Consider the following 72,089-nt stretch of genomic DNA (forward strand, 5'->3'; position numbering starts at 1 on the left):
TTTACTAAATCTTTTTATTATTTTAAGAGGGTTTAGTGAGAGTTTTGGTTAAAAAAGGGGTGTGACAGAATCCGTCGACTCTTTTTACACTACTAAAAAATCAGGTTTTAGTGACGAACAAATTCTGTAGCTAAACAGAAAAATTCGTCGCTAATTAACGACAGATTATCAAAAAATTCTGCTAGCTACGAGCGTTTTAGCGACAGAATAGCAACGTCGTTCGTAGTTAATTTTAATTTTTTTGTAGTGTTAGTTTTTGAAGGTTTAAATTCAATAAGTGTCTTGAGACATTTGTTTTTATGTATGGTGTTTTTTTAGTGTAGATCTACTCATGTGCCTACTGAAGATAGACTCCTATCTATACTAGTTATCTTTATTTGATTTTATTTGTTATGTTTGCATGTATAGTATGGTAAAACGTAAAGTGTAAATTGTTTTATCTTCTTTTTACTTTATATGCGGCAGAAACTATGTAATTAAGATTGTGAGATAAGGTACTAAGTTTTACCAAACACCAAGATTGACCTTCTAACTGGAAGACAGCTACATGTTTCACCCAACACGAAAACATGATTTCATATAGTATATATTATATGAAAATTGTCCAAAGTGTACGTCAACCTATTCCTTCACTACCCTAATCAGCATGTTCTATCTAATTATACATATAGTATATATTATCTGACCTATCCTAGTCCCTTATTATTTTTTTTACATATAGGGTGTGTTTGGTAAGAAGAAAAATATTTTTCGAAAAATGTTTTCCAATTTTTTCATGTTTGGTTGACTTAAATATTTTGGAAAACATTTTTTTTATCAAGAGAAAGGAAAACATTTTCCAAAACTCTTTCTCAACCTTCCTCACCCTATTTCCTTTCTGTCACCACCCACCCTGCTATCCCCCAAAAAAAATATCCTTTTTTTTAATTGTAATTTCAAATTTTTATTTTTTCGTTTTCCTGCAAACATCACCCCCTACCCCCCCTCCCATTCCCCGGAACTTTTTTTTATATTTTCAGTTTTAGTTTTTTTCATCTTTCGGTTAAAGGTTCAAAATTTTACAAGTTTCAAAGTTATGAGTTCAGAGGTTTACGTGTTTGGAAGTTTACGGGTTTAGAAATTATAAAGTTTACGAGTTCGAAAGTTCGCGGTTTCGAAAGTTTATGAAATTTGTGGGTTCGGAAGGTTGTTGGTTCGAAAGTTTATGGTTTCATGTTTATTGTATCTAAATTATTTATGAATACTCTTGAGAAGTTATTTTCCTTAATTTGCGTACCAAACACCGGAAAATGAATTTACTACTTGTTTTTCAAGAAAATAGTTTCTTCCACGAAAAACATTTTCCTTTATACCGTACCAAACACACCCATAGTCACACCTCCTTATAGAAAAAGGAAACGGTAAAATTGTTTCTTTGTGACCAATAATCATGGGAGTCGTGAAATCAGATACGGATGCTTGCGTTAGAGTAGACTGCTTATATTATTCCCTTAATGTGGCTCTTTCCCGAACCCTGCGTAAACACGAGATATTTTGTGCATCAAGCTACCCTTTAGTCACAAGTTGTTTTAGACAAAGATAGAAATCGGGAATGGACTTTATTTTGAATTGTAAGAAACTATACGTGCAAATCACCTTCTTTTGATTTGAACATTATAAATCTTTTTACGATGAATAAACTTAGCTTGTAGCGAAATATTACTTAGAGCACACATTTAGATCCCGTTTGGCCATAGATTTTAGTTACTTTTTCCTATAAACTGATTTAGAGTAATTTTTTCTTCCGCTCACAAAACTTTAGTTTTCTTTTTTCCAAATAAAATGCATGTCGAAACACAACTTTAAATTCCAAAAATTATTTTTCAACATAGCTTTAGAAGTTCGTTTTTCAAGTTTCAACCAATCTATGTCCAAACGCTAGCTTAGAGTTTATTATAAGTGTTTTTGCAGTGACCTTTCAAGTTCACGTATGCCCTTTAAGTTTAAGAACCTTTTTTTTAATGGCTCTTTAGGATATGAAAGGTACAATGTAATTTTCAGTAACAGAAAGTGAAAGGGGAAATAAATAAGAAATGATTAAAAAGTACAAACTTAAACAGTATCCTATAAAGTGTAATTGTCTTTTATTATACTTTTGATTGAAATCATACTAGCTAATAACTTATCGAATCTTACTGGATGGCTTAGCATGCCCACAAATATTTCCAACATGTGAAAGAATGAAAAGAACAATAATAGTACTCATTAAAGTAGCTATAGATAAGAGAAACTCTATTATAATTATATATTTTTACATTCACATGCAACAGCTACGAAATTTGCATGGAATTTTGTACCAACAACATCGACTTCTCATGTCAATTTGATCAATTGGACAACGTCATTTTCATTATTGCAAGTTGTTCGTATAATTGTGACGCGTGGTAAATATTCCGCCGCCCTTAACTAGAGGTGTCAAATTTGAATTTGAAGTAGTCTTTGTTAGGATGCTTTCTACCTCCGATGTAAAAATTTTCGGTGCGAATTTGTATTTAGTCAAATTTCAATACGAGTATCAAATAGCAGGTAGAAAACAAAGAAGTTATTCGTACTACTTAAAAATAGGGTTGTATTCTGGGCCGGGCCCGGGCATTCGTGGGCCAAACGGGCCGGGCTTTGTGGGCCTGGGCTCTGGCGGTTCCGGGCTTCGTGGGCTAAGAACCGGCCCGTGACGGGCCTAAGCCCATATGGTCCTGGGCTAAACGGGCCGGGCTCGTGGGCTTCGCGGGCCTAGCGGTTTTTTTTTAAAGGCAATTTCTTGTAGTACCATGACTATATTAAAAATATATATGTAGTATATATGTAGATCTAATTATTAAAGTGCTTGACGAAAAAGAAAAATAACAAAATAATAGTAAAACACTAAATTGTCATGCATAATATATTGTCTTGTAGTATATATATTGTATCTTATGTATATATATTATAACTTATTACTTATATATTTTCTTGTAGTATATATTGTATGTTATGTATATATATTCTCTTATATATTTTCTTGTAGTATATATTGTATGTTATGTATATATATTCTCTTATATATTTTTTGTAGTATATATTGTATCTTATGAATATATATCACTCTTAACTGTTGCGCGAGGCCAACCTTTATAAGTAGGATTAAAAACTCTTCTAATATAATGAACCCAATTAGGATTAGATGCAAAAGTATAAGGTAAGCACATAACAGTAATCATCTTTGCTAATTCTTCACGATCTCTATTTGGATCGTAATATAAAATACCTCCGGTGACAGTGTTAATTCCTGGTTGAACTAGATTTGAACCTGTACTAGGGTTAACCGCAGAATCTACACTTGTCCCCTCTAGCTGCGCTTTCATTTGTAAAAATCTAGCCTTATCTCTAGGGTGTGTTTTTATGTGCCTAGTCAAACTACCTGTGCCGCTACGGTCTCCAGTATATTTATGCTACATTAATTTCCCACAAGTTTTACACTTAGCCTTATTTTGTTCTCTTACTTGAGTAAAAAAATTCCAAACTAATGATGTTTCTAGGCGTTTAGCAGGTTCTCTATTAAAAGTAGGAGTTTCTACAGGTGGGTCGACCGGTGCATCACTTGGGTTATTAAGAGGACTAGTAGGTGTATCATCTAAATCCGGTGCTTGAGTTTCATCATCATCCTCATTTTCCTCATTATTTTCTAAGATGGTTTCATTAGGATAAAGAGCATTCATAATTTCATCATCTAATCTATCACCTGGTGCAACATTATGATAAAATTCACTATCGGTAAATTGAAAACAAGGGTGATCACTATCAAGAATTACGGAAGGAGGAGGACGTCTAGGTTGGCGACTACTTTCAACTTGCTTATCTTTTCTAGGTCGGGGAGCCGGGGGAAGGGTAGTTGGTTGGCCACTACTTTCACCGGTTTTATCTTTTCCTTTACCAAACATTTTTTTCAAAGTAAATGCCATATTAATTATAATTATGCAAACTAAACCACACAAAAATATATTCTTAAAACGTAAGAGTTGAAACGAGTTTACCGGATTGCCGAACAACTTCTTGAAAATTGAAAATCGTTGAACACTTGAAAACTTCAATTCAACAACTTCACAATTTTTCACGAAATTTCAACAATAAATTAAGTAATTGTAGTAGAGAGATTGAGAGATATTGATGAATTGGTGAATAAAAATGAAAGAATGAGGGGGTATTTATAGTTGATAAATGGAAAAAGTGTAATTATATAAAATTTGGGGTTAAAATAAAGTTTGGGGGTCAAATGGCCATTTCCTAAACTTAAAAACGGTCAAATTGTCAGCCCAAACGGCTAGATTTTAAATATGGCCATTGGAGAATTTTAAAAACAATTTTTTTTTAAAAAAAAAAATAGCCGTTGGGCCCGCCAGGCCCGGCTGACGGTCCCGGGCTCGTAGGCTAATATATGAAGACCGGCCCGTCACAGTCTTCTCAGGACCACCAGGCCCTTTAGGCCCGTTAGGACCGCGGGCCCGGTCCGGTCCGGCCCACCAAGCAGCATTACTTAAAAACAGGAATATATTTAATGACAGACAAATTATGTAGCTAAACAGTAAAATTTATTGCTATTCCTACTTAGCGACGAATTAACAACTGATTATAAAAAATTTTTGTTAGTTAATTATGAGCGATTTAGCGATAGATTAGTGACGAAGTTCGTAGGTAAATTTCATTTTTATAATAGTTATTAGATCTAATAAGCATTCTAGAAAGTTAGATATTACCCACTAGCTCTTAGTCATTGATAAATCAAGTACACTATATAAATACTTCCTTGTAGAAAAATTGATTAGAAAAAAACTGAAGCTCATCTAAAATGGAAAAGTATAAATAATAGTACTTTGCTTGACTTTTTAAGGATATATTATTAACTTTAAGGAACATGAGAAAATGCTCCCATCTAGAAATGATTGTACTGCCTAATATTTTTCCACAAAACCTTAGGTTATAATCCTATTAATGAAGAATAATAGCATGTGCTTGAATTAATATGGGTGTATGAGAGTGGGAAGTTGGAGTGGTTGTTGTGCAAACTTCCATTAATTAGTACTATTTCATATAAAAGATGCCTCTTATTGCTTATATAGTACGGTTTAACTTTTACATTATCATTATATTTCAATATGTCTTATTTTTTAAGTTACAATCTTACTATTATGAACATACAAGGCGGAAGCAAGATTCGCGGTCACAGGAGCGTCATGACATTTAATATAAATTTATCACTGCTCATAAAAATTGATACGGGGATCTATGCTAATATTTGATTATTTTTTTAAAGATATTTATAAGTATATATCGAGTTTTTGCTAAAGTTTCAGGGTGCCAGTGACCCCTCTCCCTATAGTGTGCGTTCGCCTATGCTTATAGATATATTTTAGGTGAGCAAATAATGTAAAATATTTTACTTTGTCATCAACCCAATAGTCCAGCACACTTCAGTGGAATCACCTAGAATAATCTAGATTTTCCAACCAACAACATTGTTTTTAGAAGATAAACTCTACTCATTCTATGAGGTAGGAGTCTTTTATAGACTAGTAGGTGGAACAGTCTCCCCAAGAGCAAGGAGGGAAAGATGCCGAGGGTCTATTTGGAAACAGTCTCTCTATCCTAGGGTAGGAGTAAGGTCTGCGTACATACTACCCTTTTCAGACCTCACTAAGTGGGATTATATTGGGCGGTTGTTGTTGTAGGTGGAGAACATAGAATGGACCTTTTAATATAATATGCTGTTGTATCATATATTAAAGTATGTGTAATTTATATATAAAATGTATTCTTATTACAATATTGGAGATCAAGTTATAACTCCTCTTCCTCTCCCACTGGTTTTCTATTCTCCATCATCTTTCTATTTTCATCCATTTTTCATCCATTTATCCATGGCCTCTCCTTATTTCTTTATCTTGTTTCTCTTTACCATCTCTTTTTTCTTCTTATTTTTTATCCTTTGCTATATACTAAGACTAAAGTTTTGGTGTAAATGTGAAATTTGCAACTCTTATATTTCAGCTAGTTGGTCTTCTAAATTCACCAATTTATGTGATTGGTATACTCTTCTTCTTAAAGAATCTCCAACTAGAACAATTCATATACATGTTCTTGGCAATACAATCACCGCGAATCCTGAAAACGTCGAGTATATGCTCAAAACAAGATTTGAGAATTTCCCAAAAGGGAAAACGTTTTCTACAATTTTAGGTGATTTTCTTGGTAGAGGTATATTCAATGTAGATGGAGATTTATGGAAATTTCAAAGGAAAATGGCTAGTCTTGAACTTGGACGAAGTTCAATAAGATCATATGCATTTGAAGTTATACATAATGAGATTCAACAAAGGCTTCTCCCATTATTAGCTTGTGTAGCTAATAAAGATGAGATTTTGGATTTACAAGATGTTTTTAGGAGATTTTCTTTTGATAGTATTTGTAGATTTTCCTTTGGATTGGATCCAAAGAGTTTAGAATTGTCTTTACCAATCTCAGAATTTGCTCTCTCTTTTGACTTAGCATCACAATTATCAGCTGAAAGAGCAATGCATATGTCTCCAATTATTTGGAAGATTAAAAGATTGTTGAATATAGGGAGTGAAAAGAAGTTGAAAAAAGCCATCAAAACGATCAATATACTAGCTCAAGAAGTTATTAGACAAAGGCGAAAATTAGGGTTTTCGAATCATAAAGATCTTTTATCAAGATTTATGGGAACTATAGCCAATGAAACTTATTTGAGAGATATTGTGATTAGCTTTCTTTTAGCTGGTCGCGACACGGTTGCATCTGCATTAACAAGTTTCTTTTGGCTAGTCGCGAGACATCCACAAGTGGTTGAAAAAATTAGAGACGAAGCTGATAAAGTTATTGGTAAAAACCACGAGATCACAGATTGTGAACAAATGAGAGAGCTTCATTATTTACAAGCAACAGTTTATGAGAGTATGAGACTTTTCCCTCCAATACAATTTGATTCAAAGTTTTGTTTGGAAGATGATTTTTTGCCTGATGGGACTTTTATCAAGAAAGGAACTAGGGTTACTTATTATCCTTACGCTATGGGAAGAATGGAGGAATTATGGGGTTCTGATTCTTTGGAATTCAAGCCAGAAAGATGGATTAATAAAGATGGTGTTTTTTTTCAAGAAAATCCTTTTAAGTATCCAGTATTTCAAGCTGGACTTAGGGTTTGTTTGGGGAAAGAAATGGCTCTTGTTGAGATTAAAAGTGTGGTTCTCTCATTTCTCCGACGATTTCATGTCGAATTAGTTCATCCATCACACCACACTCCTCGATTCTCTCCTGGTCTTACCGCCTCGTTTCGTGGCGGTTTACCAGTGTTTGTAAGAGAAAATTGTTCTACTACTAATTCCTGCAGCCTCAAGAAAACTTAATCTTGATTAAAACTTGTTTTTGCTTGTTGATAAATGTAAGTTTTTTTGTTTGTTTGTTTTCCTTTTTTTTTTTGTGGGCAAATTGTACCATTCAATAGGCACATATTTCCCCCCTTTTTGGCCAAATTGGCTTTTTATGGGATGGCATATCTGATTTCCTTCGATGTGATTCTACTTTCTTATGTAACTTTTATTTTCCCCACTTATTGTGTTGTACAAAATTTCTGGCTATATATATTATGAAGAAGAAGAAGCTGGTCATTTGGATCATTCTATTTGCAGTCCTTACTGCATGGACTCAGTTTGGTTCGTAAAACAGTTAAACCTCTTTTTTTTTATAACAACCTTCCTATAACATTTCACTATAATGGCTAAGGTTTTCTGGAACAGATTTTTCATATTATCTTATATTTTATGTTCTCTATAACAATAAAAAATATCGGGACAGACGATGTCGTTATAGAGATGTTTGACTATAATTGTATTACTTATCTTTCTCTGGTTGAAGCTTGTGCATAAGTTGTTTATACGTATTACTACCCAAGTCGTGGTAAATAAGCAATCTTCTCTCTAAAAAAGCATTTTTCTTTAGGTACAAAAGTACTTTCAGCCTCCTCGAAACTTGACCAAACAGACTATTAGTTTGATCTTGAAGTGTATTGTTGGAAATCCGGCATATTCCGTAGTGTACTATTGTTTGATCTCTCTTCAAAATGGGGTTTTTAATTTGACAAGCCGAAATTTTTCATGACGTCCCATAATAAAAATCAGAGAGAAAAAGATTGAGTAAATAACCATATGATAATTAAAATCTCCACATATTCAAAATAAAAAAGGAGGAAATAGAGAAAAAATTATTAAAAAGGTACGAGAAATCTCAAAAGAGAATAATTTTTCGCAAGATTCAATCTTGCTATTAATTATGTCACATGTTAGATTATTATGGTTCAGTTTAAAGTCTAAGGTGAAGTTATTACGACTCACGTGGCCGTTAAGGCGGGGTTTAGAGAAATTAGAAAATAGCCACTTTTGACCATTGATATTAGAGTTTTAGCCAATATTTAAAAAGGTATTAGCTGTTAATAATTAGCATTTAGCCACTACTTTTACACGAAAAAACGTTTCGGACAAAAATACCCCCAACTAAGACATGGAACAAGTCCAACACACTATACTGGAGTTCAAAAGAATTTCGAAACTTCTAAAGGCAAAGCTCCAGCATCGTATGTTAGAGTTCAAACTCAGTTTCAAACATGATTCGCAACATACGATACTGGGATTTTAGTAGAGAGTTTATAACTCAAGAAACAAATCTTGATTTTTAACTTATAAATGTTTAAAGTTCAGTAGTTATTCATGTAGTTCTATCATATTTTAAGTAGGGTATTTTTCTATAAATTTTATCTCCGAATTAAAAAATAACTATTTTTAATTATAAATTAAATACCGGCTAAACTCTATTAACCAACACAAAAAGTGGCTACACTAACTAATTTTCACAAAAGATGGTGGTCCAATTAGATCTTTCAATTAGTAAAAATTGTACGGGCCGTCTTATTTGGTCGCCCACATTTAACCTATACCCATTTTTTAATTTTTTTAACTTGTATCCACTTTCTAAACAACTTTAGGCCTCTTTCTCCTTCTCCTTCGTTTTCTTCTTCTTCTTCTTCTTCTTCTTCTTCTTCTTCTTCTTCTTCTTCTTCTTCGACGAAGCTACTGTAATAGAAGTCTCAATATTTTGCACGCCTCCCACAATAGGACTCAATCTTAAAACTAAGCCAGATATTCTCATAATTTATGTATGTTAGACTTCTGATAACATTTCTTATATTCCTTCAAGATTATGTCAACCCATAATCCATACGGGAGTCTAATGACAGTAATCCTAAGATTTTTTGTCTTCTTCTCCTTCGTTGTTGTAATTTAATTTTGTAAGAGCTCCTAAGCATGCTGAAGTTCAACAAATATAAACAAAAACTTCAGCTCCTAAGCATGCTGAGGTTCAGCAAATATAAACAAAAACTCCAGCTCCTAGAATGCTGAAGTTCAGCAAATACAAAAATAACTTCAGCTCCTAGAATGCTGAAGTTCAGCAATTACAAAACAAACTTCAGCTCCTAGAATGCTTCAGCAATTACAAAACAAACTTCAGCTTCAGAAATTACAAAACAAAAACTTCAGCCAAAACATGCTATAGTTTTATTGAACTGAAGTTTGTCATTGCACTATGAACTGAAGTTTGCGTGATTGCCTTTACTACTTCAGGCCCGTATGTCTGAAGTTACGCGAAAAGTGGGTACACTTGTAATTTTTTTTCAAAGCGAATATAAGTTAAAAGGTGACCCAAAAACTAGGTATAGATGCAAATGGGCTTGGCTATTTTAGCTATTTCTATACTAAATACAGTCTACATCAGATTATACTTGTAATTTGTATTAAAAAAGTGGCAATTTTTATACAGAATTTCTAAAAAGTGACTAAACTTTAAATAACATGCCATAATTTGGGGGAGAAATTAAAAAATAGCCAGTTTTATAAGTGGTATTGAAAAATAGCCACAATTTCAAAAGTAATCGAAATTTAACTACTTTTCATGTAAAGATAAATCTGAACGAATACACTGTTCAAAATTCGAAAAATACTCCGTCATAATATACTGAAATTCCAACATAATATACTGGAACTCCAATATATTACACTGGAGTTCCATCATAAGTATCAGTATATTATGCTGGAGTTCCAGTATAATATACTGGAATTCTACTGGAATTCCAGCATAATATACTAGAGCTCCTGTATGATAATATGCTGGAAGTTCATACACAGGTGCTCCAATCTCCAGTATATTATGCTGAAACTTTACGCGTGTTAGAGTTCCAACATAATATGCTGGAAGTTCATACACAGATGCACCAATTCCCAGTATATTATGCTGGAACTTCCGTGTTACAGCAAAATAGTGATTATTTTTTAATAACTTTGCAATTGCTGATTTTTTTTAAATTACCAGTCCGAAAACTGGCTAGCCCATGCTATTTTTGCCCATAATTTGGCCAGTTCATTACTGCCTGAAACCTATGTAGTAAATTGTACAAAATCAATAGCAAAAAGTACAACATAGTCAGTTAACGAAATTCCCAGCTTCCTACTTCTCACAAGTCACAGCCCTCGCTATATTAGAAACGAGGGTTCGATTCCCAGCAGAGAAAATCCCAAACTCCTTACGCCGTTTTCTCTTTCTCGCGCGCTTTTTCCACTGATTCTATCCAATTAACGTACAAAAAACAAATTACAAAAAAATAAAATCCGAAATCCATGGGAATCGAGCCTTCTCCGGCCGCTGAGAAAGTTTCCGGCGAGTCTCCGTCGAGAATTTCAGTCTCATTGTTCGATTATTCAGTAGAGAATCACTTCAAAGCAATTGATACAATTTCTAAGCTCACCGGCGTACCTGAAATTGATGATTCCGATCAAGCTGAGATTAATCGATTAGCTTCCTCCATCACATTCTTAAAGTAATTTCAAAAAATTACTTTTGAAATTTTGTCACGTTAAAATTTTGTTGCTTTTTCGTAATTTTTTTGATCTCGTAACATGCAGAGAATGGAAAGATCTCAAGTACGAAGTAAGAGAAGCTAAATTTGCTTGCGAGAATGAGAGTTCTAATGGAATTAATGTGATTGGCGAAATAAGTTTGCCTCAATTTTCTTCAGCGGAAGTTCCCAAGGTACATTTTGTGAGATATTTAGCTGAATATATATATATATTTTTTGGTGGTGTTAGTTTGATGAGATAAGTTTAGTTTATGTATTAAGAAAAAATAAAATGTTGATTTTGTTGCAGAAGCAGTTGGTGAATGAGCAGCCAGTTCCTCGAGAATCGAGGTAGGCTGAGTTATTATTTTATTTTTGTATAATATTGGTATAATATTAATATAGCTGACCCCAACTTGTTCAAGATTGAGGCTTAGTTGTTGTTGTTGTATATTACCTGACATTGAATTTTTGTGGAGCTATTTTTGTTTTTCTCCTAGTTTGCATGTCAAATAAGCTACAAAAGGTTGAGATTTACAGGATTCAGATGTTAAGGGTCAGAGGTGGATGCAGCATTGCCGCATCGGGTTCATCTGAACCCAGCACTTTCAACACGGAGCAAATTTTATGTGTAAAAAATTCACTAAAAATGCAACAAATAGTAGCTATGAACCCTTAACTTTAAAAATACAATGAGTTCAATGCTAAAACCTTAAAGGTTGAACTCATAGAGCTTAAATCCTGGATTTGAAGTTAGTGGAAACCAAATTATGTTAGTGAATTAACTGGAGTTTATGTTTCTCCATTCAGAATGAGCTCATATGAGGGGTCAATGATCTTGCTTTTATGGTTGAAAGTATCAGCTGATTTTGTATCTCGAACTTTCCTTGCAATGCCGATTCCACCATACTGCCAAGAGTAGTATCTAATGGCCATATTTTGAGTGCATCACCACGATGCCGGGAGTAAAAAGAGGAAATATCTGCACCATAGGCGATTTTATAATATATGGAGCTCTTAGTGTACACATTGCTATGTCATCAGTCAATATAAAGTTATCATCTTGGTAAAGATTTACGTAGCTTCCACCTAATGGCAGGTAGGCTGATGCATCCACCCTCTATAGCTTTCTTTCTTTTATATGTTTAATACCAATCCGTGCCTTCTCCGGTGACCATTTCGACAGCACTGCTGGTGGCGCTATGCCTCTTCTGGTGACAATTCGGCGGCAAAAAATTCATTCCAGTAGTCTTTTCGGCAGTACCACCTCTTTTATCCGCAATTCCAGCCGTTGCTCCTGTGGCTTTTCAATCAAAACAATTCCTTCTGTTGACCGACAAATTTCCGGTCACTGTTTCAGAAGTCTTCTTCTCTCATTGTTCCATAGTACTAGAGTTGGTTATTGAGTCTATTTATTGAACAATGACTTATTAGTAACTGTTCCAAAAAATCTGATTCTTTTTTCTTTCATGCTATCAGGATGTGGGTGTTGGTTATTGAATCCGATGCTGAACACTGAATTTCCAGTCACTGTTTTGAAGAAAAAAGTTTCTTATCCTCCTTCTCGTGGGTACCAATAACAGTTAATTTTGTCTCACGACAGCGACAAAGAGATAGAAGTTGATTCCATATCCTAGACTTCGGAGGCGGAGGTAGCCTTTTTGGCTACGGGTTCATCTGAACCCATAACTTTTGACACGGAGTATAGTTATATATGTAAAAATTTATTAAAATCTCAACAAATATTAGATATGAACCCATAATTTTAATAGTACAATGAGTTCAATAAAAAAAAGTTGAACCGATTTAATTTAAATCTTGGATCTGCCTCTGCTAGACTTCACATTCTAGTTATTTGCAAATTTAAGTTGTTTCACCGTATTGAGTTTGGGGGAGCATGTTGAAATTCAAGCGAATTAATGATATTATATGTATCTAAATTGACAAAAAAGTGGGCTCAAGCATGATGATATGGATATATCATAATATTCTCTAAGGATACTTTAGAATATTTTGCTTTCAATTAATATTTCATAACTAGGATACCGTAGAATATTCAGCATTGATAAGTATTTACTCACTTTGTTAGGAGTAGAATATAACTTCTGACTACATTGCATATAACCTTAAACTTCTACATAAGGAGCTCTTCTTGTAGATTATATTTAATGAGTCAATAAAAGTGTTCTCTCTTCTTCCCTCTCTTTTCACAGGTATAATTAAGTATTCTTTCCATTGTGTGTGGTAGGACTGGTGTTATTCTTTTCCTCACTGTTTTTTTGTTCAGCGTGTGGCAATTAGCTCAAGCTATTCTATAAAGTTTATATGGCAGATGGTTTATTAGTGGCATTTGTTCTGGTTTGGTACGTGTGCGGTGCATGCGTGCTTCCATTTTCTCATGATTGTTCTGTGATAGAGTGACCTTGGTGATCTCTTAAATTTTTGGACAAGACTTCGATGTGTTTTTGGTTATACATTGATCAATTTATTATAGATTGGTTTCCGAAATACTTTAGACTGTTGTCTACATTGTATCTTTTGCAGCAAAGACTTTGTAATGTATGTTGGAGGTCTAGTGTGGGGAATGGACTGGTGTCCCCGAGCTTATGAAAATAAGGATGCTCCTATCAATAGTGAGGTACCTCTCTTATAAATCTACTTTTTTATCCTTCTTTATCTTCCTTAAAAAAAACTGAGATGTCAAATGGATAAGTCTGTGCCATCTCCAATTCCTTTTCGGGTACCTTCTCTTTTGGTCTAGAGAGAATACTAATTGCTTCTACTTGTACATGACTTCTATGTCCAGTATGAATTGTATAATGGAATCTGTCACTGAAACTTGATTATTCTGAGCAGACATTCCGCATTCATCATTGTTTATTTGAGATGCAATTGGTTACTAGGAAGAATGAAAGCTAATCTTGATTTGTCAAGAAACATGTTAAAGGTAACAATGTAATAGAAAATTTGTATAAAGAGCAGGGAACAAATGAAAGATCCTATCTTCGAGTTACAGGAGCACAGCAATTTTTTGCTTACTGTAGCATTTGTCGCTGAGTTGTTTGATTCTTCCTATCTTTAATTGTTTTAAAAAGCTTTATGGAAATGCAGCTGTTTTCGGTGTGTCATTTAATACATTGGTTTAGTCATCAAAAGTTATAATATCTGGAGCAGTCTTATCTCCCCAATGGAGTGTCATAGAGAGGGGGAAGGAAATGAAATCAACTTAATCAGTGAAACGTAATTATTTTGGGTTCCATTTTATACTTACTCTGTTACAGAGTGTCTCATGTTTGATTTGCTTTATCGAGAAAGATCATGTCTTTATCTGCTCTTCTTTTAGCTATATCAAACATGCTTGCTCAGATATGATCCATATTGATTTCTTGCCTTTTCAATTGATTCTGTAGTTTGTCGCAATTGCTTCTTATCCTCCTGATTCATCATACAGCAAGATTGGTGCCCCACTTACAGGCAGAGGTGTAATTCAGATATGGTGTCTGTTAGATCTCATTCAAAAAGATTTAATTTTGAAAGAAGATTTGTTAGCTCAGGGTAACAAAAAGAGAAATCGAAATTGGACAAAAAATGAAGCAGATAAAGGAGAAACATCTGGACCTCGAAAACCAAGAGGAAGACCGAGAAAGAAGCCTATAACTGAATCTCTAGGTGATAGAGATTGTGATGACCACAATTTACAACCTCTTGCTATAGAGTACCCGCAGCAATCAACAGAACTTTCTGTAGATTTGTCTTGTGAAAATAGGAAGAAAGCCCGAGAAGATTTGGGGCAAAATCAAGAAAGATCCATTGTTGTGGCATCTCTAGATTCTCAGCTTACTGCTTCAAATAGGAGAGGCATGAGAAACAAGGCAAGATCAAAAGGTCAAACCGAGAATTCTGGTGTGATTCCGCTAACACAATATATTGCTGAAGAGTCTCCAGTTGTGAGTTCCCAGACATATGCTAGCAGTGGTCTTGTTTCAGCTGGGTCTAATAAGAGTGGTGCCACCGCAAAGAAAAGAAAGAAAGAAAAAGAAAGGACGGAAAACCAAACCCATGATTCTTCCTCGGATTTGCTAACACAAGATGTGGATAAAGAATCTCTCAACATGTCCCAAACACCTGATAGCCATGGCATTGTTTCATCACAGTTTGATGAGAATGGTTCTCATGTAATTCAACAAATACCAACAGATGTTTCTCTACCTAGACTGGTATTATGTTTAGCTCACAATGGAAAAGTAGCAAGGGATGTTAAATGGAGGCCTTTAAATCACTGGGATGTCTCCACACATAGAATGGGTTATCTTGCTGTGATATTGGGAAATGGAGCTTTAGAAGTGTAAGTTCTCCCTTTAAACATTTTGCACTTGTGTTAAACTTTCATAGATAATCTTTATTTTGCTCTGCATTCCTGGTGTGATTTAGAATAGAATGAATCCACTTGATGCAATCCAAACCCATTGACTGTGAAAGTCACAGAATAGACTTGATAGCTTTGGAAAGTTGCAATTTCAATTGACAAAGTTAATATTACTAAAGAGAAATATGTTTATGAAACATGATTATGAATTTCAATTTAAATACTACAGTAGGTCATACTTCTTGGTACTATTCTTTTAATATAAGTACTTTACCTTTAAAGAAAATGATACTACAGTGGGCCATAAAATTCGGACTAGAGTTCCTAGCTGCAGAGTCTATGGGCTAGAATTGGTGTGGGCTTGACTTATTCTATTGCAGTTTCAATTGATTAATCAACTAAGACACATGGATGTTGAATAGTGCCAAGGAGGATCAGCTTGGAGTAGTTTCTCAAATGTTCAAGGCCTAAGAATTATTAGCTTGAGAAATCACTTCGATGCAGTTACACCTCCGCTTTCACCATTAAGTGGACCAATTTATTAATCATACATGGAAGTATATGTCTTATTGACGTATGTTGTTGTTACTGTTCCATTGCCACTTTTTCATCTCCTTGTGCCGAGGGTCTTTTGGAAATAGCCTCTCTACCACCTAGGATAGAGGTAAGGTCTGCATACACACTACCCTTCCCAAACCCCACATGTGGGATTATACTGGGTTGTTGTATACATGGAAGTATAATCAGTAATGATTGTCTTCATAACTTGTATAGTCAGTCATGATTATTTTCATACCTTGTGTAGTCAGTCATGATTGTTCCCACACCTTGTTCTTTCTCGTTATTACTTCTTTTAGTTTCGTACAGCTTCTTGCATTGCATCTTTCTCCCACCATAAGTACCCTGGTCTTCAATGTTGTGCGATTCTGCAATCTTCATAACCCTCATTATCTAATGCAGGTGGGAGGTTCCTTTTCCTCATATAATTAAAGTTTTTTATCCTTCTGTTCAAAAGAAGGGCACTGACCCTCGTTTCTTGAAATTGCAACCTGTATTCAGATGTTCAATGCTGAAGTGTGGTGATCGGCAGAGGTAGTAGTTCAATTGTTCTTTCTATTCTGTTTGATGATTAAAAATGAATTTGCTGTGACATATTTACTATGATTTGACAATATGATTTCTTAATAAGTTTTACTTTCTGCATTTGCATTCCATTCTTTATGAGTTGTAGACTAGTTAATGATCCCTGTCTTGACGAAGCTGGGATTATGTGTCACGTGGTGAACTAAGATCAGGAAAATGCTTTGTACAGTACCATTCGAATAGATTTTGCGTTATTCACCATAGTGTGAATGGATATGGGTTGTAGACTTCAAAGTTGGCACTTAGATAAGTATTCAACTTCACAGTAGACGAGCAGCATCTCTCTATATTAGTTGAGCTTTCTGCACTATTAACTTTGTCATCTTGTATGATATGTGCATAACCACACCTGCTAGTACTCTTCCATTCCCATAATTTCATCTTATAATGCCTGTATTGGGTATTGGGCATAGCTTCTTAATTTTGGAATTGTCCATATTACAAGTTTAATTTTGTCCTGAGAATGCAACTTGTTTATTACTGTAAAGTTTATTTCTTTTTCTCCTTCATATGATCTTTCATTCTTTCTTAAATTAACCTCTCGTTGTTTCCATCTCTCTTGTAGCATTCCCTTAACAGTGGAGTGGTCTGCTTCACCTCCGCATGATATGATTCTCGCTGGATATCATGATGGAGTGGTACTGGTTCTAATTTAATTTTTTTGTTAACCTTTGCTTTTTCAAAGTAGTTCTAGAGGCAACGGTGTATTCTGTCTGGACCCCAGTACCTATTTCATATCTCAAATTTAGAGTCAGTTTGTCCGATATGTCTTGCACTTATTTCATACACTTGAAGCGATGCTGCTGCAATTATAATAATCTCGTCATCTCTAACCAATATCCTGTTCAAATTAAAATGAGTTCTGAGCACTTATAAAAGGTCGAGAGTTAGGGACAAGTTCACTGGACTTTTATTCCTTGTATAGCACTGTGAAACTAATAGGTGCTTTTGGATAGGTTGCCTTGTGGAAGTTTTCAGCCAATAATTCATCTAAAGGTATTAATTACCCTCTGCATTGCGTTTTTTGTTGGTTTCATGAGATTCAACTTAATGAGGTGGCTATTTTGTTCGCCTATTCTTGTTTTTACTTTTTCTAGTTCAGGTCATGTATGCAACATGACTTTAATGCTGTTTTATGCTTAAAGTTTGAATCCTTCTCAAAAGACTTTTCTCAAGTCATATTATCACTATACCTCCTTGGTTAATGCTTTTTGTACAATTGTGATTTCATGTTACAGTCGTTTTGCCTGCAGACACAAGGCCTTTGCTTTGCTTCAGTGCAGATACAGTTCCTATTCGGGCTCTTTCCTGGGCACCGTTTCAAAGGTTAGTGGTGCTAAATGTATTCAGTGCTATGATTTCTCTATGTCTTCTCCAAAAGAAATCTATATGGTACCTTCTCTAAAATAAAGGACATGTTGCTTTGGGTGCATCATTTGGATTAACCGTGCCTTGTGCATCTACCTATACTTGTCTTTAATTTTTCTTCAAGAGGCATCAATTGCAATATTCTGTAACTGGTGAAGTTGGTAGCTACTTAGTTATGATGGCATGTAATTTGTTTTAACATAAGTTGAGATAAGAAAATTGAAGGGTGAGTCAGCGTACGGGGTTTGTTGTGGTGTGTATCTTTCACGGCCAACTGTTTTCTTATTGCTTCAAGAATTGCAGTTTATTCAACAGTATGATTAACATATTGGGATTGTAGCAACTGTCTAAGCTTCTCTTGTATTTTGTCTGGTTTGTTTATTGACCTACTTGGTACAATGTTGTATGCAGTGATTCTGGGAGTGCAACTGTTATCATCACAGCTGGTCACAAGGGGCTGAAATTTTGGGACTTACGGTAAGCCTGTTTCTATATCTTTACGTCCTTTGATAGTCTCATTTTGATTTTTTCCCTTGGTAATTATACCCTTTTATTTCTGCCTGCTGAAAGAACAGCAATAAGCAGAAAAAGATTCATAACGATTCGAAGTAATCCATACACATTCTGCTGTATTTCTCCCCACTCTCAGTCTTCTTAGTTGACAAGAGGGGTTTGCTCTGATGGTAAGCAACCTCCACTTCCAACCAAGAGGTTGTGAGTTCGAGTCTCCCCAAGAGCAAGGTGAGAAGTTCTTGGAGGGAAGGATGCCGGGGGTCTATTTGGAAACAGCCTCTCTACCCCAGGGTAGGGGTAAGGTCTGCGTACACACTACCCTCCCCAGACCCCACTAAGTGGGATTATACTGGGTTGTTGTTGTTGTTGTCTCAGTCTTCTTAGTATCTTGAACATCAATGCTTTCTAAATAAAGGACTTGCAAGTTTTTTTTTTTGCCATGATTTATTGTGCATCAATTTTCCTTGAAGAGACATATTTTAAAATTTTATGTTTGCTTTTAATTAATGTTATATACATTTAAGCTTTATTTTGGCATTATATGCTGTATGTTAAATCCTAGGGCTCATCATACTTTTGTGAACAATATGTCGTACAGGCTCAAGCAGTACTCGGTAATGGGATTAGATCTGTTTTATATTGCTTTGCTGCAGTTTCTAATGAAAAATCTTTATTTTTTTCTCCTCTCACATGCTGATAGCAATTGATATGGAGTGCCGACTGTTTAAAAATTGTTTATCCTCAGATTGGGAGAGTAGTGAAGGATGCTTTTTGCTTCTTTTCCTAAGTAGTATCATAAGACAAATGTTGTTGGAACACAATGATCAACAATGCTATATGACATCTAGAGTTGCCAGTTGGATTGATTTTACTACGGGACTTTCAAGCAACTTTTAGGATGCAAAGCCTATATCAGTTGTTGCATTTGCCTTTATACATATACACACACAGACACACACACATAATATCGTACCTTATATATCTTACAGGGATCCCTTCCATCCTTTGCGGGAGTATAATGTAGGCCAGGGAGTTAATATATGCAGTGTGGATTGGTTGCCAGAGCCAAGGTATGAGCATACCCCGTCTAACAAATTTGATTTAGATATCTGCTTTTGACGTCTTTCTCTCAAATTGCATTTGTTAATGTTCATAGATGTATTATAATATCATGTGATGATGGGACACTAAAGATCCTTAGCTTGCCGAAGGCTGCATATGATGTACCTGTCACAGGAAACTTTTTAGTTGGGACTAAACAGCAGGGATTCCATAGTTTCTCTCGGTCTCTACTTGCGATATGGAATGTGCAAGCTTCCCGAGTAACAGGTTTCAACTTTTGAAAGCTCTGCATCTTTTCTATCTGCAATGATCTTACAGTTTACATAGATTTACGTAGTGTCAAAAGTAAAAACGAGGTATTCGTGAATGATCAGACAAGCGTTTTCATAATGACACTGAATTCCTGTGAGTTTTTTTTTTTGGGGTGGGGTGGGGTGGGGGTTACTGTTTCATGAAGCTTCCATCTGAAAGTTTTGGAGAAAGCAAGGGACAGTTTATTCTGTTTCATGAGCTTTCTGTCTACAACTTGCTCTTTATGTTTTCAATAAGGGGGACCAAGGAGGGGTTAGAAAAGAAGGGAGTGCAGTCTCAACTCTCTATGCATAGCAGCACAGCTTGGATGAAGACGAAGGATCAGCTTAATTCTAAGACCGAGGGTGTTGTGCTTTCTGAAATACATATTTTATATTGATAAATAAAGTTACATTTTCATTGAACTCTTAACTTATTTTCTTGTAATCCAGCCTGATACATTACCCTTTTCTTAAATTTTTTGCGAGCTCTAGGCCTGGTTGCATATTGTGGGGCAGATGGTACAGCTGTTCGGTTTCAGGTGTGTACTGGTTAAGATGATTTTTTGTTAAATCTGTTCTTCTTATGGTTTTTCCTGCTATATTCTTCTCTATATCGAATATTTGGAAGGCTCTGGTCGACATTGTTACTGTGGTCGTAGATGTCTGGAAAAGGGATAGAAAAGCTATACAGCAGACATTTTATGCATCATCTCTTGAATAACAACTGGTCTCCTGCAACTTTCGACCACTCTTGTCCAATTCTCTCTATAAACCACCTGATTAGTCACGATTTTTTTTAACATCTTCACAAAGTGAACACGTCTTTCTCTGTTTATTGTATCTCACTTCGATTATTTTCCGTAATGCGCTCATATTCTTTGATGGCACAGCTTTTTGGCATCTTCATTGACCGACCCTAGTGGAATCCTTTAACTCTTCCAACTTTTGAACCTTCGATTTATCACCAATTAATATCTTAGAAGTTGCTGTTTCAAGTTTCTCTGCTCTTGCATTTAAAGAAGACAATTCTGTATGAGAGTCTGCACCGTCAATAAAGCACTTGACCGGTCTGAAAAGGCATGGTGTACTGCCAACATTAGACTCGTGTTTGTGTAGAATATCCAAATGCTTCGCTGTCTGTGAATTAACTCCCGATACAATGTGCTAACTTTAACAGCTGCGGTAGCAAGTTTCTCATGGCAGCCCGTTTCTCTGAGTATTCAATGTAGCTCGTTCATTCAATGGCATTTTTCTTGAATGATAATGCTCGATGTGATTGCCTTTGAACATATGTTGTGTTTGACGAGCTTCTGTATCTCTATCTGTATCAGCATGTTAAGAAAACTTAGAATATGTACTTCTTGAGAGGTAAACTGTATGCTTGTCCAATTAGAGACCTTATTTATATTACCATTATACTCAGCTGACTAGCAGAATGGAGAATGATGCTGTGAGGAATCGCACCCCACATTTTCTCTGTGGATCATTTTCCGAGGATGAATCAGGTATCAGCGTCGTTACTCCAGTGCCAAATTCTCCCTTTCGAACGTTCTACTCAGGGAAACAGTGGCGCGATACCATCTCAAGATTTCCACATGGTGTCAATTCAGTCCCAAATCAGGAGAAACGAGCGATGGAGCAATCAGATGAACAGCCTCTGGGTAATATGTTGAACTGCTCAACTGATTTTCATTTACCCACCTCAATTATAAATTTTTAACTCCATGATACCCATTCTGAGCATGTTCATCGCGTCATCATGCAGCTCTATGTTATGGCAATGATCCGAACGTTGAAGGAGGATCAGATGACGAGTTAGTGGCTCAGAAGAGTAAACAGGCATCCAAAGCAAAAACAAAAACCACGAGCAAGAAACCGAAAGCATCAGATTGTGCTCTTATATGCAATGAAGAAGAACCAACAAGATTGAGAGAGAAACTTGAAGAATTGCCTCCCAAAGATGTATCGATCAATCGGGTAAGATGGAATATGAACAGAGGCAGTGAGAGATGGCTATGCTATGGAGGAACGGCCGGGCTGGTACGCTGTCAACAGATTGATTTATCGTCTGTTTGAATAACCTCACAGGAGGATGTAGATTGTAAGCTTGTATTATTAGTAATTTATCATGTCATGTGTACACTATTTGTGGTTAACCCCTCATAGTTTATGTATGTATATTAGCAATTTCAGTAGTAGTACTGGGGTTTATTGAGCATTTTCCAGGGACCACAGCGCTAAGAAATATTCATCGGCAACTCTAATACTCCATCCGGTCCACTTTAATTAATTTTGACCTTTTTTTGTGGTCCATAATATTTGATTTTTTTTAAATATCAAGAAAGAATTAACTTTTTTTTGCAAAGCTACCCTTGAAGTAAAGAGCCTAAGAGTATTTGTTGTATTTCCAATGAACAAATTAAGGTTAATATGGTCAATTATATGTTAATTAATGTTAAAAGGTGAATTTCTTAATATGTGTGAAAATAATCAAAAAAATCACTTAAAGTGGAAAGGACGGAGTACGTAAGTAACGCAGAGCTCGATATAACCACAGTTAATGTTAATATCAAAAAAATTGTGTCGACAAGTTTAATACGCAGTATTCAACTGTACTTTTATGAATCTGGTTGCTTTTGGGAATTGATCCTTGTTAGGCGGTTACTGAATTATCTGAAATTATGGAGTAAAATCACTTTTTTTTTTTTCCATTTGTAATAACAAGAAAGTCAATAAATTATCCTAATCGACTGATGATTATTCAATCGGATTTATTACTTTTTCCGGTAGAAAGTTGACTTAGCCATCTACATGGACTTTTTTATATTTTTGGACCACATAAAATAACTAACACCCAAACAAAACATAGAATTCCAACCCATACACCCATTTAGTAATCGTTCATTAGATTAGCATGACAGCTAATGTCATTAATTAGTTAGCTTTATTGGCATATGTAATGGTCAAATTGGGTAAAAAAAAATTGTTGACCAAGTTCGGTCCCATAAGGTGAGATAATTTGGTATAATATGAAATATGACCGCTAATTTACTTAATCACATTTTCAAGAGATTACATTAATCTGAAGTAGTCTTTGACTTTACCACTATATAATATGCCTAAATAAGATCTTTGCTTCAAATCATACAAAAGTTAGTCTTCTTTAAAAAGTGCAGTAGTAGAGATAAAATATGGCCAAGGCTCTTATGAAGTCTCCATTGTTGATTGCCTTGTTGCTAATCACCCTAGGTTTGTTTCTCTTTATATATGAAAAAACTTTGAATGCATAAAGATATACTCCCTCCGTTCTATTTTAATTGACGTACTTTAGAGCACAAGAGTCAAACTTTATTGTGACTTATAGTACTTTTTTCTTTCAGAATACTAGAAAGGTTATTTAATTTTAATAACAACAACAACAGTTACGCTTTAATCTTAAATAAATTGGAGTTAACTATAGTCCTTCTCATTAAGTCGGACAACATTATGTTCTACAACTACAACACTCTGAGGTGGACCTATGCTTGGAGAAGAGGGGTTTATCGGACCCTAATAATTTCGGCGAAATTTTTGAACATATAAGTCTGTATATGTTAAAAACGATCATATATTTTACTTGGAACCTTTAGGATCCAAAGTCCGATGGGGGTACTGGTCGAACAGTTCGCTCATGTACCTTCCTCCACTTTTGAATCCTGGGTTCGCTTCTAACAACACTTAGTATTTGTTATGAATCTTTACTGACCATATTCCTCATTTAGAATGTGAAATAACGACTTTGTTTCAATAACTTTCAATATGCAGTTGCAAATACTCCATCCTTTAAGGTGGCTGCTATACACCACTGTCATTATGTCGAGGATTGCGATGATTTATGTGAAGACCAAGCTATTTGTGTTTTCCATATATGCGTATGCGTTCCTAAGACGAGAAAGATTGGGGAAGTTGCATTTGGTCATGATCTGCCTCCAAATTGATATCTTCCAAGTGTTTGATAAATTGTCCAAATGGGAAGAACTGTCATTTCCCGTTATGTACATGTTTTAATTGGCAAAATTATGCCGTTGCTATATAAATTGATGTATTAATTAGTTGTCATGTTACCAATGTTACCTTTGGGAATTTTGAGTTCATTGCTGATTTTTGCATCGCATCAAATCATAAACCGCCGCAAAATCTTTTCGCTCGGTGATGTTTTGTTTATGAGTTTTAACTTTATATGTCGATAGTGTAAAAGAATTTTTACCATAAAAAATTCTTTATACAAATAACCAGTCACAAAAAAGGTACGTAGGATTATAAGCTGGAAATTAAGACATTATTATATTTTATAACATGTTAAAATACATCAGCGGTTTAACAAATTTTCACACTAACACTATATGTAATTTTAAATCCTTAATCCTTTATTTATAACTAAATAATTTCGTTACCAACTAATTCAGTCTTTTTCTAGATATCATTGAGAAAAAAACTAAAAAATTATTTGATTTCTTTATATTCTCATCGAAGAAATACGAATTTATAAAGGTTATGAAAATGCAGGCTTGGAAAGATGTTAAGATCAGTCGGTGTAAAACTAAATTACATACATTAAGTTTGACGAACTACATATTAAATTTAACAGCTCTTAGGAAGATTGACCTAAAATTTAACCAACTGATCATGTCCTCGAATGTTGTAGCAGCCAATAAAACAGTAAAGAGAAAAGATAAAAGCTAAGCTAAGAAGATAAAATTAGGGCAAAGAGGATAATTTTAATTGGACAATTGAGAGAGATGTGAGAGAGTGGGGGAGTTTGGAAATTGTGGGGGGGGGGGGGTGAATGGTTTATGACATTTTTATACTTAGGTGGAGGGGAGTTCTGGGCCGTAGATCATTCGAAGATCAACGGCCTAAATTGATTGCCGCCTAAACGGCACCATTTGGTCCTTAGAGGGGGTGGACCGGTTCAAAGGGGGTTGGGCTTGGATATTTGGGCTAACGTTTGAGGTTTGGGCTAGTTTAAATTGGCCCAATTCAGCCAAGACCCCCTTTTTCTTAATTTTAAAAACTAATTAATTTAAATAAATCCTAAATTAAGTACTAAATTATCTTAATTTATAAAATTTAATGAATTATCTATTTGTATTATTTACATAATTAGTCAATCTTAAATTTAAAAAGGAAAAATTACTAATTTAATACTAAAACTAAAAAAATATCACAAACAATTTTTTTTGTGATTTTCTTTTAATGAAGTAATTAAATTTTGTAATTAGGCATTAAATTAAATTAAAAACCTAATAATGCAAGACGATGAAGGTTGAAATATTTTTTGTTAGTTTTTCAGAACTTTAAAAATAATAAAAAAAAAAGATGAAACTAAAATGCAAATAATACCAAATAAATGCCAAAAAATCCTTAAAAAAATCTAAAATAAATAGATTTATTTATTAATTTTATAGGAATATTTTAATGGGATAAAAATTACATGCTCACAGCTGCCCCTCTTTGCTCGGAAACATGAAGAGTTTTCCGGCAAAGACAAAGTGAGCAGTCACGAACACATTTTACCCGTTTCGATACTCCATGGGAAGCATTTGCAAAACTTTGACCGAACCTTGCTTCAAAGGTTGCCTACATATCCTTGGCTATAAAGGAATCAGGTTAGTATAGTTTTGGAAGTTTTGGTAGCTGGGACTACCGGAAAGCTGTAATTTCACTACGGTTACTGCGGTTACTACTGCCTGGTTCCTTATTACACCAAAGTAAAAATGAAGAAAAATAATTAAACCTATCAGCTACGAGTTACAAGATTCTGATTTATAAGTCTTTTGAAACTTGATCTTGCAGACTCTGTTCTGGATCTTGATGCTTGTTAGCTGCAGGTGCTGGTTCAATCTTCTTCATCTTTTTCGGATTAAGACGGGACATGCAAACTGGTGACTTCAATCTTATTTTGAGTAGTCCATATCTTCTCCGCTTCTGTACTTTGAGTTTAACTTTTCTTTTTTCTTCTTTTCTTTTATTCTGGATCGAGCCCTCTTCTTTTGGTTGTCTCGAACCCAGTACTTTAAGGTACAACCTGCATCAGAAATCAAAACAAACGAAACGAACGAAATTTTTCTGCCCCAGTTTTTACTAGAAACATTTTGTGAGTTATTTGTAACCAAAATTCTATATTACTTCATTATTAAAAGAAATAAAAGTTAGGATTATGTATCATTGGGGAAAAGAGATAAGGGAGTGGAGACCCTATGTCTAAAAGTAAAATCAACTAGGGATTGGAAACTCTATGTTGGGAAAATCACTAGGTTATACTGGCATCAACTAGAGAGTGAGACCCTATATTGGAAAGTCATCAGGTTATGCTGGCATCAACTAGGGAGTGGGCCCCTACTATGTTGGAAAGCCATCAGGTTAGGCTGGCATCAACTAGGGAGTGAGACTCTATGTTGGAAAGTCACAGGTTATGCTGGCATCAACTAGGGAGTGAGACCATATGTTGGAAAGTCATCAGGTTATGTTGGCATCAACTAGGGAATGTGACCCTACGTTGGAAGGTCATCAGGTTATGCTGGCATCAATTAAGGAGTGTGACCCTACGTTGGAAAGTCATCAAGTTATGCTGGCATCAACTAGAGAGTGGGACCCTACGTTAGAAAAGTCATCAAGTTATGCTGGCATCAACTAGGGAGTGAGATCCTACGTTAGAAAAGTCATCAGGTTATGCTGGCATCAACTATGGAATGGGACCATATGTTGGAAACGATACTAGGGAGTGGATACCCTATGTTTAAGATAAAGTCAACTACGGATTGGAGACACTATGTTGGAAAAAACTCAGCTAGGGATTGGAGACCTTGTACTACCATAATTTTTAACTTTTCTTCTTTTCTTTCTTTTCATTTCATTTTTCATCATTTTTTTATTTAAGGGATTGAGTAAAATGCGGGAAAGAATTTGGAGGAGACTTTCCTTTTGGATTGATTATTGCTGCAGAGCCATTTTAGTCTCTGCGCGGTTTCTTTTTGTTGCACCTGTTTCTTGCAAGGTTGCTTTGAATTACACCTGCTTCCTGTTTTTTCAAACAAAGAACAATTTGTCAGTTTGAAATAGTGGTTGGTTTTGTGTCCTTGAATATTTTGGTTCCTCAATCTCAGCCTGTTTCTTGGACGAAGATCTCGATTACTTGCTTGCTCTGGGGATTGGTTTCATTCTTAACCTTGGGATATTAACTTTTCCAAAACTTTAACATGATGGTTAATCATGTGAGACTTAACCTTTTCAACTTTATTTTGCCTTTGTGGGCATTTGACTTTGATTTCCTTTCTTTTCAGGAGCTTTGATTTTCAAAGCATCGGCCATTATGGCCAGTCGAAGTTGGCTCAATGCGCTTGCCGAGGCTGGGTGCCTTCTTGAATATTGACTTGTATCAAACAAAATCCTGTAAACCAATCTTACCATCTTTTCTTTGTCTTAGTATTGAAACAGAGTTAAATTGAAAGAGATTCAAAGAAAAACAAACAATGAAACGGACAAATGAACTTAGACGAGAGGTATCCCTTTCGAAGGAAGGAAAGAAGGACTTATTTTGAGTGCATGCAGACTTTAATGAACATGACATGTCTCTTGAACTGGATGTCCGATCTGTGTAAACTGTCCAACTTTCAGAAATTCATTACAACTTATGCTTTCAAACCAAGAAACCTTGCCAGGTTTCTGTTGATGCCGAACAGTCGTGGGGATCCTTTTTTCGATCAGTGGCGCCCTTTGCGTGTTTTCACCAACTAACCTCTCTCGTTTCTCTTCTCACCATTGCCTTGTAGTGTTCTTTGCGAGTTTTCACTAACAAGACTCTCTCATTTAATTTTCTCTACTTACCATTGCCCTATGGTGCTCGTGTGGGTTTTCACCAATAAGACTCTCTCATTTGATTGTATCAGATCCAAATAACCATATCTTCCAATTTGAACATCTTTATCGATTGATCTGAAGGACTTGAACAAGATTTGGGCAAAAAGAATTTGAATTGAATTACAACTTTGGAACCTTTCAGGCAAAACTATTACCGGATCATTGTAACTTCTGCCCCTGTCACAATCTGAATTTCCCACTGTCGGGACCGTGATGGCGCCTAACATCGCACTCGTTAGGCAAGCCAATGTTAGAGTTCTATTCGCCTTTTTGCTTTATATTTTATATTTAAAATTAACAAAACTAAATCAAACTGGGATAATGTGGAAGTACATAATAAACCGCTGATCTATATACTATTAAAATACCGAAACGGTTACCACCCGGAAACGGGTGTCACAACCCACGAACATTCTATGAATATCTACAAGTATTGGTCTGAAAGAAAAGTACATCTATCTTGAAAGAAAACAAAACAGGAATGTAGAACATAGGAGGGGACTTTAGGGTCTGGGGACGCCTGCGGGACTACCTTAGGTCTCCTAGATGAATGCCTGCAACCGACCTCTCGATCAGCCACAACCAGCCCCAAAATCTGCATAGAAAGTGCAGAGTGCAGTATCATTACAACCAACCCCATGTACTGATAAGTGCCAAGCCTAACCTCGACAAGGTAGTGATGAAGCTACGGCAGACGTTTATAATGTAACCTGCATACAATTTATAATAAAGCAAAAAGGAAGTACGGGACAAAATGGAACAGTAACTTGCAACAATTAACTACGAAACCCAGTTGTTTTGCCAGTACTCAACTATAACCAATCCTTAAGAGAGTTGCAATGCTGCAGAATAAAGTCACAGCATAAGAAAAATACATAAACAACAAAATGATGCGGCGCGCATCCCGATCCCACCATATAATCAGTAACAATATCAACATTCACCCTTATTACTTCTGTTGCGGTGTGTAACCCGATCCTACCAGTCCACCCTTATTGCTCCACAATATATCACCCTTATTGCTCCTGTTGCAGCGTGCAACCCGATCCCACCAGTCCACTCTTATTACTCTTATTGCAACGCACAATCTGATCCCACCAGACAATCACATTTCACCCTTATTCCTCTTCAATATACCACCCTTATTCCTCCTGTTGTGGCATGCAACCCGATCTCACCATATCAGTACCAATCACGCAATAAGAACAAGTATTTCACAATTTAGCTCAAACCCTCCACAACATTTGTGCCTCAAACCAAACCAAACGGAAATCTATACAATTATGAAACCTCGTCAATTAATACTACACAGCAAAACTAACCAAAAATGTACCATGAAACACCGATAAACCAACTTAAATATAATGTGATACAATGAACTACAGAACAATTAATATCTTCAATAAAGAAAACAACATCTAACAAGAAACGATTAAACATGGAAGTACCAATAAGCATGTAGCAGTTAAGACAGAAAAACAATATATTGGGGACGGGGGAAAAGAGCAGGCTAGACAGATAATTTAGCAGCATATAGGTACTCATCACCTCACCTATATGCCACACACATGGGTTTTCACATAGCAAATAAGTCAGGGATCCCTAATCCCTCAAGTCAAAGTTAGATCAAACACTTACCTCAAGCCAACGACCAACTCAAAGCTCAATTACCGCTTTTCCTTTAGTTTCCACCTCCAATTCATCCGTATCTAGTCATAATTAACTTAATAACATCAATTATCACTAAAGAAATCAATTCCAATACATAATTATAAGTTTCCCAACATTTTCCCCAAAAAGTCAAAAACTGACCCCGGGCCCGCTTGGTCAAAACCCAAAATTCGGACCAAAACCCGATTATTCATTCACCCCCGAGCCCGGATAGATAATTAGTTTTGGAATCTGACCTCAATTTGAGGTCTAAATCCCCAAATTTCGAAATTCCTAAGTTCTACCCAAAAATCCCCCAATTCCATCATGAAAACCCTAGATTTGACTGAAGACCTAACGCAAAAAAAAAAACCTCTGCCTTCTCTCTAGGAAGAGAAGGAATAGTAATTTCTTCATTATTTTCCGGTCATAACTCCGGCATCCGGTGGTGGAACTAACCAAACTTGGTGTCAAAAGATACATAATTTCCTTACGAATAATACCCAATTGGTTTCAACTTCAGATCTATAGTCAATTTTAGTAGATCTTAATTTCATTTTCACGAGTTACTGTAGCAGACAGTGTTCTTCATTCAATTTCAGCGATTCAGCTAATTCCAGCACTACTTTTCAGCACAACAACTTGTTTTGATAACGTGAAAGTGTTCTCTTCTCTTCTAAGATTGGTTTGAATTCTAAGCTTCATTTTAAATCGAAATTACTGTTTTTTACAGTTTGGACTGTGAAATTGGATTCACAGCCATAAGCAGTAAGTAACGTGAAGCTAATTCGAATTACAATAGCATCGTTTTCTTGCAAAACTGCTGCACCTTTGTCATGTAATTAAAGTGCTAAAGAATTACAACTGTAATGGACACACAGGCAGGTGGCCAGCCACCTTTTGTGGCTGCGCTACCTACCCAACCTCCTCCAAACATTGCACAAACATCAGGGAACACAAATAACAACAAACAGCCGATGGATTACTCCAAAATTCTGAAACCTTGCACTTTAAATGCTGCAATGCATGAGCAACAGGAAGTTGAGCCAATTCCCATTCGTCCACCTACAATATTGAATGGAGAGCATGTTATTCAGTTCACAGAAGCAGAAGTAGAAATGATGGATATCATCGAAGGATTACAATATGCAATAGTTGGTAAATGTTCTTATGGCAGCCCCGAAGTTCAACAACTGCGTAAGTTAATACCAATTCAATGCGGAATTAAAGGTGAGTGTAACATTGGATTTCTAAGGGATAGACACATTTTGATTAGAATGACGTTAAGGCAGGACTATCTTCATTTCTCATCAAAAACTCATTACATAAAGGACAAGGATGGCTATCAATATCAGCTTAGGCCATTGATTTATGACTCAAAGTTTAGAGCAGATGAAGAAACACCCAAGGCAATGGCTTGGATTTCATTCCCAGGTCTATTGCCAACCTTTTTTGTGAAGGAATGTCTATTTTCTCTAGCTACAGCAGTAGGTAAACCTATGCATCTAGACATGGCAACAATTAATAAAACTAGATCTAGTTGTGCTAGGGTGAATGTACTAGTTGATCTACTTGCAGATTTGCCTAAAAAGGTGAGGATGGACATATTCAATGAAGCTAAAGGAACAACAAGAACTGAATGGGTGAGAATTCAATATGATATGCTGCCTAAATATTGCAGACATTGTAAACTTCAAGGGCATGATCAATTTGAATGCTGGAGGATACACCCTGAACTATATGTGGAGAAGGAGAATGCTAACCAAGCAGATACAGCTAAGAAGCAGGACATAGGGAACTCACAGCCTATAATGATTTTATCTAGTGGAAAGGTCGTGGGTAATGTGAATGTTACAACAAAAAAGCAATGGAAGGAAGTGAAGGACAACAGAGTTAGAAATGTAGTAAATCAAAATACTAGTCTCAATAATAATGGAATGGAGATGGCACCAGCTAAGCAGCTTGAAAACAATCAAAACAAGGAGGGTACAAGTACTGTAGATAGACAAGCAGGAGCACAAAGCAACAGTGGTAAGGAATTGGTGGCAGTAGACAATGAAGATAATGATCATGTTCAATTAGCTAACAAGTTTGCAATATTACAAGGGATGGATGAAGAGGAAGAACCTGTTAATCAATTGGCAATGGTGGTAGCTAATGCAACAACAAACAGTCCAGCAGTTCATAACCAAGCATCTACAAAGCAAACACCAAAACATATGGTCAATAATGAGGGAAATCTAAATCCAGCAGCACAATCTTTTCATCTTAACTCATCGGGGATTGGTTCGAATGGTCTAGTCAATGAAAAGGAGGCATCAAAAGCAAAAAAAGATACTGCACAACGGGTAGAAAGAAGTTTCAAGGATAAAACAGGAGATGGAATAGTGAAGATCAATACATCAGGCCAGGAAATCCCATCAAAAGATACATTAGTGAACAAGGAACTTAATAAAACTCCAAATTCTCAAGCAGAAGGGTCAAAATCGTCTACATTTAAAGAAAGAGTGCAATGCTGTGGAGGCAGGCTATGGGATACACAAAGGGAATACGATTCAGAGGAGAATGAAGTACCACTAGGAGCACAAGCTGATGACGAACCAAATGAGAAGGATAAAGAAGAAGATGAGCAAAGTGTAAATGGAGAGCCCCATGCCAATGACAACAATACAACTGGTAATTTTTTAATAAAGGGAGGATCAGAAAATGTTGAGCACAACAATAATTATCAGATAGCAGAAGTCACAAAAATTAGAAACTATGAAGGAAGAGGCCCAGAGGTAAATGATCCTGGAGGAACAGAAGATGATAAACTTTAGAAATCACAAGAAGACCCACAAGGACACAACACAACAGAGAAGGAGAAACAGATAAAACAAAAAACAAAAATAGTAAATGTTACTGTTACATTGGAGAAAAACCAGTTGCATCTGTTAAAAAGAGGAGAAGAGAAGGCCTTGGTCCCTAAAAAGAATGCATTTGGAGCTACATCAGGAGGGAAGGAAGACAATAAAGAAGGAGAAGAACCTGGTAGATCAGGATATGACATGGATCAAGAATCAACTACCCAACACCTTATGAATGCTGCAAGGCAAGGTGACTTATCACCTACGCAAGTGGAAAAGGCAAAATCAGCAGCAAAAGGTAAGAAGAAGCAACAAAAAGATAATTTTGCAGCCCCAAAAGCTGGGGTGCACACAAGGAGAACGCTAACTAAATCCAACAATCAGTGATGAATGCTCTCATTTGGAATATAAGGTCAGTCAACACACAGCAGGCCTTTGAAAGGTTGACAAAAATGCACAGGCAAAATCACTATGAATTTGTAGGATTAATGGAGCCAAAGCAACAAGCAAAAAAACTGGAAAGGTACAGAAACAAGATAGGACTTGCACAGGCAATTTCAAATGTTTCCAACAAGATCTGGGCTTTCATATATGAGGTATTTGAGGTGACTGTTATGTACAATATGGTGCAACAATTAACATTACAATTGTTTCATACTGAATCGCATGTGGAGTTTGTCCTAACATTGATATATGCTAAATGTGATGCAATTGAAAGGATAGAATTATGGGATTCATTATATGCAATGGCAAGGGATATGGATGCACCATGGCTTGTAGGAAGTGATTTCAATGTAATATGGGATGAAGAAGAGAAGTTTGGTGGGTTACCTGTGTCATTGAATGAAATTGATGACTTTCGACACTGCGTCAACACTTGCAATCTCTTTGACCTTGGATTTAAAGGCAGCATATTTATATGGTGGAATGGGAGAGCAGAGGAAGACTGTATATTCAAAAGGCTAGACAGATGCTTGGCCAATGTTGAGTTCCAACAAACATTTCCAGGAATAGAGGTGCAACATTTGTCAAAGACTGGTTCTGATCATAGTCCAATGTATCTGAAGTGTGATATTGAGACTCCACCAATAAAAAGGCCTTTTAAGTTCTTGAATTTTTGGGTGGAACATGCGACTTTTAAAGATGTAGTGAAAGAGAATTGGACAGCTGATTTCAGTGCAAATCCTTATATTCTTTTTAATCACAAGTTAAAAAAAAAAATTAAAGAAGGCCCTTTCATTGTGGAGTAAGGCTACATTTGGAGATATTTTCCAAAAGATAACAAGCATGGAGGAGGTAGTGATGGTTCATGAAGCAGAATTTGAAGCAAATCCTACAGGGATGAACAGGGAAAGGCTACAAAAGGTTCAGGCAGAATTGATCAAATGTCTTGCACTAGAGGAGAAATATTGGCAACAAAAGGCAGGCATGACTTGGTTCAAGGAAGGGGATAGGAACACTAAGTTCTTCCACGCACAAGTGAGAGGTAGAAGGAAGAGACTTCAGCTTAACAGAATTCAAATTAGTGGAGGAACCTGGATTGAAGAAGAACAAGAAATTGCAGAAAAGGCTATCAAATTCTACGAGGAACAGTTCACAGAAGCAGCTACTCCTTCATCATTTGATATCATAGAGCATGTTCCTAATCTGATTAACACTGAGCAGAATGCAGAATTGATTAAGCAGCCAACAAAAGAGGAGGTTAAAGTGGCAGTACTTGGACTTAATGGTGATAGTGCTGGGGGGACAGATGGTATGACAGGCAAATTCTATCATTCTTGTTGGGACATAATAGGGCATGACCTGTACGACATGGTGAGGGATTTTTTCAATGGTCATGAGCTACCCAAGTGTGTAACACACACCAACCTAGTTCTGCTACCAAAGAAAAAAGAAGTTACCACTTTTTCTGATTTAAGACCAATAAGCCTCAGTAACTTTTCAAATAAGGTTATATCGAGGGTGGTACATCAAAGGCTAGTGAAATTTCTCCCAAGTCTGATATCGGAGGAACAGTCAGGTTTTGTTAAGGGCAGGAATATAGTAGAAAACATCCTCCTAACTCAGGATATAGTGACTGACATTAGGCTTAGAACTAAGGCTGGACCTAATGTCATCCTGAAGCTAGATATGACCAAAGCGTATGATAGATTATCTTGGCTATTCCTAACCAAGGTACTGAGAAAGATGGGATTCACAGAAAGGTTGATAGGGATTGTCTTTGGATTAGTTTCAAACAATTGGTATTCTATTCTAATCAATGGTCAAGCTCCTGGGTTCTTTAAGTCCTCAAGGGGAGTAAAACAAGGTGATCCTGTATCTCCAACTTTGTTTATCTTGGCAGCAGAAGCATTATCTAGGGGTCTCAATGCACTACATACTAACCTGTATTTTTGTGGATTTGGGATGCCAAAGTGGAGTCCAAAGATCAATCATTTGGCGTATCCAGATGACATGATTATTTTCTCATCCTCAGATGAAACATCTCTGATGCTGATTATGCAAGTGTTGAATGCATATGAAGTTGCATCTGGGCAGCTTGTTAACAAGACCAAATCAGCTGTGTACCTGCATCATTTAACAGACATGGAAGTGGTCAACAAGGTGGAAAGGATCACAAGCATTCATAGGAATGATTTTCCTATCATATATCTAGGTTGTCCTATATTTTATGCAAGGAGAAAGCTGGAATACTATCAGCCCCTAATTACTAAGGTAATGGACAAACTGCAATCATGGCAGGGTAAGTTATTATCAGTAGGGGCAGGGCAGTTCTCATATCCCATGTACTGCAAAGCATGCCTATGCATCTATTATCAGCTGTAAACCCTCCAAATTATGTGATAAATAGGTTGCACAAATTGTTTGCTCAGTTTTTCTGGAGCAGCTCTGTAGGAGGAACTAGTAGGCATTGGGCTTCATGTAATACCTTATGCATGCCAGTTGAGGAAGGAGGAATAGGTTTCAGGTCACTGCATGATGTAGCAAAGGCATTATTCAGCAAGTTGTGGTGGAATTTCAGAACAAAACCAAGCCTATGGAGCTCTTTCGTATGTCAGAAATACTGTAAAAAATTGAATTCTATAATTGTTCCATGGAAAAAGGGGTCTCACATTTGGAGAAAAATGTTGGAATGCAGAGATCTGATTGAACATCAAATCTTTTGGCAAACAAAAAGGGGATCCTCACTATTTTGGTTTGAAAACTGGACAGGTCTTGGGGCACTATATTTTTTAGTTCCTCAGGACTTTGGCATTGATGAAACTGTACAAAATGTACATGATGTTACCTTAGATGGTGAGTGGGATGTGGAAAGGCTATTTGAAATGCTTCCTGAAGACTTAGCAATACACATTCTAGAGAAAATCAAACCACCTTCACCTCAACAGGTTCTTGACATGCCTTGTTGGATGCTGGAAACAAGAGGATATTTCAGTGTTAAGTCAGCATGGGATTATACGAGAAGAAGAGACGAACCAAGAACAACTTATAGGATGATTTGGGTAAAGGGACTACCTTTTAAAATAGCATTTTTCATGTGGAAAGTGTGGAAAGAAAAGCTACCTTTAGATGATTTCATGAAAAGGGTAGGCTACTGCATGCCATCAAAATGTTGGTGTTGTGTACAGCCTGACGAGGAATCTCTTCAGCACTTGTTTTTTAGATCAGAAACTGCAAAGACAACTTGGAAGTATTTTCTATCGAGGGCAGGAATAGCTGTGGAGGGACTAACATTGCACCAAGCAATCACAAAATGTTGGACTGCAAATGTGTGTTTAAGGCTCAAACCAGTAATGCAAGCACTTCCCTCATGTGTAGTCTGGGAACTCTGGAAAAGAAGAAATAGTATGAAGTATGGTGATGTTGTGACAACTAGCAGGGTGATTTATCAAGTTTCATCAAATCTCCAGGCATTGGTGAAAGTGAGAAAGCTTGGGATGAACATGGTACCTCACAAATGGCAAGACCTATTAGCTATGATGGAAAATTTCACTCCTAAACTTAAGGTTACCAAAGTCATGTGGGAATTTCCAAGTGCAGGATGGCTAAAAGTTAATACGGATGGTGCATCGAGAGGAAATCCAGGAAGGAGCTCAATAGGTTTTTGTATAAGAAATGAAAATGGTGACATAGCCAAGTCTGTAGGGAAGGAGATTGAGGAGACAACAAACACAGTAGCTGAAGCGAAGGCCATGGTAGAAGCACTAAGGTTCTGCAGATTTCAACAATACTCTCATGTATGGCTTCAAACTGACTCAATGTTATTAAAAAAGATAATGGATGGGATCTGGAAACCACCATGGATCATATATGAGCAGGTAGAGGAAATGATGCAACTAATGAATGAGGGCAATTGCACAGTTACTCATATTCATAGGGAGGGCAACAAACTGGCAGATCACTTGGCTAATTATGCTTTAGATCATGGAGAAATAGAATGCCAACAATTCTGGCATCTAGATGCACAGGGAAGGAGGTTAGTTAATGAAGATAAGCTGCAATGTCCAAGTCTAAGGGTGAAGGTGTACAAGAGATAAGAAGCAAAGAGAAAAGGAAGAGCAGGAGGTGCCACTACGAGTATATTATCCTATGCTTTCAAAAAGCCAAGAATTAAAATGCATATATGGGCCATGACTTGGGAATGTCTTGTTTTCCATCAAGACAAAAGGAACGACAAAGGCAGGCACACCTGGAGTTTTAATTTAATACAAATGCATGGGATCGATGAGTCATCGTTAGAAGCAAAATTCGAGCTTTTTTGTAAGCACGCGTCCAGCAGCTTGATAAAATATGAAGGCATGCGTATTGGGATAACACCACTGGGTGTAATCAGAGACATGGAATACACGCATGCTTCTAGCATTACTATATGAATGCATGCTTCAAGATGTTTGGGTCCTGGAGATTACTCGGTCGACGAGCTACAAGAGTTGGGAGGACAGTTTAAATTCCAACAGGGATGCACGCCTGTTTTCACAAGGATTTGCACGCTGGCATACACATAGGAAAGAAGGCATGCGCATGGGGTTTCGACAAAAAAAAGGATATGGAATTGCTCGCTGGCAGTGTAACGAAAGCTGGAAAATGAATTGGAATATGCTATTTTGGTCAAGCATGATTTCTCACGTTTCTGGAGGGGCACGCATGGCATACGTATGGATGCAGAAAGCCGTGCGCTAGTACATTGGGAAGGCAACACTGTCGACAAAGCAAGGACAACAACTGGATTAAGAATCGAAAGGGGCAATTTACGATGGATGTTCATTCACGCTACCTACAAGCACTAAGAAATGGATTGTGGCACGCCTGGGAATTAAACAAAGGCTTGGCAATGTAAACAAGAGTAATGCTTAAAAAGAGTCCTCGATGCAAACGAAAAGCTTAGAAGCGTGGATGCAATTTACAAGAACAAAGCTGGAAAGTGTAGGCATGCACTTATGGATTATAAAATTACAGTTTTGTTGATTTTAAAATGAACACATGCTTCAACAAATACATGGAATCCACGCAGGCTTCTAGCATTTTAATAGTGCTTCAAGATGTTTGGATGCCAGAGAGTATTCGGTTAAGGAGCTAAGAGAGGGGACCTACAACAAGCAGATGCAAAAGGATGTCTGGACATTTGCACCAACATTCTTTTCGAAATGCAGCAGCACATGGAAGGCATATTAATTGTTTATTGCTTGAAGTTCTCGATCAACGAGGCTTTCAGCCATTAAACAATAGGGAGAAAAAAGATTTGAATTACAAGAATAATGCACGCCTGTCCTTATTCATGGGCTACACATACTTCTCATGGGCTAATTTTATTATGCAATGATTAGTAATACTTGTGATATCAAGTTTGAGTGATCTACTCAATTTGATAATAGGGTACATGTATTTTACAAAGTTTATGCTTTACATTTTGTAGGACATCAAGACATTTGTATTTCCTTTTTAATTAATAAAAAAAAATAGCCCTAGGCACTTGCCTAGCGGAAACCCCCCCCCTAGATTTTAGGATTAAATCTTGTAAAAAGATGTAAAAGATTGAAAAAAATGGGATAAGAATCATTTACCTATAATTTGGGAAAGAAAAAGCCTTTGAAAAATTGCCTCTTTTGTTCTAGGCTTTGAAAAATGAGAGAATGAATGAAAAATCCCGTTCAAGTCCAAACATATCAGCTGTAGATGTCACATTTGCGACTATGCGAAGCTCGTAAATGCAAGAAAAGCATCGCAATTGCGAACTCTTCGCATTCCTGCAGCCTTCGCAAATGCGAACTTGGACCTTCGCAATTGCGAACAACCCAGCCCCCTCCTCTGCTTCGTAAATGCGAACAATCATGGAAAATACGAAGCTCGCATTTGCGAGCCAGACCTCGCAATTGCGAAGTCTGCAGACCTGAAGCATACCAACAATTTCTCATAAGTCCAAATCGCTCCATAGCCTATCAGAAACTCACCCGAGCCCTCAGGGCTCCAAACTAAACATGCAAACAAGTCTTAAAACATCATACGAACTTGCTCGCGCGATCAAATAGCCAACATAACACTTAGAACTACGAATTCAGCACCAAATTGCATGAAATTTTCAAGATAGTTTCAAAACTTGCATTTTCTCAACCTAAGGTCCGAATCACGTCAAATAAAATCCGTTTCTCACCAAATTTCACAGATACTGAATAAATATCATATTAAACCTGTACCAGTTTCCGAAATCAAAATACAGGACCGATACCAATAAGATCAAACATTAATCAATTTCTTTAATTCCTTAGAATTTCAATCTTACAATTTTCATCAAAAATTCATTTCTCGGGCTTGGGACCTTGGAATTCGATTCCGGGCATACGCCTAGTCCTATATTTTACTATGGACCTACCGAGACTGGCAAAATACGGGTCCGGGTCCATTTTCCCAAAAGGTTGACCGAAGTCAATAAAAAATAACATTTTATGCCAAAAATCATTATTTCATCAATTTTCCACATAAAGGCTTTCCGGAAATATGCCCAGACTGTGCACGCAAATCAAGGAGAGATAAAATAAGGTTTTAAGGCCTCGAAATACGGAATCAGGTTCTAAAACAGAAGATGACCTTTTGGGTCATCACATTCTTCACCTTTAAAACAACCTTTTGTCCTCAAACAAACATAGAAAAGTACCTGAGCCAGTGAAAAGATGGGGATATCTACTCCGCATATCGGACTCGGACTCTCAGGTAGCTGCCTCCACAGGCTGACCTCTCCACTGCACACGATCCTAAGGATAACTCTTCGATCTCAACTGACAAACCTGCCGGTCTAGAATAGTTACCGGCTCCTCCTCGTAGGTCAAATCCTTGTCCAACTAGACAGTGCTGAAGTCTAATACGTGGGATGGATCGCTGTGATACTTCCGAAGCATGGACACATGAAACACTAGATGCACTGCTGATAAACCTGGTGGCAACGCAAGTCTGTAGGCCACCTCTCCCACTCGATCAAGGATCTCAAAAGGCCCGATGAACCTAGGGCTTAACTTGCCCTTCTTCCCAAACTGCATCACACCCTTCATGGGTGACACCCGAAGCAATATTCTCTCTCCGACCATGAACGTCACATCACGAACTTTACGCTTGGTATACCTCTTTTGCCTGGACTGAGCTGTACGAAGTCTCTCCTGAATGATCTTAACCTTATCCAAGGCATCCTGCACTAAATCTGTACCCAATAACCGAGCCTTCCCCGGCTTAAACTACCCAACCTGCGATTGACATCGTCTACCATACAACGCCTCATAGGGATCCATCTGGATGCTCGACTCATAATTGTTGTTGTAGGAAAACTACGCTAATGGCAAGAACTGATCCCAATAACCTCCAAAGTCAATAACACAGGCACGAAGCATATCCTCCAAGATCTGAATAGTACGCTCGGACTGTCCGCTCGTCTGAGGATGAAATGTTGTGCTCAACTCGACCCGCGTACCTAATTCACGCTATACTGCCCTCCAAAAATGCGAGGTAAATTGCGTACCTCGATCAGAAATGATAGACACGGGTACACCATTAAGACGAATGATCTTACGGATATAGATATCTGCCAACCGCTCCGAAGAATAGAAAACTGCCACAGGAATGAAAATGCTGACTTAGTTAGCCTATCCACAATAACCCATACTACATCAAACTTCCTCTGAGTCCGTGGGAGTCCAACAACGAAGTCCACAGTGATACACTCCCACTTTCACTCAAGAATCTCAATCTTCTGAAGCAAACCACCAGGTCTCTGATGCTCGTACTTTACTTGCTGACAATTCCAACACCGAGCTACATATGCAACAATATCCTTCTTCATCCCCCTCCACCAATAATGCTGCCGCAAGTCCTAATACATCTTAGCGGCGCCCGGATGAATAAAATACCGGGAACTATGGGCCTCCTCTAGAATTAACTCACGAAGCCCATCCACATTAGGCACACAAACATGACCCTACATCCTCAAAATTCCATCATCTCCAACTGTAACCTGCTTGGTATCTCCATGCCGCACTGTATCCCTAAGGACAAGCAAAAGAGGATCACCATACTGCCGCTCCCTAATACGCTCAAACAAAGAATACTGAGCGATTGTGCAAGTTAAAACACAACTGGGCTCAGAAACATCCAACCTCACGAACTGATTGGTCAAAGCCTGAACATCTAATGCAAGCGACCTCTCACTGACTGGAGTATACGCAAAGCTACCCATACTAGCTGACTTCCTACTCAAAGCATCAGCCACCACATTGGCCTTCCCGGGATGATATAAGATGGTGATATCATAGTCTTTCAATAGCTCCAACCACCTTCTCCTCCTCAAATTAAGTTCCTTTTGCTTGAACAAATACTGCAAACTCTTATGATCCGTGAACACCTCACACGACACGCCTTATAGATAGTGCCCCTAAATCTTCAGCGCATGAACAATGGCTGCTAGCTCCAAGTCATGAACTTGATATTTCTTCTCGTGAATCTTCAACTACCACAAAGCATATGCAATAACCTTGCCACCCTGCATTAATATAGCACCAAGTCCAATACGGGACGCGTCACAATATACTATATAGGGCCCTGAACTTGTGGGAAACACTAATACCAGTGCCATAGTCAAAGCAGTCTTGAGCTTCTGAAAGCTCGCCTCACCGACGGTAATAACCCACCAAACCCAAGAAACTACGGATCTCTGTAGCTGATGTTGGTCTAGGCCAGTCCTTGACTGCCTCAATCTTCTTAAGATCCATATGAATACCCTATACTGATACAATGTGACCCAAGAAAGCAACTGAACTCAACCAAAACTCACATTTCGAAAATTTAGCATATAACTGGATGTCCCTCAGAGTCTGAAGAACGATCGGAAGATGCTGCTCATCCTCCTCTCGGCTGCGGGAGTAGATCAAGATATCATTAATGAAAACAATAAAAAAGGAATCCAGATAGGTCTTGAACACCCGATTCATCAAATCCATAAATGTTGTTGGGGCATTTGTCAAGCCAAATGACATTACTAGAAACTCATAATGCCCATATCGAGTCCGAAAAGCTGCCTTAGGGACATCAGATGCCCTAATTCTCAACTGATGGTAGCTAGACATCAAATCAATCTTTGAAAATACCTTGGCACTTTGAAGTTGATCAAATAAGTTATCAATCCTCGACAGTGGGTACTTGTTCTTGATGGTGACTTTGTTCAACTACCGATAGTTTATGCACATCCTCATCGACCCATCCTTCTTCTTTACAAGTAACACCGTAGGTCTAATAAATACCTTATCAAGCAGATCTTGCAACTGCTCCTTCAATTCTTTCAACTCTAGCGGGGCCATGCGGAATGGCAGAATAGAAATGGGCTGAGTGCCCGGAGCCAAATCAATGCAAAAGTCAATATCCCTTCGGGTGGTATCCCCAGCAGATCTGCAGAAAACACCTCTGGAAACTCTCGACCAACTGGTACAGAATCCATTAGAGGAACCTCCGCAATAGAATCACAAACATAAGCTAAGTAAGCCAAACACCCCTTCTCGGCCATACGCTAAGCCTTCATATAAGAAACAAACCTGCTGGTAGAATGACCAGGGGTCCCTCTCTACTCTAATCGAGGCAACCCTGACAATGCTAAGGTCACAATCTTGGAGTGACAGTCTAATATAGCATGATAAGGTGATAGCCAATCAATCCCCAAAATGACATCGAAATCAACCATATCGAGAAGTAGGAGATCTACACTAGTCTCAAGACCCCCAATAATAACCAAACATAAGAGATAGACACGATCTACCACAATAGAATCCCCTTTTACCTATATGGACACATACACAAGAGTACTCAATGAATCACGGGTCACAACCAAATGTGAAGCAAAATAAGAAGACACATATGAGTATTTAGACCCTGGATCAAATAGAACTAAAGCATCTCTACTACAAACTGAAATAGTACCTGTGATAACAGCATCGGATGCTTCAACCTCAGTCCTGGCTAGGAAAGCATAACATCGGGGCCGGGCCCCACCACTCTAAACCATATCCTTAGGACGACCTCCTGATAGCTGTCCTCTACCTCTAGCGTCCTGGCCTCCACCTCTAACGGACTGACCTCCGCCTCTAGCGGGCTGACCCTTTCCTCTGGCTCCCTGACCCTTACCTCTAGCTGGCTGAGCGGGCTGTTCTAGGATCATGGCACGAGAACCCTGCTGCTATGGCTGAACACCCACTAATCTCGGACGGGTCCTCCAGATATGCCTGACTCACCACACTTGAAATATCTATCCGGATACTACGGATGAGGAAATTAAGATTGACTCTGATTGGCTGGATGACCGCGATAATAACTCTAAAGAGGAGGTGCTCTGATAAGAGCTGGTGGTGCACTATAAGCTGGCTGCCCTGAAGGAGGTACATAAGGACCACGAGCCCCTAAAGCTCCATGGGATGTCTGAAGAGCTGAATGAAATGGCCTGGGAGGATGACCCCTACCGAAAGTACCTCGACCTCCAGATGAGGCCCCACTGAATCCACCAGAGTGACGAGGCCTCTTGTCAGACCCCTGACCACTCCTCTGAGATAAAACTATCTCAACTCGTCTGGCCACATTGGTTGCATTATGGAAAGAAGTCTCACTCCCTGACTCCTTAGCCATCTGCAATTTGATAGGCTGAGCAAGACCCTCAATAAAACTCCTCACCCTCTCTCTCTTTCTCTCTCTCTCTCTGGGGATAAGAAGTATAAGAAGAGCATGACGGGTAAGAAGTATACAAATCTAGTCTTGTATTGAGTGACGATCATAGAACCCTACTAAAGGCACTTAGACTGTCTCTGATAGTCCTCTCTTTGAGTGATAGGAAGATATTTCTTCAAAAATAGCTAAGAGAACTGGTCTCAAATGAGAGCTGGCGACCGCGCTGGTCTGGCCAAACAAAAATCCCTCCACCATTTCTTGGCGGAATCTGATAAAGAAAGGTAGCAAAGTCGACCCCATTGGTCTCCACTATTCCCATGTTCCGTAATACCTCGTGACAACTGTCCAGATAGTCCTGGGGATCCTCTGAAGATGTACCACCATAAGTAGTGGTGAAAAGCTTGGTAAACCTATCCAATCTCCACAAGGCCTCAAAAGACATAGCTGATCCATCGCCGGCCTGTGCTATTACACCCGGCAAAACTACCCCAACTGGCTGAGCTGCTGGAGTCTGAAACTGAGGAGCCATCTGCTCCGGGATGTGAGTAGCGGGAGTTTGTGCTCCTCCCCCAGCCCAAGAGACGTCTGGTGCTATAGGGAATGTACCGGCCTGAGTAACACTCTCCATAAGGCCTACTAGATGGACCAAGGCATCCTGAAGTACAGGGGTAGCGATGAAACCCTCTGGAACTTGAGCTGGCCCCGCTGGAACGGTCTGGGCCGGAGCCTCCTAATCAAACTCTACTTGAGGCTCCAGCGCTGGTGCTGCTGCTCAAGCTCTAGGCTGAGCCCTGCCCCTACCTCGGCCTCTAGCACGGCCTGGGCCTCGTCCTCTGCCCCTCGTAGGAGCTGCCACTAGGGGCTCGGGCTGCTGATCAGCTGATGAAGCGGTACGTGCCCTCGCCATCTGCGAAGGAATAAGAGTAGAGAGTTCAATTAGCATTGAAATATCAAATCGCACGACATAGAAGAATAGAAGTGAATTTGTTCCTAACTCTGTAGCCTCTAAAGGATAAGCACAAACGTCTCCATACCGCTCCCTCAGACTCAACTAAGCTTGTTCATGAATTGTGAGACCTAGCCAACCTAGTGCTCTGATACCAACTTATCACGACCCGAATTTCCCACCGTCGGGATCGTGATGGCGCCTAACATCGCACTCGCTAGGCAAACCAACGTTCGAGTTCTATTCGCCTTTTTCCTTTACATTTTATATTTAAAATTAAAAAAACTAAATCAAACTGGGATAATACGGAAGTACATAATAAACAAGTGATATATATACTATTAAAATACTGAAACTGTTACCACCAGAAACTGGTGTCACAACCCACGAACATTCTATGAATATCTACAAGTATTGGTCTAAAAGAAAAGTACATCTGTCTCAAAAGAAAATAAAATGGGAATGTAGAACATAAAAGGGGACGCCAGGTCCTGCGGACGCCTGCAGGACTACCTTGGGTCTCCTAGATGAATTCCTGCAACCGACCTCTCGATCAGCCACAACCAGCTCCAAAATATGCACAGAAAGTGCATAGTGCAGTATCAGTACAACCGACCCCATGTACTGGTAAATGCCAAGCCTAAACTCGACGAGGTAGTGACAAGGCTATGGCAGGGCGTTTATAATATAACCTGCATACAATTTATAATAAAGCAAAAAGGAAGTACGAAACGAAATGGAACAGTAAATTGCAACAATTAACTACGGAACCCAGTTGTCTTGCAAGTACTCAGCTATAACTAATCCATAAGAGAGTTACAATGCTATAGAATAAAGTCACAACAGAAAAATAATACATAAACAACAAAATGATGTGGCACGTATCCCGATCCTACTATATAATCAGTAACAATATGAACATTACTCCTGTTGCGGCGTGCAACCCGATCCCACCAGTTCACCCTTATTTCTTCTCAATATATCACCCTTATTGCTCCTGTTGTGGCATGCAACCCGATCCCACCTGTCCACCCTTATTACACCTGTTGCGGCGCGCAAACTGATCCCACCAGACAATTACATTTCACCCTTATTCCTCTTGTTGCGGCATGCAACCTGATCCTACCATATCAGTACCAATCATACAATAAGAACAAGTATTTCACAATTTAGCTCAAACCCTCCACAACATTTATGCCTCAAACCAAACCAAACGGAAATCTATACAATTATGAAACCTCATAAATTAATACTACACAATGAGACCAACAAAAAATGTACCATGAAACACCGATAAACTAACTTAAACCAATAATGTGATACAATGAACTACGGAACACTTAATACCTTCAATAAAGAAAACAACATCTAGTAAGAATCGATTAAACATGGAAGCACCAATAAGCATGTAACAGTTAAGACCTGAAAATAATATATTAGGGAGGGGGGAAAGGAGCAGCCTAAAAAGATAATTTGGTGGTGCATAGGTACTTGTCACCTAACCTATACGCCACACACATGGGTTTTCACATAGCAAATAAGTCGGGGATCTCTAATCCCTCAAGTCAAAGTTAGACCAAACACTTACCTCAAGCCAACGGCCAACTTAAAGCACAATTACCGCTTTTCCTCTAGTTTCCACCTCCAATTCACCCGTATCTAGTCATAATTAACTTAATAACATCAATTATCACTAAAACAATCAATTCCAATGCATAATTATAAGTTTCCCAACATTTTCTCCAAAAAGTAAAAAATCGACCCCGGGGCGCACTTGGTCAAAACCTGAAATTCGTACCAAAACCTGATTACCCATTCACCCCCGAGCCCAGATATACAATTGATTTTGGGATCCGAGCTCAATTTGAGGTCTAAATCCAAATTTCGAAATTTTTAAGTTCTACCCAAAAATCCCCCAATTCCACCATGAAAAACCCTAGATTCTAGGATGCAATCTTGTAAAAAGATGTAAGAGATTGAAAGAAATGAGTTAAGAATCATTTACCTATGATTTGGTGAAGAAAAAGCCTTTGGAAAATCGCCTCTTATGTTCTAGGTTTTGAAAAATGGGAGAATGAATGAAAATTTCCGTCTAAGTCCAAACATATCAACTGCAGATGCCGCTTTTGCAACCTGAGCTTCGCATTTGCGAAGCTCGTAAATGCGAGAAAAGCATAGCAATTGCGAACTCTTCCCATTCCTGCAGCCTTCACAAATGCGAAGTTCCTGTCACAAATGCGAACTTGGACTTTCGCAAATGCGGTATAATTCTTCGCAATTGCGAACAACCCAGTCCCTTACCCTGCTTCGCAAATGCGAACAATCATCGCAAATGCGAGGCCCGAATTTGCAAGCCAAACCTCGCAATTGCGAAGTCTGCATACCTGAAGCATACCAACAATTTCTCATAAGTCCAAATTACTCTGTATCTTATCTGAAACTCACCCGAGCGCTCGAGGTTCCAAACCAAACATTCACACAAGTCTTAAAACATCATACGAACTTACTCGCATGATCAAATCGCCAAAATAACACCCAGAACTACGAATTTAGCACCAAATTGCATGAAATTTTCAAGATAGTTTCAAAACTTATATTTGCTCAACCCAAGGTCCGAATCACGTCAAATAAACTCTAGTTTTCACCAAATTTTACAGATACTGAATTAATATCATATTTAACATGTACGGGGTTCCGGAACCAAAATACGAGCCCGATACCAACGAGATCAAACATTAATCATTTTTTTTTAATTCCTTAGATTTTCAGTCTTACAATTTTCATCAAAAATTCATTTCTCATGCTTGGAACTTCGGAATTCGATTCCGGGCATACGTCTAGGTCCAATATTTTATTATGGACCTACCGGGACTGTCAAAACATGGGTCCGGGTCCATTTACCCACAATTTTGACCGAAGTCAACAAAAATCAACTTTTTAGGCCAAAAATCATTATTTCATCAATTTTCCACATAAAGGTTTTCCGAAAATACGCCCAGACTATGCATGCAAATAGATGAGAGATAAAATAAGGTTTTTAAGGCCTCAGAATCAGGTTTTAAAATAGAAGATGACCTTTTGGGTCATCACAGCCCCAGTTTCGACTTTAGGGAAATGTGAATTTTTGTTTTGGTATGACATAACCCTAGTGAAAGGCTGCCTACGTATCCTTTCGGAATCAAGTCAAACGTAGTTCAAAAACTTTTTTTTTCTGTTTTGCTTCATTTTTGTTTTTTCATTTTTTTTATTTTCATGACAACTTCTTGGTTCCAAAGAGGGTAATCAAAGAAGAGTAACCGACTCAAAGGGTTTGCAAAGGGTTGATAGTGTTTGGGGTAGCGAGAAATGAAAGCCTTTGTCATCCCAATAGGAGAGTATTAAAATCACGTGAAAGGGGTCAAACATAATACCTTTTGACCGTATCTGCATTGACAGCTGTTTCGGGATCATTTTCTTCGATGTCTCCCAAATACAATGCTCTTTTTGGCAACAATTTTCTTACAATATACGGACCTTTCCAATTTGGAGCATATTTTCCTTTTGCCTCTTCATGATGTGGGAGACTACGTCTCTTTACGAGTTTCCCCACTTCAAAGTTTTTAGGCCACACTTCCTTGTTGTAAGCACGAGCCATTCTTTCTTGATACAATTGCTCGTGGCAAACTGCGACCATCCGCTTTTCATCAATCATAGTTAATTGTTCCAACCGAGTCTTGACCCATTCATCATCCTCAATCTCAGCTTCAACAATGATTCGAAGAGAGGAAATCTCAACTTCTACAGGTATTACGGCTTCAGTGCCATAAACCAATAAATAGGGTGTGGCCCCAACTGATGTGCGTACGATTGTATGATATCCTAATAATGCAAAAGGCATCTTTTCATGCCATTATCTAGAACTTTGAATCATTTTCTTGAGGATCTTCTTGATATTCTTGTTTTTCACTTCAATAACACCATTAGCTTTGGTCCAATAAGGTGTAGAGTTATGATGCGTAATATTAAATTGTTCTCATACCTCCATCATCAAATGACTATTCAGATTTGCAACATTGTCTGTAGTGATAGTTTTAGGAATACCAAAATGACAAATGATGTTGGAATGAACGGAATCCACCATCGTTTTCTTAGTGACGGCTTTGAAAGTGACTGCTTCAACCCATTTTGTCAAATAATTAATGGCGACCAGGATGAATTTGTGCCTATTTGAAGCTTTGACTCGATCGGACCAATGACATCCATACCCCAGGCAATGAACGACCAAGGTGCTGACATAGGATGCTACTCTAAAGGCGGTGCATGAATCAGGTCACCTTGTATCTGACATTGATGGCAGTTGCGGACAAAACTGAGGCAATCCTTTTCCATGGTCATCCAATAATAACCCGCCCGAAGGATATTCTTTGCAAGGACATATCCGTTCATGTAGGGACCACATACTCTCGAATGTACTTCGTTCATGATCTTTCCAGCCTCTTGGGCGTCTGCGCACCTTAAAAGATTCAAATGTGGGGTTTTTTTGTACAAGACCTCTCCGCTCAAGAAGAAACTGCTGGCGAGCCTTCTAATGATTCTCTTTTGGTCTCCGCTGGCTTGCTCGGGATATTCCTTTGTTTTCAAAAACCTTTTGATATCATGATACCATGGCTGAACGTTTGGTTCTATTTTAGCTACATTGCAATAACCATATCTTTCTTGAATTTGTATCTCCAACGGGTCAATATGGACATTACCCGGATATGGCAACATTGCTTCCAAGGTAGCTAGCATATCAACTAACTCATTGTGGAATTGAGGGATGTACCTGAATTTAACAGACTTGAACTGTTTACTAAGATCTTCCACATGTTGCCTGTATGGGATAAGCTTGATGTCCTGAGTTTCTTGTTCACCTTGAGCTTGCTGAATAATCAAGTCAGAGTCTCACATGATTAATAATTCTTCCACATCCATGTCAACTGCCATATTCATATACATAATGCAGGCTTCATACTCAGCAGTGTTGTTTGTACAGAAGAACCGAAATCAGGTTGTGGCCGGATAGTGCTGACCCGTGGACGAAATCAAAATTGCCCAAATCCCAACACATTTTGTATTTATAGCTCCATCAAAGAACATTTTCTAAGCACTGGTGTCTTCTGGAATTACTTCAATTGAATTTACTTCCTCGTCTGGAAAGTAAGTAATCAGGGGTTGGTATTCGTCATCAATTGGGTTCTCAGCTAAATGATTGGCCAAAGCTTGGGCTTTCATTGCCATGCAGGTGACATAGACAATGCCAAACTTAGTGAGCAAGATTTGCCACTTTGCTAGCCTTCCCGTGGGCATTGGTTTTTGGAATATATATTTTAGAGGATCCAATCTTGTTATGAGATATGTGGTGTAGGCCAACAGGTAGTGTCTAAGCTTCTGGGTGACCCAAGTTAAGGCACAACAAGTTCTTTCCAACAACGTGTATTTGGCTTTATAACCAGTAAATTTCTTGCTCAAGTAGTATATGGCTTGCTCTTTCTTCTCGGTCGCATTATGTTGCTCGAGAACACTACCAAAATAATTCTCCAAGACCGTCAAGTACAAGAACAAAGGTCTTCCAGGCTCAGGCAAAAAAAACACCAGCAGATTTGACAAATATTCTTTGATTTAATCAAAAGCTTCTTGACACTCATTCGTCCATTTAATTGCCGAATCTTTCTTCAACAGCTTAAATATGGGCATCTTTCTTCAGCAGCTTAAATATGGACTCACACGTAGTAGTCAGCTTAGCAATGAACCTGCTGATGTAATTCAATCTTCCTAGTAGACTCATGACCTCTTTCTTAGTTCTCGGAGGTGGTAAATCCCGAATAGACTTTATCTTTGTTGGATCTAACTCGATACCCCTCCGACTGACTATAAAACCCAAATGTTTCCCAGATGGAACTCCAAATGCACATTTATCTGGATTCAACTTCAAGTCATACTTGCGCAGACGCTTAAAGAAATTTTTCAGATCCCGTACATGGTCGTCCTGCATTCTGGATTTAATAATCACATCATCCATATACACCTCAATTTCCTGGTGCATCATGTCATGGAAGATGGCAGTTATAGCTCTCATATAAGTTGCCTCGGCGTTCTTTAAACCAAATGGCATGACCCTATAACAGTACGTGCCCCACGATGTGGTGAAAGCAATCTTTTCTGCATATTCTTCATCCATTAGAACCTGGTGGTATCCAGTATAACAATCCACAAAATACTGTATCTCATGTTTGGCACAATTGTCGACAAGAATATGGATGTTTGGCAATGGAAAGTTGTCCTTTGGGCTCGCTTTGTTCAAATCTTGATAATCAACACACACTCGGGTTTTCCCGTCTTTCTTTGGCACTAGGACCACAATAGCCAACCATGTGGTATATCAGACCACTCGGATCACACTAGCTTTTGAGTGTTTGGTAACTTCTTTTTTGATCTTATCACTAATGTCCGTCTTAAACTTTCTCTGCTTTTGTTGGACAGGTGGGTAACCAGGATAAGTTGGCAATTTATGCACTACCAAATCAACACTCAGTCCCGACATATCATCATAGGACCATGCAAACACATCTTTGAATTCGAACAAAAGTTGGATCAATGCATCTCTAGTGCTTTCATTGGCGTGAATGTTTACATGATTTCCTGTATCTCTTCTGGACTACCCAAATTGACTGGCTCGGTTTCATTTAGGTTGGTCTTAGGCTTATTCTCAAATTGTTATAATTCTCGATTTATTTCCCTAAAAGCCTCATCTGCGTTGTATTCCGGTTCTTGATTCATTTTTTCACAGTTCGATAGTGTGTTAGGATCTGGGCATGAAGTCCGCAAGCATGTCATGTTATATAAGTCTGCATTATTAGAACTAAAAAGTGAAAGATAAGAAAAATAACAAAATTAGAAGGAATAATAGAAAAATATTCATAGACGATGAAATATTGATTTCATTTTATTGAATTTGAATATAGGAGGGTTTACATCGGAATTTAAAAGACAACAAACTAAAAACATTTGAGTTACACCTTGAAATAACACGAAATGCAAAAAAATGGCAAAACTGAAATACCGGGATTCCCGCCTGACTAGGAATGGAGTAGCCTTCCAATTTGAAGTTTAGCATTTGCTCCCATGTATTGCACCTCAGCAGTGCTTGAGCTTTCGCCCGGTTGGACCATGTAAACCTCGTACAACATTTGCCTTATTGCCCTACAAATATCCTCAATTTCTTCGGCCGTAAAGGTCTCTTCTTCTTCTTCTTCTTCTATATACCTTGGCCTAACAAACGACTTGGCGAGATGCGGGACTGGTGATAAGTAGGATTTTAACATGTTTTATACCCATACTTGCATGCGCTTTGAGTGTAATTTGCTACAAAATAGTCCCAAAATGCTTACAGATTGCGCTTGATTGCAGGTTTGAGCTATAAAGTGACAAATCGTCAAAGATCGGCTCAATTCGGAGTGAAACCTGCTCAAGTGTCAAAGATCATTAAAGTAACGACATTCAGAACTTGGTGCGGACCGCACCGTCATGTCATGCGGACGCACCATAGGAGTTCAGAGACTATGAAACTACAAGTCAAACTCATGCGGCCGCGTCCCACTTCATGCGGCCGCACAATTTTGCTATGCGGTCGCGTCCAAGAAGTTCAGAGAGTGTCATATTCCAGAAGCAAACCACGCGGCCGCATACAACTTCATGCGACCCCGTCCCTCTCCATGCGTCCGCACTCTATGGTCACGCAGTCCACGTCAGTGAAGTTCAGAGAAGCTGCCAAAACCATTCATGCGGCCGCACAACAACTTTATGCGGTCCGCGCCAGTCTTCATGCGGTCGCATTCCAACTTTGTGCGGTCCGCATCACCATCTTCAGAGAGCAAGATTCAGAGGTCAAGCAACCCAGTGCGGCCGCGTGCCAACTTTATGTGGTCCGCACTAACCCCGCAGGGGCATGTTTGTCCAGTTTTTCCAGCCCACTATAAATAGAACATTTTACCATTTTTAGGTTAAGTTTTGTACATCGGATAGCTGCTGCACTCGTGAGACTTATGTTTTGGCCTATTTTGGGTATTTATAGCTTGGTTTCATCATAGATTATTGTTGTTTAACATTAGTAATTAATTAATATGGTTGTTTCATCTTCTATTTCTTCAGTTTCTTCTTTAATTATGTCTAGATAAACCCATTAGCTAGGGTTGTGGCTCAACCATAGTGTGGGTAATTAATGGGTGTTGATTCTTAATGATAGATTGATATTGGGTGTTTGTTATTTGGGTTAATTTTATGGTTTAATTAAGGATTGATGGTTGCAAACATTGATTCTAGCTTAGTGGGTCTTGACTCTTCTTGAGAAAGAGAGTCTATGACCCCAAAATTGACCCAACAAGGAATTGGGGTGGACCCATGAGAAATGGTAGTCCCAATTAACGGGTTAAACCTCGAGAGAGTAATCACCCTACTTGAACCCAAGTTGCTTGGTCTAATTGGCCTACCCAATTGGTCTCGAGAGAGTCAATTGGGCAAATTCGCTCTCCCTACCGAGAGGTGTGAGAGTGGGTACAATTGTGCAACGGTTATAACATTGATCCCAAATATGTCAATCTATTATTAGTAGTCTCTACCCGTTAGTTAACCACCTAGGTGATGCCACGACCCTAGTGCCTTTCTCTATATTAATCACAACTTAGAACATATCCCTTCAGCATAAATTAGCTTAAACTTGTAGTTGATAATAGTAGTTATTAAACAAAAACCCCAAAAAATGTTAGAAGTACAATTAGGAGCAAACACCCATTCCTAGTCTAAACAAATACGTAACTCCATTCCAAGCTCCCTGTGAAAATTGACCCCGATACCACTATTCGGGTAAAAGTCTTAGCGCCCGCTTTTCCTACCGTTGTGTGAGGTTGACTTTGCTGCGACCACTTTTTGGCGTTGTTGCTGTGGAGCTTACGGTGTTGACTATTTGTGTAGCTAGTTTTGTGTTTTGCTTCTCTTTCCTTCTTTTTACTAATTTTAATTGTGTCAATTCACTCAGGTACACATGGCTTTAAACGCAAATGACCCTCTTGGCAACGTGGTCGTGGGGGAGGAGGTTGAGGATCCAGAACAAGAAGACGTATTACCTCAAGCTCCTAGGAGAGGTCAAAATGCCAATGCAAATGCCAATGCAAATGCCAATGCAAATGAGAATATACCAGATCCTCCTCCACCTCCACCAAGAGTGGCACCCAATCAAGGGTACGCAAGTGCAATAGTTCCTCCCCGAATCCGGGCGGGGAACTTCCAGATTACAAATGTGATGCTCACCTTGCTCGAACAACGAGGTTATTTCACGGGGGCTGCTGATCAGAATGCTTATAAACACTTGAAGGGCTTCGTGGATACTTGTTGGGGTAGCAAGTAGACAAATGTTTCGGAGGATGCATTGAGACTTCGACTTTTCCTGTTCTCACTTCGGGGGAAGGCGTTAGATTGGTTGGAGAGGCTCCCCAATCATTCCATAACTACATGGGATGAGTTGGCGGACAAGTTCATCGCTAAGTTTTTCTCTCCAAGTCATATGGAGGCTCTACGGGATGAGATTCTAGCCTTCAAGCAAGAGCCGACTGAACTGTTACACGAGATATGGGAGAGGTTTAGAACAATGGTGAAAGAATGCCCTAACAATGATATGAATGATGTGATGATCCAACAAACATTCTATAGGGGCATCAACACAACCAACCAATGTATTGTGAACCAACTGGCGGGAGGAAACTTTATGAATCTTCCTTACAATGAAGCTTGTGATGTGTTAGATGAGATGGCCGACACATCGTCGGCATGGAAAAGCCGGGCTAATGTGCCTCAAGGTGATCCTAACATCATACATTTGCATAAGGAGTTACATGATCACGGCCAAGTCATTGCCGAACTTACAACAATAATGAATCAGTTGGCTAAAGTGTAGTTACAACAAGTTCAAAACCCACGCCAAGTCAACGCCATGGAAGGAGTGAATATGATGAAAAGGAGGCAAAGAGGGCAACAACCTCAAGGAAATTTTGATAACTATGATAATGGTGGTGGCTATTCGAATGAATGCTATGATGATCAAAGTGAGGAAGTCCAATACGTCAAAAACTATCAAGGGAATAGAGGTAATCAAGGGAACCAACAATGGAGACCCTACGGAAATTGGGGCAATCAACAAGGTGGTAATTGGAACAATAACAACAACCAATGAGGAAATTGGGGGAACAACAATTCGGGTAATCAAGGGAATTGGAGCGGAAACAACAACAACAATTGGAACAACAACAATGGGCAAGGTGGGTGGAATAACAATGGTGGTCAAGGAAATCGGGGCCAAGGCTTTCAAAGGCCTCCGATGTTTCAACAACCGAACAACCCGCCGCCGTTTCAATCTCAAGGGTCTAGTCCTTCGGGAAATGAATTTGGTAGAATTGAAGTTATGTTTGAGCAAATGATGAAGAAGAACCAAGACTCTGAAGCTCAATTGGACTTCCACAACACTTTTATCTGTAACTTGGAAGTACAACTTGGCCAAATTTCTCAGTCTTTAAATACTCGCCCAAAGGGTGCTCTACCAAGTGATACGGTAGTAAACCCTAAGGGTGGGAACAATAATCATGCGATGAAGGTGACAACGCGAAGTGGAAGAGGCGGTGATGTGCATGCCTCAAGAGGAAACCAAGTTATGGTGGATGAAGATGAGTTACGAGATAATGAAATGCCTTTGGCGTTTGAAGATGTAGTTGAACCAAGTGTGAGAAATGATGTGAGGATTGATATTCATGAGGTTGAAGAGGAGACACAAGAGGCCGTGAACCCATCTAGGGAACACGTGATTGATATGCCCGAGCCGGTGGTGCCCAAAGCCAAAGCACCCTTACCTCGGCCTCCTCCGCCCTATCCTCAACGGTTGGCCAAGCAAAAAGGTGACAACCAATTTAAGAAATTCATTGAGATTATGAAGATTTTGACTATCAATGTGCCTTTGGTGGAGGCACTCAAGCAAATGCCGGGGTACGCAAAGTTCATGAAAGATTTGGTTACAAAAAAGAGATCAATGGAGTGTGAGACAATCAAGATGACCCATCAAGTGAGCACAATTGTGCATTCTATGGCTCCGAAACTTGAGGACCCCGGTGCATTCACTATCCCATGTACCATTGGAAGTGCCGACTTTGCAAAACCCCTTTGTGACTTGGGGGCAAGTATCAATTTAATGCCATACTCGGTCTTCAAGACCTTGGGAATCGGACAACCTCATCCAACTTCTATGAGGCTTCAAATGGCGGACCGGTCAATGAAGCGGCCTTTGGGGATTATTGATGATGTCCTTGTTCGTGTTGATAAGTTCATATTGCCGGTCGATTTCGTTATCTTGGATTGTGAGGTGGATTTTGAGGTGCCAATTATCCTTGGAAGACCTTTCCTAGCTACTGGAAAGGCTTTGGTAGATGTCGAAGCGGGAGAGTTGACCTTCCGTGTTGGTGATGAAAAGGTGGTGTTCCATGTGTGCAAATCTATGAGGCAACCGAATAGCACCGAGGTGTGCTCGTTTGTTGACATTGTCACAGCGGTGATAGTGGATGACAGAAGTGCAATGGTGAATGTTGAGGACCCACTTGAGGCCATGCTCTTGAACATGGATGTTGATGATGATGCCGGGAGAGTTGAATGTGTAAACGCTTTGCATGGTATGGGCTCGTATTCTTATGAGCCTAGGAAGTTATCTTTGGATCTTGAGAATCGCAAAACTCCCCCAACCAAGCCATCTATTGAGGAGCCGCCGGTGTTGGAGTTGAAACCACTTCCTCCTCACCTCAGGTATGAATACTTGGGCCCTAATTTCACTTTGCCTGTTATTCTTTCGTCTTGCTTGACTAACGTGCAGGTTGACGCCACTTTGGCAGTTCTACAAAAGCGCAAGAGGGTGATCGGATGGACATTGGCGGATATTCGGGGTATAAGCCCCACCTTTTGCATGCATAAGATCATATTGGAGGAGGATGCGAGGCCCTCACTTGAACACCAAAGGAGACTCAATGAAGATATGCAGAAGTGGTCAAGAAGGAAGTTATCAAGTGGCTTGACGCCGGTGTGGTGTATCCTATTTCTGACAGCTCATGGACTTCTCCGGTGCAATGCGTACCGAAGAAGGGCGGGATGACTGTGGTAACCAATGCTAACAATGAGTTAATTCCTACTCGGACGGTGACGGGATGGAGAGTTTGTATGGACTATAGAAAGCTTAACAAGGTAACTCGAAAGGATCATTTCCCGTTGCCGTTCCTCGATCAAATGCTTGATCGTCTTGCGGGTCGGTCGTTCTATTGCTTTTTAGATGGGTATTCGGGATACAATCAGATTCTCATCGCCCCAGAAGATCAGGAAAAGACGACCTTTACTTGTCCCTACGACACATTTGCATTTTCGAGGATGTCGTTTGGATTGTGTAATGCCCCAACGACCTTTTAACGATGTATGATGGCAATTTTCACCGACATGGTGGAAGATATATTGAAGGTATTTATGGATGATTTTAGCATGGTGGGGGACTCCTTTGAAGAATGCTTGACAAATTTGGACCGTGTGTTGGCCCGATGTGAAGATACAAACCTAGTTCTCAATTGGGAAAAGTGCCATTTTATGGTAGAAGAGGATATTGTATTGGGTCATAAGATTTCGAAGAGAGGTATTGAAGTTGACAAAGCCAAGATTGAAGTCATTTCAAGGTTACCTCCCCCTACTTCTGTCAAAGGGGTGAGGAGCTTTTTGGGGCACACGGGTTTCTACCGAAGGTTCATCAAAGATTTCTCTAAGGTAGTTAACCCGTTGTGCAAGTTGTTAGAGAAGGAGGCCAAGTTTGTCTTTGATGAGAAATGCATGGAGGCTTTCGAGCTTCTAAAACACAAGTTGACAACTACCCCTATCATTACCGCACCCAATTGGAGCTTGCTATTTGAGCTCATGTGCGGCGCTAGTGATGTTGCGGTAGGGGCGGTCTTGGGCCAAGGAATCAACAAGATGTTCCATCCGGTGTACTACTCAAGAAAGACGATGAATGAAGCTCAAAGAAACTATACAATCACTGAGAAGGAGTTGCTAGCTATTGTGTTTGCCATGGAAAAGTTCTGACCATACCTTATGGGGGCCAAAGTGATTATCCATACCGATCATGCCTCCCTTAGGTATTTGATGACCAAGAAAGATTAAAAAGCAAGGTTGATGAGATGGGTGCTACTTCTTCAAGAGTTTGATCAAGAAATTGTGGACCGGAAAGGAAGTGAAAATCAAGTGGCGGACCACTTGTCCCGCTTGGAGGAAGGGGGGAGGCCTTCTGACAGCCTTGAGATCAATGATGCATTCCCGGATGAACAACTCCTTGCGGTATCTATGCATGATATGTCGTGGTTTGCCGATGTGGCAAATTATCTTGTGATCGGTATAATCTCATATGAGCTCCCTTCTAACCAAAGGAAGAAGCTCAAGCGGGATAGTTTGGATTATTATTGGGATGAGCCATATTTGTTCAAGATTTGCACCGATGGTGTGATTCGCCGATGTGTCCCGGAAGAAGAACAATTGAGTATTTTGTAGGCTTGTCATTCCTCTCCCTATGGTGGTCATCATGGCGGGGTGAGGACGACTTCTAAGGTGCTTAGTTGCGGTTTCTATTGGCCCTCCTTGTTTAAAGATGCCGTTGATTTTGTCAAGAGATGTCGAATGCCAACGAGCCGGTGGGATTTCAAAAAAGGATGAGATGCCTCTCAACACAATTCTAGAGGTGGACATTTTTGAGGTGTGGGGTATCGACTTTATGGGGCCGTTCGTGAGTTCTTGTGGGAACACATATATCTTGGTAGCGGTTGATTATGTGTCGAAATGGGTCGAAGCCGTCGCTTTGCCCAACAACGAAGCTCAAAGTGTGGTGGTGTTCTTGAAAAAGAGTATCTTCACAAGGTTTGACACTCCACGTGCTATCATTAGTGATGGTGGTTCTCATTTTTGCAACCGAGCTTTTGATTCATTGCTTGCCAAGTATGGTGTAAATCACAAGATGACCACTCCTTATCATCCTCAAGAGAGTGGCCAAGTTGAGGTTTCCAACCGAGAGATCAAGAGTATTTTATCCAAAACTGTCAATGCCAATATGACTGATTGATCGAAGAAATTAGATGATGCTCTTTGGGCCTATCAGACAGCTTACAAGACCCCGATTGGTATATCTCCGTACCGGTTGGTGTTTGGGAAAGTTTGTCATCTTCAGGTGGAATTGGAGAATAAGGCTATGTGGGCCTTGAGAAAATTGAACTTAGAATGGGATGTCGCTGCGAATCTCCGGGTTGAGCAACTCAATGAGCTAGAAGAGTTTAGATTTCATGCCTACTCCAGCTCGTCCTTGTACAAGGACAAGATGAAGTACCTTCACGATAAGTATGCCCGAGGGAAGGAATTCAAAGTTGGTGACATGGTTCTTCTGTTCAACTCCCGGTTGAGGTTATTCCCGGGAAAGCTTAAGTCTAAGTGGAGTGGTCCATTTGAAGTTGTTGGTGTAACCCCATTTGGTGCTATTGATCTCAAGAACAAAAATGGTAAAGTTTTCCGGGTCAATGGGCATCGTGTCAAGCATTACTTGGGAAAGTTTGATGATAACCACATGGTGGCACTTATTTATTTGAAGTGACTTTGATGGTAACATGCGTCGTGCCGCGACGTTAAATCAGACGCTTCTTGGGAGGCAACCCATATCTTTTTCTTTCTTTTTGATTTCTGTTGTAGATTAGGATTTTTGAGCTAATGGTTTGTGATATGTTGCAGGAATTGTGATTGAACCAGTGCAAAACAACTGTGCAAAAAGTGCACAATCTCTGAACAGTGACCGTGCGGCCGTAATCTCACTTTGTGCGGTCCGCACCGGCCAAAGAAAATATTGCCAAGTTTCTGAAGATGGCTAGTGCGGCCGCACCCTTGCTTGTGTGGTCCGTACCGGTAAAGTCCAAGAATGATCAGTCTCTGAACTGCGTTCACGCGGCCACGTCCCACTTTGAGCGGCCCGCGTGGTTCTCATGCGGCCGCAACCCATCTCATGTGGTCCGCGTGCCTTCGTTTCAGCAATAGGTAAATGGTAAAGTCCCAGCGCAGCCCGCAGTCGTGTTCACGCGGCCGCACTGGACGAAAATGGTTAAACAACGAGGGCGTAGAGCTAAACAACCCGGACGAGGAGGTGACCCCTCCCGGGGAGGTAAAGGAAAATTAAAGAAACTCACTCCCCAACCAAAGCTAAAAACAAGAAAGCAGGTGGTGAGTGATGAGGAGCAGTCGGGGAGTGAGTACCTCCCCTCCCAGGATGTCTCAACTGATTCGGGGAAAGCCCCCGCAGGCCCAGCTAAAGCTCCAACTATTATACAACCTGAGTCGTCTAAGGGCTCAGAAGCAGGCAGTGCCAAATACTCCACCTCCCCCACAGCTTCAGAATCCGGGGAGGGTGCAGAAGATAAAAACAAGAGTGATGAGGAGGTCCCGGACAGTGGGGTACTTGTAGTTGGGGGAATTGAAAAAACTAGAAACCTAGTTGTATGGTAGGACAGATTTGTCAGCGAGGTGTCCTTTCATAAATTCTGGGAAGTGTGGCCCAAGAAGAAGGTGATTCCAGAAAGAAGAGTAGTCACCAGGGATTTGTTACCCTACCTTCCCCGAGTCCATGAACAGTTTATTACTAGAGTGGGGTGGGATTTCTTCAAAGATGAGATGGTCGATGCAAATGAACATATGGTGAAGGAATTCTACAGCAATGTGGCCCACACCAAAGAAGGGTCAGTTGCAACCAAAGTGCCGAATAAGAAGATAATGTTCTCGGGAGAGGCGTTGAATGAGTATTTGGGTTTCAATGAGGAGGATGACTCTCTATACAGAGAGAAGTTAGAGTTGAAAGAGAAAGCCCGTCCTTGGGTGGCACAGTTCTTAGCTCAGCCGGGTACTGTTCCAGAGTGGATTCAGGTGGGGAAGAAAATACTGCGAAAGGACCTCAATTTTGAGGCAAGAGGATGGTTAACTTTTGTATGCAACAGGTTGGACCCTTCGTCCCATGACTAGACCATTCCAATCGCCCAAGAGGTTCTCATTGCGTCCATTATGGAAGGTTTCCCCATCAATGTGGGGAATGTTATGTATAGTGTGATCACATCCATTGGCATTGATACGGACAGAAACTACCCCTACCCTCACACCCTCACAATGTACTTTGAAGATGCAAAGGTGAAGAAATACCCCTTCGATGTTGGAGTCCGGCCGGTGTCCCCGTTTTCATGGTTTAGTACTCAGGGGCCAGACAACCCGAAGGGGGATAAGAAGGGAAAAACATCCACCTCTGCCCCGACTGGCCAGTCTGAGGAGCTAGTTGCGGTAGAGGCTTCTGTTGAGCCACCTACTTCTGCTGCCACTACTGTTCCGTACATCCCATCCTCCTCTGTGGGTCCCAGTTCGTCAACTGGCCCAGTGGTTCCCACCTCCAAATCCAACCCCTTCACGGCCCAGCAGTTAGCAAAGACATTAGCCAGTTTGAACAACTGGATGTCAGTCTTGACATCCAAGTTGTCCACTTTGGCTACCACAGTTGCAACCCAGTCTATTCCAGCCACCATTGAGATTCCTCAGTCCATTGAGGAGACATTGAAGACACTCCTGGCCAACCAGGAGAAGATTTTGGCTACTCAGGCTGCCTTGACAAAGGCAGTTGATGCACAGGGCAAAGTTCTAAACGAGCTTGCCAGAGAACACAAGAAGATGAGAAAATCCCGGGCATCTAAGGAAAAGGTGAAGGTTCTCCGAGCTGAGGTTGACAAGCTAAAGGCAGACCAGCTGCCTTTAGACTTGTTCTTTGATGAGTCAGCACCTCCACCAGCAGTAGTTGTACCGGAGCCACAACAGGAGGAGGAGCCTAGGCACCCAAGGAAGAAGAGGAAGCTTCCTAGCACTGAGGGTGTTGTGATAGATGTAGCACAGGTTCAGGAGGATACTTCCAGTGCTCCACCAGATGTTCAGCCGGTCCATGACCCGACCCCTATCCCAGCAGTAGAGCAGCAGCAGGCCGGGAACCAGTCTAAGGTTCCTGCCAGTACAGAGGACCAGGGGACCACTGATCAGCCCATGATGACGGATCAGGCTTGAGGAGCCACTCTATATACTTTCTCTATTTATATGCTTATTTTGGTAGTTGGCATTGGGGATAATGCCATCTTTTATTCGTGGGGTGCGCCCTACTATTTTGATGGTTGATACATTTGGGATGACTATACATATTTATTTGACTCTTAGCTTATGTTGCTAGTTGATAGTTGGCCTGTATATAACTTTTCATTCTAGTTACTTTTCTACTTTATGTACATATCCATCCGCCCCCCCCCCCCACCGCTGTATTTTCTACTCCCCTATTGTATATATTCATTTGGTTTTTCTATTTTCGTTAAAATTTTTCATTTTTAGCTTCATAGTAGGCTCGTAGCCTTTTTGTTTTGTTTTGGCATTTGCAATAAGCCCTTGGTTTTCTTAATGCCACGGTTCTTTCCAAGGGTAGAGTGTTGTGCGAACCGGGTGGCTCTTCTCAATGATAGATGGCGTGACAACCTTCTTAAGGGTTTGAGTCCACTTTTGATTTTTCCTTTTTTGATTTTCAAGTTTTCCAGTCAAGGGTACCTCAGGCAAAGCTTCACTTGGGCCTAACACATTTGCCTTTGATCCCATGGTCAAAGACATAATGTTGTGCTCAGGATGGTGAAAGTCGTGGCCTTAAGACTTTTGTGTTGACCAAACAGTCATCATGTGGTCGTATTGGACCATTGTGCGCTTGAATCGTAACTAAGGTCGTTGTGGGCCCTCGGCTCGATATCTTTAGCAATCCTTGAGTGTGTGTGGTGAGAATTTGATTTGCGAGTCCAAGTCCCGAGCCGATGGTCTAGGACATGCCCCGAATGTTTGTTGAGGTGAAATCCTAGGTAAAATTTGGCTTGAGAAGTGATTGTAGGCTCTCCTTGATCCAAAATGCTAAGATTGAACAATTTCATGACCTACCAATGAAATGATCCCTAGTTAACCCTTTTGAGCCTTGAACCTTCTTCTTTCAAGAACCAAAGCTACAAGCCTATACCCGTTCTTAATGATACCCTCTCTTGGCACCCAAATCTTCCCTTGAGTAGATGGCAAATGTTTAAGTTTGGGAGGGGGAGACAAGAAAGGAAACAATGTGGTAAAAGGTACAAAAGCAAAAGAAAAGAAAGGTAATGAAAAAGAAAGAAAAGATAAGACAAAAAGAAAGACCGAATTGAATAAGGTCAGAAAGGGGATTCAAAGAAAACAAAAGTGAAAAAGGGTGTGGAAAAAGTAGAAAAAGGAGAAATGTGTTGAATTGCATAAGAAAGGGTGACAATGTGTCTCTCTAACCCCTTGAAAAAGAAGTGAATACTCAAATGAGTCAAGAAAGTGTGCCAAAATGAATCAAAAGAAGTGCTTAAGGGAAGATTGAACCCACTTGAACAAAAATATGTCCTACCCTTACCCAAAAGCTTTCACAATGACTCCACAAAAGCCCTACATAATTTTGAGTTGAAGGGAACCTACATTAGTGGATACTTACATAAGGGGCAAGCATATGATACTTAGAGCCGGACTTGTGGCCTCTTCCTTGAGAGAGATGAGTGAAAATCCATCAACCTCGGTTTGTGTGTCAATACTCTAAAAGGTGAGGTTCACTTAGGGAGAGTTGATGATGTGTGAGTTTGGGTTCCACAATGACCAAAATAATTGAGAAAAGTTCTTTGATGAAATGTGTCAACTCTTGATGCTCTTGTGTCACACTTGATCCACAAGTTTTCAAAGTTTAAATGTGTTAATGATGCATTCATATTGAAGGCAATTGTTAGTCCCAATTGATGCTTGTTGAGGTTACTTTAGGATAAGCTGAAATTGCTTGGATGTTGCCTTTGAGGGGTGAGTCTTATTTTGTTTGCTTGAGGACAAGCAAAGGTTTAAGTTTGGGGGAGTTGATAAGTAGGATTTTAACATGTTTTATACCCATACTTGCCTGCGCTTTGAGTGTAATTTGCTACAAAATAGTCCCAAAATGCTTACAGATTGTGCTTGATTGCAGGTTTGAGCTATAAAGTGACAAATCGTCAAAGATCGGCTCAAATCGGAGTGAAACCTGCTCAAGTGTCAAAGATCATTAAAGTAAGGACATTCAGAACTTGGTGCAGACCGCACCATCATGTCATGCGGCCGCACCATAGGAGTTCATAGACTATGAAACTACAAGTCAAACTCATGCGACCGCGTCCCACTTCATGCGGCCTGTGTCTCACTCATGCGGCCGCACAATCTTGCTATGCGTTCGCGTCCAAGAATGAGAGTGTCATATTCCAGAAGCAAACCACGCGGCCGCGTCCCACTTCATGCGGCCCGCGTCCCTCTCCATGCGGCCACACTCTATGGTCACGCGTTCCGCGTCAGTGAAGTTCAGAGAAGCTGCCAAAACCATTCATGTAGCCGCACAACAACTTTGTGCGGTCCGCGCCAGTCTTCATGCGGCCGCATTCCAACTTTGTACGGTCCGCATCATCATCTACAGAGAGCAAGATTCAGAGGTCAAGCAACCCAGTGCGGCCGCGTGCCAACATTGTGCGGTCCGCACTAACCCCGCAGGGGCATTTTTGTCTAGTTTTTCCAGCCCACTATAAATAGAATATTTTACCATTTTTAGGTTAAGTTTTGTACATCTGATAGCTGCTGCACTCGTGAGACTTATGTTTGGCCTATTTTGGGCATTTATAGCTTGGTTTCATCATAGATTATTATAGTTTAACACTAGTAATTAATTAATATGGTTGTTTCATCTTCTATTTCTTCAGTTTCTTCTTTAATTATGTCTAGCTAAACGCATTAGCTAGGGTTGTGGCTCAACCCTAGTGTGGGTAATTAATGGGTGTTTCTTCTTAATGATAGATTGATATTGGGTGTTTGTTATTTGGGTTAATGTTATGATTTAATTAAGGATTGATGGTTGCAAACATTGATTCTAGCTTAGTGGGTCTTGACTCTTCTTGAGAAAGAGAGTCTATGACCCTAAAATTTACCCAACAAGGAATTGGGGTGGACCCATGAGAAATGGTAGTCCCAATTAACGGGTTAAACCTCGAGAGAGTAATCACCCTACTTGAACCCAAGTGCTTGGTCTAATTGGCCTACCCAATTGGTCTCGAGAGAGTCAATTGGGCAAATTCGCTCTCCCTACCGAGAGGTGTGAGAGTGGGTATAATTGTGCAACGGTTATAACATTGATCCCAAATATGTCAATCTATTATTAGTAGTCTCTACCCGTTAGTTAACCACCAAGGTGATGCCACGACCCTAGTGCCTTTCTCTATATTAATCACAACTTAGAACATATCCCTTCAGCATAAATTAGCTTAAACTTGTAGTTGATAATAGTAGTTATTAAACAAAAACCCCAAAAAATGTTAGAAGTACAATTAGGAGCAAACACGCATTCCTAGTCTGAACAAATACGCAACTCCATTCCAAGCTCCCTGTGGAAATTGACCCCGATACCACTATTCGGGTAAAAGTCTTAGCGCCCGCTCTTCCTACCGTTGTGTGAGGTTGAGTTTTCTGCGACCAACTGGATGAGGTAGGGCCCACCCATTTTTCTTACGTTCGTCGACCCATTTTACGTCGGTCTTGGTAGATTGAAAACCTATGCCAAAGAACTTCTCGTTGACTATCAAAGTGACAGGCTCTGTGATGCCTTGTATGGATACCCTGAGCCCTTTCTCGGGCTTGTACCCATGTTTGAACATTTCACTGGCAACTATGATTGATGCTTTTGAAAAGCAGGGTTGAGGACATGGGTTTCCTTCCTCGCCCTGGTCGGCGACCATGATTTCAAAGGCTTGATAAACGATGTGTTCACTTCCTTCTCTAGCCTCCAAGCATGGGACTGACGGGTCCCTGTATATTGACTGTTTATCTTCTCCGTGGAAAACTATTTCTTGGTATTCATGTTCGAACTTGACCATTAGGTGGAGAGTTGTCACGACCCTAAAACTGACCCGATCGTGATGAAGCCTATCGTGAAACTAGGCCAGCCGACACAATTCCCAAATCAGCCATTTTTCTATAAAAGTCATTTTAAGCCATTTAATTTAACAAGAAATCCCATAATAAAGGTCTAAATAACCAGTGCGGAAACATAACACAAGCCCGACATCGGGGTGTCACAAGTCACGAGCATCTACTAAGGTCTGAATACAACGAAGAGTCTGAAAATAAACTAAAAAAAGTCTAAGGAAGACAAGATGGAGAAGAGCAGGATGCGAACGCCGGGCAACTACCTTGCTAACTCCGATAACTCTGCCACTGAGCAATCAACACCCGCTACTGAGTTTAGAAATATCTGAATCTACACACAAGGTGCAATGAGTAATGTGAGTATGCCAACTCAGTAAGTAATAAAAGTAAATGAAAGCTGAGCATTAAGAAAACACGTAAGCCACGTCATAACGCTACATCAAATGCAGTACATTTCCAAAACAGTACCGAAATCATTTACTTCGTGAATCAAGCTCACTTTCAGTAAAACCTTTTAAAACAACTTTCAATAGTTTCAAACGAGTGATAAAACAGTAAGTAAAAATGATAGAAAGTAACCAGCCCCTCGGGCAAAACATATACCATAAATCGCCTATCGGGCATAATATCAACAGAACCAGCCCCTCGGGCTACCTCACAATCACTCGTAATCAGCCCCTCGAGCATAACAAGAATCAAGAACCGCCCCTCGGGAAAACATGGATCAATAACAGCCCCTCGGGCTTCAACATATCACTCACACTGGGTACCCGCGCTCCCTGGGGGTGTGCAAACTCCTGGAGGGGCCCCTTACGGCCCAAGTGCAATAACAAGCCATCTCGTGGCATAATCAAATGCTCTCGACCTCATATCAAAAAGCCACCTCGTGGCATAACTCAATCAGGCCCTTGGCCTCATAATATCATAAATCAATAACAACCTGCTGCGGCGTGCAACCCGATCCCATAATATCCTCACAACATAGTCCCTCGGCCTCGCTTAGTCAGAAACCTCTCAAGCCACTCGGGCGATAGTAAAACATGATGCTCAGCCCAAATATCATTTAAAATATTAAAAACGAGTAAATATGGCTGAGTTATGAAAATAGTAGAATATAGCATGACTGAGTACAAATATAAAGTCAAATCAGTAAGGAATAGTAGTAAAAATCCCTTAAGGGTCCAAAACAGTTGGCATTCAGCCCAAATATGGCATTCAGCCCAAAATATGGTAATAATTTCCAAAACACAATGATATCAAACAGTTTTCAATCAAATACGCGACTTAACAGTCATATGGGACGGACTAAGTCACAATCCCCAATGGTGCACGACCCCATGCTCGTCATCTAGTGTGTGTGTCACCTCAAAGTAGCACAACGATATAAAATCCGAGGTTTCATACCCTCAGGACAACATTTACAATCATTACTTACCTCAATCCGAATAAAATTCTACTCTACAATGCCCTCACCGCTCGACTCGGCCTCCAAATGATCCGAATCTAACTAAAATCAAAATATTATCATCAATATACGCTAAAGGAATGAATTTCCTATGAAAATTACCAAATTAGACCAAAAATCCCGAATTTGGCTCAAACCCAGCCCCCGGACCCATGCTTCGGAATCCGACAAAACTTATAAAATCCGACAACCCATTCAACCACGAGTCCAACCATACCAAAATTACTAAATTCCAATAATAATTCGGCCTCCAAATCTTCAAATCTTATTTTCAAATCCCTAGGTCCAAATCCCTAATTTAGACCTCAAAAACATGTAATCTAGTCGGATTATTCGATAATAATTCAATATTATGGAGTAGAAATGATCACAAGTGACTTACCTCAAGATTTCCCATGATTGCTTGCTCAAAAATCGCCCCAAGCCGTGTTCTTTCACCAAAAAAACGTCAAAATGAGCTAAAAAATAGAACAATATTAATAAATTCGATTCTTGTCGCTAAAAGCTAATTCCCTTCGCTAGAAGTGGTCCTATCTGGTCGCTAAAGGGGCACACCAGATCTGATGCACCAGTAGTCTTTAATTTTACTAAAAAGGCTCTAACTCCATCATAGGAACTCAGAATTCGATGATTCTTATTCCTATGAGTCACAAATAATGATACAAACATAGGCTTTCAATCGAAACTCAATTCGGAGCTCGTTTTCTCAATGTGATACCCATTTCGCTCGTTAAACAATTAACTCATGATTCGCGTCAAAAACCCAATCGCGACTTGATGAAATTAGACCAAACTTTCCATATCACTCCTATAATTCATTATCAAAATTCCGGAAGTCTCGAAATCAAATTTCGATCTCTAGAACTAAAAGTGGACCTTTGGATCATTACATGATTATGCTCAAAACGCCAAAATCTTCCAAAAACTCTTCCAAAACGTATCCGAGCCTTATGGGACCCCGACCAAACATGCCAACACACCCCATAACATTATTCAAATTTGTTCCAACCTTTAGAATGCTCAAAACAACATCAAAACATCAAATCAACCTCGGATTCAAGCCTAAGAATTTCAAAACTTCCGAATTCTGAATTTGATCAAAAAGTATATGAGACCTTGTACGAATGACCTGAAATTTTACACACACGTCAAAAATGACGTAACGGACCTACTCCAATTTTTGGAATTCCATTCCGACCCCGATATCAAAATTTTCATTGCCGACCGAAAACTGCCAAATTTCCAATTTTGCCAATTCAAGCCTAAATCTACCCTGGACCTCCAAAATACATTCTAGACGCGCTCCCAAGTCCAAAATCACCTAACGGAGCTAACAAATCATAAAATTCAAATCCGAGATCCAATACTAAAAAGTCAAAACTTGGTCAAACCTTTCAATTTTAAAGATTCAAGTTGAGAATTGTTCTTCCAAATCTATTCTGATTATCCTGAAAACCAAAAACGATGATATACATAAGTAATAATACATCATACGGGGTTAGTCATGCCCAAGAACTGGCGAGCGAAGTGCAAAAGCTCAAAACGATCGGTCGGGTCATTACATTCTCCCCCATTTAAACATACGTTCGTCCTCGAACGTGCCCAGAGTTGTTCCGAAAACCATCAAATCGTTGTGTAACCTTACCATGCATATGCCCAAGGGTGATCCCACGTCAACCTATCTCATATAGGTCTGATAACACAACACAACTGAAATTTCACAATCCAACCTAGCCCATAAACCTTAGAACCATATTTCCATTTCTGAAATCATCTACAAGATCAGAATCTCAAATCTATACTCTGAATAAGCCCGAACAAGCTGTAACAAACCATACATGCAGCCTCATATGCAATTACATGATATACCACATAACTCAAACTCTCATAGCGATAACTTCTGATCATAACAGTTGCTCAGAACAACCGAATATCGATAATAAACCTCTTATCAAATAAAGCTTTATTCCAACACTTTCGTATACTGCCAATGATAAATGAAACATGTGGAAAGTCATAACCATTTCTCAGATCAACCATTCGTGAAGCCACTTCTCTTTTGGCAAGGACCATAGCAAATTTCTAAGCCGAATCCTGATATTATCCTTCCAACATGCTGAAATCGAATCAGATAGTATTCATTCTAGATCCCAATGTCCTCATCTTATCCAACATGACTGCTCTAATGATATGACACATCAAAACAATCTAAAGCCACAACCCATGCGACCCGCGCACCAATAAGCAACAGTCTAAATGTACTCAAATCATGGAAAAATGACTCAAATGAGAGAGCTGTACTGCAAGCTCACTAGTACCACCACACACAATGCTGAGAACCCGTCACACACCGTAGAAACAGAACACACGAATCTAACTCGAAGGTTCATACCTCCGCATAACTTTGCTGCAATGCGTGACCCTATCCAAACACTGGTCCACATGAAACACCTCAAATCACTATGCTCAAAATTGACAACCACACGCAATTTGATGTCTAGAACCAAAATAAATCATCATAATCACGGTGAAGCAATTGACATAAAATTACACAAACCCTAAAGGACACAACCGATACGCCATCCGCCGAGCAATACCCAATACTCTTCCTGCTCGAATTCCACTGAGAGGCCCCAATAAAACCGCACCACATGTGCCTATAACCAACAAATCCTAATGTCTCGCAACACGGAAATGTATCTCATAGATCTCCCTAGATCACTAATAAGCTAAGAAACAATCGAATCAATGCATCCCTCACCAATACAACTCGAAGTCAACCAAGCCAACTCGATGAATACATATCCATATTAGCCTACCGATGAACCCCTCATCAAGGAGTTCCTGAAGCTTCTCCTTCAACTCCTTTAACTCAACCGGTGTCATACGGTGCCCGACACCAAATCAATACCAAAATCAACAACCCTGTCTGGCGGCATGCCCGGCAGCAGGAAACGCATCCGGAAAATCCCTCACCACCGGAACTGAATCAATGGTAGGAATCTCTGCACTAACAACCATCACGAAGGCAAAATAAGAAAGATAGCCCTTCCCATCCATCCGCTTGGTCTTCAAAAATGAAATCACCCTACTGGGAACATAATCTGTCGAACCTCACCGCTCAATCGTGGCATTCCCGGCATAGCCAACGTCGTCTTAGCGCAACAGTCCAGAATAACACGACACGGAGACAACCAGTCTGTACCCAATATCTCACCAAAATCTAGCATACTAAGCAACAAGGATCCGCTCGGGTCTCCAAACCTCCAATAGTTACCACACAAGACCGATATACGTTGTCCACAACCACGACTTAACCTGTTTATGAGAACTCCCAGTCGCCAAATCCATACAGCACACAAATCACCATTTTCGATCCCAACTCCACTGTACGAATATACAACACACCTCTAATACCTAATCATCCCACGAGAGGTACTCCTATAATTCTTCTGTGCCACCAAGCAAACTCGAATATCAACAGTCGACCCAACAAGAGAGTGTCGCAATACTAATAAAGTATCCATAACTCAAACACATCGCCCTTTTTAAATTGTATACCTTCATCAAGCCACACCAATCAGTGATCTCATTTATCTAGTAATCTGAAGCTATCCATGCTACCTAAAAATTTGTGACCTTCCTTTCAAAACTGAACTGTAACCTTACACATGCAAATCTCAATCCTACACAACATACCGCAAATACCATACCATCCTAGGATAAACATGAGAACTTCATATCCATTCCGAGCCAAAAGCAACTACGTACTCAACTAGCCAAGAACTTTCCATTGATCCCATCTAGAAGAAAATCACTATACATCCCATGCTCCTTACGCTCGTAGAAAATATACATCTCTAACCGTGGTAGAAACCATCAAGAATTCTCTGAATCCCATTTGCATGAAACCAAACTATCGGGATTGAATTGTTATAACTCAACCAAGCTGTGCAGATTACCAAAACCCAAGAGCATTGCCACAAAACACCTACAGAAACTCATTACCTCATAAGCACCTAAAGAACTAATCATATCTCTTACCATGCCGATCCGACCTACTACTAAGCTATCCCATCCATCCAAGTTTCTTCTGAATTACCTTCGAATTGATACTTCTCCTTGCCATAATACCGTAATCTTCAACCCAGACTCCCCACACGAGACCCAAGCATAAAACCACGCCGTCTAAGGCTCATAAGCAGCTGAATACTCTCTTAAATATCCTCAAAAGCACCATATTCAAAATACCTACCCTGAAGAGACTTCCTGCGAATCCCAAGCTATTACCTTCACTTTCATGATACTGATATGTAGAATCCCATAATTGATATAGAAGTGCCACAAGTCTTGACATCCTCCAATGTAAGCCTCAGTTTCTAGCCAAATACACATCCTAAAAATCTCCAATTATTACATGTAAATCGTGAATCCTTTAGAATAATTCTCGAGAGTCATCCACTCTGCTTACCTCAATTAGACTAATCAAACGGACCGGATGACCTGTGCTCCATTAGCACTCCAACATCGCAGAAAGTAACCCCACCTTAATGCAACCAAACAACTTCCTGTTCTATGCACCATATATCATTTACCAATAATAACTCAAGCCTTTATGTGATTCTCATACACCCATAAAGCATAACATAACCTTTATTGAAATTTCCTTTACTTGAGCCATCCTCGATCTCAACCTCTGCAAGCCACAACTGATTCACTAGCATACCTCAACTGAAACCAATACAACACATAACTGTGCCATCAGCTAATCAATAGCGGACTCCCCCACTTGGCTCAAAGCCATAGTTCAAGACACACAATATCTCATAATGCCTATACTCTATCACCGCCATAATACCATAGTGATATTAAACTCAATCCTTCATAAGCTCGTACAACATAGACCATCTAGTACCTCAAATCTTCTGCAAATCTCGCATTCGCCCTCATAGCAGTCAAGTCCACTCTCATACACGATCCAAACTCAAATCGCATCGCACATATTTTATTGGTAAAAAAGGACTCCCAACCAATTACATAAGGATCGCACAAATCTCAGAATACCCCGCAAGAGATAATCCACCTACTTAGCCTCAAACTGGTATTTCTCTATACTCTTCCATAATTATCACTATTATGCAATCACTTAATCTTCTTGAGTCTGAACTCATATCACAACATGAATCTACTTCACTTCCGAACTAGGCAACATGAAAAGACCCTTCAACACGCCCA

At 39.4% G+C, this 72,089-nt stretch overlaps 6 protein-coding genes across 7 annotated transcripts; 4 read left to right on the forward strand and 2 right to left on the reverse strand.

The window, feature by feature from the left end:
• Positions 1-5,858: 5,858 nt before the first annotated feature.
• LOC104224227 (cytochrome P450 94C1-like) lies at positions 5,859-7,706 on the forward strand. The gene has a single exon (XM_009775831.2). It carries the CDS (start codon positions 5,931-5,933, stop codon positions 7,434-7,436), a length of 1,506 nt encoding a protein of 501 aa, XP_009774133.1. The 5' UTR covers positions 5,859-5,930; the 3' UTR covers positions 7,437-7,706.
• A 2,878-nt stretch (positions 7,707-10,584) lies between these two features.
• On the forward strand, positions 10,585-21,975 carry LOC104224228 (uncharacterized). 2 transcript variants are annotated; one of them, XM_009775832.2, is made up of 15 exons: positions 10,585-10,954; positions 11,040-11,166; positions 11,283-11,323; positions 13,517-13,610; positions 14,383-15,317; positions 16,299-16,430; positions 17,047-17,119; positions 17,438-17,477; positions 17,735-17,807; positions 18,261-18,326; positions 19,352-19,432; positions 19,519-19,691; positions 20,210-20,256; positions 21,141-21,378; positions 21,483-21,975. In XM_009775832.2, the coding sequence occupies exons 1-15, from the start codon at positions 10,755-10,757 to the stop codon at positions 21,791-21,793; spliced, it is 2,631 nt and encodes an 876-aa protein (XP_009774134.1). In that variant the 5' UTR covers positions 10,585-10,754; the 3' UTR covers positions 21,794-21,975. The 2 variants fall into 2 exon arrangements, with proteins under 2 accessions (XP_009774134.1, XP_070006998.1); XM_070150897.1 differs by lacking the exons at positions 10,585-10,954; positions 11,040-11,166; positions 11,283-11,323 and adding an exon at positions 11,908-12,071 and having other exon boundaries at positions 12,452-13,610.
• A 10,523-nt stretch (positions 21,976-32,498) lies between these two features.
• Positions 32,499-33,362, forward strand: LOC138874154 (uncharacterized). Its single transcript, XM_070152661.1, has one exon. It carries the CDS (start codon positions 32,499-32,501, stop codon positions 33,360-33,362), a length of 864 nt encoding a protein of 287 aa, XP_070008762.1.
• Positions 33,363-33,399: 37 nt separating this feature from the next.
• Positions 33,400-36,650, forward strand: LOC138874155 (uncharacterized). Its single transcript, XM_070152662.1, has 2 exons — positions 33,400-34,855; positions 34,933-36,650. Exons 1-2 carry the CDS (start codon positions 33,400-33,402, stop codon positions 36,648-36,650), a joined length of 3,174 nt encoding a protein of 1,057 aa, XP_070008763.1.
• A 10,989-nt stretch (positions 36,651-47,639) lies between these two features.
• Positions 47,640-48,119, reverse strand: LOC138874156 (uncharacterized). Its single transcript, XM_070152663.1, has one exon. The coding sequence runs from the start codon at positions 48,117-48,119 to the stop codon at positions 47,640-47,642; it is 480 nt and encodes a 159-aa protein (XP_070008764.1).
• A 404-nt stretch (positions 48,120-48,523) lies between these two features.
• On the reverse strand, positions 48,524-49,570 carry LOC138874157 (uncharacterized). The gene is made up of 2 exons (XM_070152664.1): positions 49,391-49,570; positions 48,524-49,144 (listed from the first exon to the last, which is right to left on the reverse strand). The coding sequence occupies exons 1-2, from the start codon at positions 49,568-49,570 to the stop codon at positions 48,524-48,526; spliced, it is 801 nt and encodes a 266-aa protein (XP_070008765.1).
• Positions 49,571-72,089: the final 22,519 nt, after the last annotated feature.

Source organism: Nicotiana sylvestris, chromosome 7, assembly GCF_000393655.2.
Source record: "Nicotiana sylvestris chromosome 7, ASM39365v2, whole genome shotgun sequence".
In the NCBI taxonomy this organism is placed as follows: domain Eukaryota; kingdom Viridiplantae; phylum Streptophyta; class Magnoliopsida; order Solanales; family Solanaceae; genus Nicotiana; species Nicotiana sylvestris.

Bases quoted from the DNA above. Each gene is read 5' to 3' on its own strand.
- LOC138874156 (XM_070152663.1), bottom strand. From the start codon at position 48,119: ATGCCTTTTGCATTATTAGGATATCATACAATCGTACGCACATCAGTT.
- LOC104224227 (XM_009775831.2), top strand. From the start codon at position 5,931: ATGGCCTCTCCTTATTTCTTTATCTTGTTTCTCTTTACCATCTCTTTT.
- LOC138874155 (XM_070152662.1), top strand. From the start codon at position 33,400: ATGGAGGAGGTAGTGATGGTTCATGAAGCAGAATTTGAAGCAAATCCT. The intron at 34,856-34,932 runs GTAAGTTATTAT...ATCTATTATCAG, and splicing joins CAAACTGCAATCATGGCAGG to CTGTAAACCCTCCAAATTAT.
- LOC138874154 (XM_070152661.1), top strand. From the start codon at position 32,499: ATGAATGCTCTCATTTGGAATATAAGGTCAGTCAACACACAGCAGGCC.
- LOC104224228 (XM_009775832.2), top strand. From the start codon at position 10,755: ATGGGAATCGAGCCTTCTCCGGCCGCTGAGAAAGTTTCCGGCGAGTCT. The intron at 19,692-20,209 runs GTTTCAACTTTT...TGCGAGCTCTAG, and splicing joins GCAAGCTTCCCGAGTAACAG to GCCTGGTTGCATATTGTGGG. The intron at 20,257-21,140 runs GTGTGTACTGGT...CATTATACTCAG, and splicing joins GTACAGCTGTTCGGTTTCAG to CTGACTAGCAGAATGGAGAA.
- LOC138874157 (XM_070152664.1), bottom strand. From the start codon at position 49,570: ATGCCCACGGGAAGGCTAGCAAAGTGGCAAATCTTGCTCACTAAGTTT. The intron at 49,145-49,390 runs GTAATTCCAGAA...TTGATTATTCAG, and splicing joins AGGAAGTAAATTCAATTGAA to CAAGCTCAAGGTGAACAAGA.